Genomic DNA, 50,546 nt, shown 5'->3' on the forward strand with positions numbered 1-50,546 from the left:
CCCCCCGCCACCTCTTTTGTTTCTGGTCATTAAACCTGAGGCTTCACAAGGATTTATTAAAATTTTATGTTCACTTTCCCCATCTTATAGGGAGTGCCTCATAAATATTCAGGAAGTGAGGGCAATCTGGCTGAAACAGCTGTCACCTCCTTGATTGCCAGGGTTGGCTGGGTGATATAACTCACCTTCATTCCTCAATTTCCCCTCTTGGGTATTTTTGAAAATCTTGTGCTTGGTGAAAAGGAGAGACTTTCCCCAAGACAAGAGGTCCCTTTTTGGTTATTGCAGGCATTTGCGTGGTATGGTGACTAACCATCCCTGTTTGCCTGGGACACTTGGTGCTAAAACGCATGGAGTTCCCGGTAAAGCAGGATGAACACTCTGCTAGCACGTGCACACATGCTCTCAATTATTGATGATAAGATAATAACGATGATGTCCTGACATTTCGGATAATATTTCAAAGGTATGGAAACTCACCTTGAAAGGCAACACATGCCTTTAGTGCTTTTCATGACTATAGTATTGATATATGGACTATCTCCTCTTGAAGTCCTCGACATCAGAAGTTGATGCTTAGACCAATTTCTACTCAAAGAAATTTGGGGAAATTTTCAACATGTGTCATTATTAGTAATAAATGTATTATTCTTTGAAGAAATACATTCCCTGAAAGAAGATCCCTACACGAGCCCTTGTTTTCTCCAAAAATAAGCATACAATTGCCAGCCGAGAGCCAGGATTCTCTGCTCTTCCGGAAGCTACCCAGAGGTGATTAATTTTGATGGGTGAATGCTATCGCGGGAGACAATCACCCACAAATATGTGATACCATCAGAGACCTGTTTCTAGGTTCCCCATAGGTCTGAGGCAGCTGGTGAGGGAGGGCAATGACTGTGGAGACTATACTCTATCTTACCGGGTTCTCTTCATTGAAGAGGAGCACCGCTGGTGGGACTTCTCAATCTCAGAAGCAGCAAAAGCATCTGGCCTCAGGGTGATCCAGATGCAGGCGAAGAAGACCAGCTGGGAAGCCAGGATCATCTCTTCCAAAAGAAAGGAATGTAAATGGATGCAACCAGTGCTGGGATCAGTAGTGCTTCTTCATGCGTCTCTTTAAACGGAAATAGGGCGCCAACTAAAGGTATCAAGGCAAAGGGAGAGGCATTGCCTTCAATGCGGTGTCTTTTGTTTTAGTAGATTAAATAGGTTCACGTCACTTGCAGGCAAACATCTGTCTGGCTCATCAGCAGTTTAGGGAAAAACAAAGCAGATCTTTTCATTTTCAGTTTGCATCCTTTCGTCCCTCTTTCCAGGGAAGGTTCTTAGTGGGATGCTTGATCCCGTACTCAATAAACTCTCAGCTCCAGTCCTCGGCAGACAAAGAAGAGACGTTAGGCAATAAATCCCTTTAACCCAACACGATGTCATTTGAATATATTTAATGATCTGGCAAAATAATATGCTTAAAAAGAACAAAGATGATTAATTTAATTTTAATTATACATTTGAAGACCGTTTCCTTTGTCTCATGGCTCCTTTTTGCCAGAAATTAATCTTTCTCTCCCTAAATGCATATAGATTGCTGTAGTGCATACAAAAAATAAATTATTATTTTTGTTGAGCAAATAATCATATTTTAAGATGATGGTGTATTCCTTTGAAAGCAGAAGTGGTTCCGTTTAAGATTTAATATTGTAAGCGGCCTGATAAATAAAAAAAGAAATTAGCCTTGAGCAGTGGGTAAGGACCACACTGTCACTGTTAAATTATGACCACACACATTCCTAAACGTTCTCTGCACCCATAGAGTAGAAGTAGTCCCTGGGAACATTTCCTCTATGTCTGCAAAGTTCCAATGAATGAGCACATCAGTGAAATTAAATTTCTCCAACTGGAATATCACAAGGTGAACAATAGAGCAACAGCTGACCTGTTTACCAGGACTTAAGAAGACCATTTTCTTCTCAGAAATAGAGTTGAAGGAAATTCTTAAATTTCCTGGAATTGATTTGTCTCCTTGACACCTTGTATCCTCTGTTATTGCTTTAGCACATTAATTTGTTTTTACTTAGGTTACATTTTCTTTTAGCCAATGTATTAAAACCTTCTTGTATGCTTCTTAGCCATGTCTTTCCTCTTTAAAATATAAGCTCAATATAAAATATTACAAATATACAGAATGACGTAATAAATTCTTACTTCTCCCCTTATCCTCTAGTGTTTATCATCATATACAGTTAAACTATCACAAGTACATATTCATAATTAGCATACAAACTTTTTGCATGTTTCAAAAACTTTATAAAACTGGTGTCCAATTATACTTTTACTTCCGCAACCTACTTTTTCTCTTAACATTATGCTTGGAGATTTATTATGTTGATAGATGTAGCTCTAGTTAATTCATTTTTAATTGCTATATGGTATTTCAACGTGTGGATAACTAACATTTTATTTATTCTTTTATTGGTAGACATTATTTCTTATTTTTCTATCATAAACAGTCTATTGTAAACAATTCTGCAGTGAACGTTTGTAAGTATTTCCTTGTGCACACATGTACGAGTTTCTTTAGGGTACATACCTAGAAGGAAAACTGCAAGGCTGAACAATTTTCATACCTTAAAATTTACTGGAAAGTACTATGTTGCTCATAAAAGTGAGTATACCGATTTACAACCCCACTCTTAAAGAATGCGAGTCCTCATTTTTAAACATCTTTTTTAAGCTTGGTATAATCAGGTTTTTAAATATTACCTAATCCAATGACTGTTGTAGTTTTAATTTTAATTTCCCTACTGGCTAGAAAAGTGTCAACCTTAGAAATAAAACTGCCGGTTATTTGACCGACAGAAGCAGGTTTCTTCAAGAATAGTACAGGATTGTGATCCAGGACAAGCAAGTTATGGCAAGCCATCCGCAAGTCCACAGAGCAAAGAAAGGAACTCTTCTTTATGGAGGAAAGGGGAAAGTTGGGAGGGGCTGTTATAAACGGTCCATTGGAATAACCTGGGAGTTCAAAGTGTAGCGGCTTCTCGTTGTCTGACTTGTGACAGTCTCTCATTGGCTGGGCGGCAAGTAAGTGTTTCTTCCGCAGGCTGGGTTATTAAAGTAGTATCCTCCGGGAGGGTTTACGTCTTCCTGTTGGGTCTGCGCTTGACAAGCAGTGGTGGGGCGTGAGAGCTCCCCCTGCTGGCCTCGGGATTCCGTTCTAAAGGAGGTTTCCTTTCACGTTCACCGTAGTCTGAGTGAGCACTTTCCTCTTGTATTTCTGGGCCAGTAAGCTTTCCTCTTCTGCAAAGAGCCAGTCAATAGAAGACATGTACGAAGAGTTGTTGGTCTTAGACTACTGTCACTGTGGCTGCTGGAGGACTGCCTTGTGGTCACAGTTTGGTTTGCACCTCGGTGCTCTCCTGAGATCCGGGGCCTGACGCCTGAGCCCAGCACTCTGTGCTACCTAGGTCGATTCTCTTCACTTAGTACCATTATCTACACCAACATTTCCCAAAGCAGCGCACGGCTACGCTGGGGATATTTTGTGAAAAAGTGTTGTGTGCTGAGTTTGGAAGTTCCCTCTCATACGGCTATGGTCTCAGTGTTTGTGTCCCCCAAATTCATATGTTAAAATCCTAACCCCCAAAGGTGATAGTTTTAGTAGGTGGGTCCTTTGGGAGGTAATTAGGTCATGAGAATGCAGCCCTCACAAAAAATGGGATTAGTGTCCTTATAAAAGGGACCCCAGAGAGATCCCTCACCCACCACATGAGTGAGGATACAATGAAAAATCTGCAACCCAAAAGAGGGCCTTCATCTGACCAGGCTGGCAGCCTGATCTTGGACTTTCAGCTTCGAGAACGGTGAGAAACAAGCTTCTGTCGTTTATAAGGCACCCCGTCGATGTTGCGTTACAGCACCTCAGATGGACAAAGACACACATCCAGCTGCCTGCTTAATATTTCCACCTGGATGTCTGATAAGTATCTTACGTTCAACATGTCCAAAAGTAAGCTTGTTAATATTTCTCTCCAATTCACCTACGACTCTCTCTATCTCAACTGAGAACAGTACTGTCCTTTCTCGACTCCTCTTTCTCACACTCCATGTCCAATCCACCTTGAAAATGCATCCAGAATCCGAGTGCTTCTCACCAGCGCCCCAGTTCCTTCCCTGGTCTTCAGTCACCATCTTGCTTGAATTATTGCAGTCCTGCCATAACTAGTCTTCTTGCTTCTTCCCTTGCCCTGTTTCATTCGATTCACAGCAACCAGTGATTCTTTAAAAATAAAGATCAGGTCAAGTCACTCCTCTCTCCCAAACCCTGCAATGGCTTCTCCTTTTTCTCAATTTACAGAGTCTTTCCAATGGCTAGGAAAGCCCTACATAATCTGCAAATCCCTCCTCCTCTTTGCCTCTCTGACTTCTCCTACTGTTCCTTCCACTCCCACCAGCTGTTCCGGAAACACTGGCCTCTTTGTTGTTCCTTGAACATTACCAAGCATGTTTCCACCCCGGGAAACTAAGATGGAAACCAGTTCTTACCCTTAACTGACACACTCTCTATCCAGGTATCTATATGAGTAACTCCTTGAACCAGCTTAAATCTTTGCTCAAATGTCATTTACTCAATGGAACATATCCTGACCACTCTTAAAAAAAATGCAGTATGCTCCCTTTCCTCCAACAACCTGTGCTGTAATCTACCTTATATGGCCCTTAGCATGTTTTCTACAGTATACTTATTATGTTTATTGTTCATTTTCTGTCTAACCCTGCGAGAATGTAAGCCATGCAAGAGAGCAGTCTTTGTTTCTCTTGTTCCTTGGAGTATTCCAAACACATAACCATTTTTGGCAAATAGTCCACGTTTAATAAATATTTGTTGAATGATTATTAACACATCGAAAGCCTTAGTAAAAAAAACTTGTTTAGTTCTGCTGAATTCTGTGTTTCCTAAACACGATTGACCTCAGGTCTTCTTTTTAAAAAAATCTGCAGTACTTACTAATACTCCTCAAAAAAGTGCTCCTCTAGAGCGCCCATCGGGAAGTTCTGATTTGTACGTAAATCTGGGCTTTACACATCTCCCTATCACAATGCTATGTCCGATCATCTTGAGACTACTTTTGATGACTGCTGAACTTTTAAATTCACAGCATAATAGTGGTAGCCGATAAAAAAACAAACAAGACATTAAAAGGGGATTTTTTAAAAAAGATTTTATTTATTTACTTGACAGAGAGACAGCTAGCGAGAGAGGGAACACAAGCAGGGAGAGTGGGAGAGGAAGAAGCAGGCTCCCAGCGAAGCCCCATGTGGGGCTCGATCCCACAACTCCGGGATCACGCCCTGAGCCGAAGGTAGATGCTTAACGACTGCGCTACCCAGGCGCCCCTAAAAGGGGATTTTTTTTTTAGAAGATTTTATTTATTTATTTGACAGAGATAGAGACAGCCAGAGAGAGAGAAGGAATACAAGCAGGGGGAGTGGGAGAGGAAGAAGCAGGCTCCCAGTGAAGCCCAATGTGGGGCTCGATCCCAGAACTCCGGGATCACGCCCTGAGCCGAAGGCAGATGCTTAACGACTGCGCTACCCAGGCACCCCTAAAAGGGGATTTTGAAGCAGTATTTTGACCTGAAGGATTGAGGCACTAAAGCAGAAGTGGTCCACTTTTCAGGCAGCGGTGGAGCTATTTCGGAGCACAAGTTCTTTAGACACACTTGGCAGATTGCATGCCTTCCACTACCACTGAAATCATAGTCAGGGTGCCCCTCTCCACACACTGAAGGGGTGAATCAACGGTGCGAATCCTTCTGACCACTTTACTGGATAATCTTGCTAGACTGACTACCCATATCAATAGTAACGTTGAGGGAGGAATAAAAGTAGTTTATATTTTGTCAGCTAAGAATTTAAAGTGGGAAATTGTTTGCATAAAAATAAGGCAAAGGCCTAGGCTGCAAAGAGTTGGCCTGTGGAAGGTCTTAGGGTTTCAGTTCAATTACAATAAGGCATCTGTCTCTGTTGATGCTGAATCGGCTCCTTAACCTTATCCCGGTAGTACTCTCTGTGCAAGCCCAGTAAGCTTCTTAAGGGAAAAGCAGAAAACCACATCTGTCAAAATTAGAGAGTGGCAACTACAAGGAAACAAAATGAATCACAGGGTCACTGGAGAATTGTGTAATGGTTTAAGTCCCCCTTGAATAAATTGCCTCTTGTTCATTCTTCTTTCACCCTGATGATGTCAGCCAGCTTCTATCCCTTTGACAGGGAGCCAAAAAAGAAAATTCAGATAGGCTGGTTGTGTCCTCAATATATCCATCATGGGTCACAGATTACTTTGCCTACAAAGAGGGAAAAGGAAAGTGAAGTGAAAGTCTTATTTGGACTGGATCAAGAACATCTGACAAAACAACAATAAAGTCCACGCCTCCAGAAATTTCCTGATGTATCTGCGTCATGTCATGTATGCAAACTATCCTGAGGTGAAAATCAGAGAGTTGTAGAATGTTGATATGGAAAAAACTTTGGAGATTGTTTAGACTACCCCCTCCTCTTTTTAATATACGGAGAAACTAAGATTGGAGAGATTATACACAATTCATTTGCATTTGTTTTCTTATTTATTTTTCTTCGATTCCTTGGAAATAGAATATAACCTGGCCATGCCAAGAGCAGCCAGTAGGGGGCACTTGCTCCCCCCAATTCTTTGCTCTCATTCAGAAATGGTGTTTTCTCTTCCGTTTCCCAGAATTACCAGGCCCCAGTAAAGCTTCTTTCCTTTTCACCACTCTTTTATTCTCCTCCTACTTCATTTCCGAGATACAGAATGAGCTGAGATCGGAGTGGGAACTGAAGAATCATGCTCAGCTCTAGAGGAAAGTGGGTGGTGCTAAAGTTGAGCCATCTTCGCCAACGTGCAATAGTACCCATATGGCCACTAGATGGCAGCATAGACTACACATACCCAGCCAGACCACACTATTTTAAGTGTCCTTGTCCTCGGGGAAAGGAAAATCTCAATGATTTGCTTTTACCAGCACAGGCAAAATTAAAGGAAAGGATTAATAACATAATGCCAAATGACTCAGGCAAAAAAAAAAAAAAAAAAAAACCAACAAAAAGAAACCGTGTTATCAGAGGAAAATGCAGTTATTTACCTCGAATGTAGATTGACTGATGATGTGGTTTCTCTGAATACTGAGCGTATTTTGAAGGTTTCACCTCTTACCTACATGTAAGAACAGCATTTTGTTTTATCTCTGGGAACGCTAGGAGGTAGAAATGAACACTACGGAAAAAGAAACTTTCTATCAAAGTGCGTTCAGCACAATGCCTGGTCCATTGAAAATGTAACAATCACCACAATTAGTGTTAGCTGCAGGTCTGATTGCTCTGTACTAATACAGTGTTTGCATTTCCAACATCATGATTTCGATCGTGATATCACCGTTCTCCCAGGCGCCCAGTCTCAAACATTTGAAATCATCTTTGATCCTTCCCTTTTCAAGATTTGATTTTTTTTTAATTAATTTTTTGCTTCAAAACTTCTTTTGCAGTTCCTTTGTATTCCCTTTGGCACTAGACCTTTTTGCCTCTAATATAAATATATATTTAAATCAGCCTTCTTTCCCCAAGTCTTTCTAGTTTACTCTCTTCTATATGCAGTTTGCCAGTATATATTAATGATACTTCTTTCTCTAATATCTTTTCTCTGGCAAAAATGTTTTCCCTTTGCCTGTAGGAGAAGTTCTATTCTGTTACGTTGGTCTTACGTTATCCCCTTGCTAATATCACACTGTCTTGATCATTGTAGCTTCACAGTAGACAAATCTTAAAATCCTCCAACTTTATTCTTCTTTTTCAAAGTTGTTTTAGTTATTCTCGTTCTTTTGTCCTTGTGTACAAGTTTTAGAGTCAGCTTTTCTACCTCTACAAAAAAATTCTGCTAGGATTTTGATGGCGTTGCATTAAACCTGGATCAATGTGGTGAGAATGAACATCTTACTACGTTGAATCATCCAATCAATGTGCATGGTGTCCTCTACTTCGGTCTTTCATGATTTCTTTTAACAGTGTTTTATAGTTCTCAGCATATAGATCTAGTAATATTATGCTATATTTATACCTATGTATTTTACGTTTTTGGAATTATCATAAATGGGATTGATTTAAAAGTTTTGGCTTCCAATTGTACATTGCTAGCACATAGAAATGATTGATTTTTTCTTCAATTTTTAAAATTGTTGTAAAAAACACATAACATAAAATTTACCTTCTTAACTATGTTTTGGTGTACAGTTCTGAATTATTAAGTACATTGGAATTATTGTGCAACCATCACCACTATTCACGTCCAGATCATTTTTTAAAAAAATTAAGACAATTTTTTTTAAGGAAGTTTAAGGTTCACAGCAAAACTGAGAGGGAAGTGCAGAGAATTCCTACATAGCCACTTCCCCTACACATGTATAACCTCCCTATTATCAACATCTTCAACCAGAAGATGGACATTTGTTACAACTGAGACCCCTAAGTAGATATGGCATATCCTGAAGCCAAAAGTTTACATCATGTTTCACTCTTGATGTTGTTCATTCTCTGGGTTCGGACTCATGAATAATGACATGTATCCATCATTATAGTATCATATGCAGTATTTTCACTGACCTAAAAATCCTCTGTGCTCTACCTATTTATCGCTTTCCCCTCAAGCCCCGGCAACCTGATGTTTTTACTGTCTCGATAGTTCTGTATTTCTACAGTATTATGTATTAGGACCATACAGTATGTAGAATTTTCAGTTGGCTTCTTTCACTTCGTAATATGCATTTACATTTCTTCCATGTCAATTCATGCTCATGAATTGGAAGAACAAATATTGTTAAAATATCCATACTACTCAAAGCAATCAAAAGCATTTTTCACAGAACAAATAATCCTAAAATTTCTATGGAAACACAAAAGACCCCAAATAGCCAAAACATTCTTGAAAAAGGAAAAAAGGAGGTACTGCAATCCCAGATTTCAAGATATACTACAAAGCTGTAGTAATCAAAACAATATGGTACTGGCACAAAAATAGACACAGATCAATAGAACAGAATAGACAGCTCAGAAGTGAACCCACGATTATATGTCAATTAATCTTCAACAAAGGAGGAAAGAATATGAAATGGGAAAAAGACAGTCTCTTCAATGAAACTGGACCACTTTCTTACACCATACACACAAAAAAAACTTCAAAATGGATTAAAGACTTAAACATGAGACCTAAAACCATAAAAATCCCAGAAGAGAGCCCAGGCAATAATTTCTCTGACATCAGCTGTAGCAATTTTTCTAGATATCTCCTTTGGCAAGGGAAACAAAAGCAAAAATAAACTATTGGAACCGCATCAAAATAAAAAGCTTCTGCTGAACAAGGGAAAAAATCAACAACTAAAAGACAATCTACTGAATGGGAGAAGATATTTGCAAATGACATGTCCAATAAAGGGTTAGTATCCAAAATATATAAAGAACTTATACAACTTAACACCAAAAACCTCCCCAAATAATCCAGTTAAAAATAGGCAGAAGACATGAACAGTTATTTCTCCAAAGAAGACCTACAGATGGCCAACAGACACATGGAAAGATGCTCACCATCACTCCTCATCAGGGAAATGCAAACCAAAACCAAAATGAGATATGTCATACCTGTCAGAATGAATAAAATCAAAACACAAGAAACAACACATGCTGGTGAGAATGTGGAGAAAAAGGAACACTTGTGCACTGTTGGTAGGAATGCAAACTGGTCCAGCTACTGTGGAAAACATTTTTGAGGTTCTTCAAAAAATGAAAAACAGCATTACCGTAAGATCCAGTAAATCCACTACTGGAAATTTACCCAAAGAATATGAAACACTAATTTGAAAGGATATATGCACATTTATGTTTACTGCAGCATTATTTACAATAGCCAAATTATGAAAGCAACCCAAGTGTCCATTGATAGATGAATGGATAAAGAAGATGTATATATGTATGTATCTATCTATCTATAGCTAGCTATAGCTAGCTAGCTAGATATATCTGTAGATATATTTATAGAGTGAGTGGACTATTACTCAGCCATAAAAAGAATGAAATCTCGCCATTTGCAGCAACATAGATGGGTCTAGAGGGTATAATGCTAAGTGAAATAAGTAAATCAGAGAAAGACAAATACCACATCGTTTCACTCATATGTAGAATTTAGGAAACAAAACAAATGAACAAAGAAAAAAGAAACAACCCAAAAAACAGACTCTTAACTATAGAGAGCAAGATGGTTACTACTATATTGTACACCAGAAGGTAATAGAACACTGTATGTTAACTATTCTGGAATTCAAATAAAAAAAAATCTACCATGTCATTAACTGTTTTCTATTTGTTGCCGTTCTTCCCACTTTTGTCATCCATTCTTTTTCTGGCTTTTGTGGTTTTAGTTGAGCATTTTATATGATTCCATCCATTCTTCTTAGCCTATTGGTTATACTTCATTATCCCTCCTTTTTTAAAAAAACTTTTTAGTGGTTGCCCTAGGGTTTGCAATATACATTTACAACTAATCCAAGCCCACTTTCAGATAACATTATACCACGTCATGGGTGGTGTGAGTACCTTACAATAAGAAAATAATCCTTATTCCTGCCTCTCATCCCTATATAATTATTGTCATCCACTTCATATATGTATGAAATACATATAGGACATATACTAAGCATACATAATCAAATACATTGTTGATGATATTTTGAATACACTATTATCCGTTAGATCAATTATATATAGAAAAATAGAAGTTTTTATCTTACCTTCACCTACTCCTTCTTTGATCCTTTTCCTCGCTTTATGTAGATACGAGTTTCTGACCTGTATCATTTTCCTTCTCTCTAAAGAACTTCTTTAACATCTCTTATAGGGCAGATCTACTGGGAACAAATTCCTTCCATTTTTGTTTGTCTAAGAATGTCTTTATTTCTCTTTCACATTTGAAGGATATTTTGGAGGGTACAGATTGGTGGTTTTTTCTCTCAACACTTAAAATGTTTCACTCCGTACTCATTCCTCGCATGGTTTCTGAGGAGAAGTTGGATTGTTGTAATTTGGTTAAATTAACATTTGTTAAGTAGAGCCTTATGTGGAGTGTTGGATGGTGAGCTGCGGTCAGCAAAGACCACAGGGGAAAGCGAGATAGAAAAGTTTATTACTCACAGGTCCTGGAGGAAGTACACGACTTGCCTTGAAGGGCCACACAAGGGAATCAAGGCGGGGTACAGGCAGAGTGCAAGCAAGGGGACCTGGGACATATGCCTTTCTTGAGGTCTGTAGGTAAAGTGTTTCTAAGGTCCCCAACCTAAGGCTGGATTGGTCAATTCAAACCAAAAAGATTGGGGTTTTGATAAGCTCTGAGGGGGTTTTATCTGAGGAGTACACAAGAAGTAGCTGGGAAGCAGGAGAGACTGTTTATCACCAGGGGCTTGGGGAAGTCCAACAGGAATGTACATTCATGACTGTGTGGGCTATTATCTAGGGTGTGCTCTTGCAGAAGGGGCTAGAATCACTTCAAAACTCCTGCAACCACTTAGCCACACAAAATAAACGCCACAGCGTTGACATTATGGAATAGTTTAACTGAACTATACAGACCTAATTCTTCCTTTGTTCCTCTGTAGGTGAGGTGTTTTTTCCCTCTGGCTTCTCTTGGAACTTTATCTTTGATTTTGTATAGTTTGAAAATGATATGCGTAGGTATAGTTTTATGGCATTTATTCTGTTTGGTGTTTTCTAAGCCTCATGGATCTGTGGGTTGGTGTCTAACATTAATTGGGGGAAAATTCTCAGTCATTACCATTTCAATTCCTGAATTTCTTTATGACCATGTAGCAAACCTATTACTATTTTTAGTAACCACTGGTGATTGTGAGTTGAATATGTATGAAGCCACAGAGCATAGGCTCTGATATATGGGAAGTGCTGAAATACATAAATGTCTGATAAAGGAAATATATGACCTTAGTTGTTTTAAATACAATGGTGTAAGATTTATTTATTTATTTAATAATTAAAAAAAAGTTTTGTTATGTTATGTTAGTCACCATACAGTACCTCATTAGTTTTTGATGCAGTGTTCCATGATTCATTGTTTGCGTATAACACCCAGTGCTCCATGCAATATGTGCCCTCCTTAATACCCATTAATGGCCTATCCCAACCCCCTGCCTCCCTCCCCTCTGAAACCCTCAGTTTGTTTCCCAGAGTCCATAGTCTTTCGTGGTTAATGATGTAAGATTTATACATAGCATTACCATTTTACCCCATGTGAATATTCTTTTATTGTTTTTGGAGATCCAGCACAACTGTCTCTATGGTAGTGAATTAGACCCGGAGTTTGCTGTCTAAAAACAAAGCATTCATGAAAAAATTACAGATGACACTAATTTCTTTCAATATGTCATCAGATAATCAGTTTGGGGTGAGAGGCTATGCATATACAGACAGTTCACAAAAACCTAACTGGAATTCTTTCCTAAGAAATATTTCTCTTGCCTTCTAAGAGCCTCATATTTCAGCAGGTAGTTTATTTATGAGGGACAGTTCTCCTTTTGGTCTTCAGAATAATGTAGTATAATACATAAGTCCCTTGAATATCAGTTGAGCTATTAAAAGCATACACTAGTTACCTAATTCATACAGTTGGAGTGAATAGCTTCTATTTAACATTAACAACTGGCCAGCTAAGCAGAAGAGAAGCCAATGGTACAAAGATTTTCGTTCGAGATTTTCATTCTTAAACTTCAGTGTGTGTGAGCCCATAGGTATTAGATTCGGTAGAACATTGGTGGGTTTGAGGTTCTGCATTATTCAGAAGCACACCAGGTGGTTCTGATGCAGATGGGGTTTTGGTCACATTTTGAAAGACAAAGCACTAAAGTTGCTCAAACATTCATGACCATCACTTTAGATTTTGAATTATTTTTCTTAATAGGAAAGTCTACTTTATAAATCAAACAAGAAAAAGAAATAAAAAGCACCCAAATTGGGAAAGAAGAAGCAAAAGTGTTACTATTTGTAAATGAAAGGATATTCCATACAGAAAATCCTGAAGATTCCGCCAAAAATCTTTAGAACTAATAAATGAATTAAAGTTGCAGGATACAAAATTAATATACAGAAATCTGTTGTATTTCACACTAATAATGAACTATCAGAAAAAGAAATTAAGAAACAATTCCATTTACAATTGAGTCAAAAAGAATAAATACCTAGGAATAAATTTAACCAAGGAGTTGAAAAACCTATACTATGAAAACTGGAAGACATTGATAAAAGAAATTAAAGATGATACAAATAAATAGAAAGATAAACCATGCTCATAGATTGAAAGAATTAATATTATTAAAATGTCCATACTATGAAAGCAATCTGTAGACTCAATGCAATCCCTATCAAAATACAATGGCATTTTTCACTAGAACAAATAATCCTAATATTTGTATGAAATCAAAAAAGACGCCAAATAAAGCAATCTTGAGAAAGAACAAAGTTGGAGATATTACACTCCCAGATTTCAAAATATATTTTTATTTTATTTTATTTTATTTTATTTTATTTTATTTTATTTTATTTTTAGGACAGAAAGTGCATAAGCAAGAAACTGTGCACACACATGGGGGGGAGGGGTGGGCAGAGGGAGAGAAAGGGAATCCCAGGCAGGTTCCACACCCAGCCCAGCATGAAGCCTGACTTGAAGCTCTATCCCAGGACTGTGAGAGCATGACCTGAGCCGAAATCAAGAGTCAGAGCTGCCCGGGCACCCCTCAAAATATATTATAAAACTATAATAATCCAACCAGTATGGCACTGCCACAAAAATAGACATATAGACCAAAGGAACACAATGGAGAGCCCAGAAATAAACCCATACTTATACAGTCAATTAATCTACAAAAAGGAACCAAGAAAATACAATGGGGAAAAGAAATCTTTTCAATAAATGGAGCTGGGAAAATGGGACAGTTACATGGAAAAGAATGGACTTGGACTATTTTCTTACACTATATACAAAACAAACTCAAAATGGATTAAAAACCTAAATGTAACACTTGAAACCATAAATCTCCTAAAAGAAAACATGGGTTGTGTTGTAATGTGTTGGACATTGGTCTTAGCAGTAATTTCTTGGTTCTGCCTCTTCAGGCAAGAGCAACAAAAGCAAAAATAAGCATTTGTATCAATGTCAACCTAGGAAGCTTTCACACAGCAAAAGAAACCATCAATAAAACAAAAAGGGAATCTACTTAATGGGAGAAGATATTTTCAAATGACATATCTGGTAGGATATTAATATCTAATATGTATAAAGAACTCACACAACTCAAAAAACCCAAACAATTTGATTAAAAAATGGGCAGAGGACCTGAATAGACATTTTCCCAGAGAAGATATAGAGATGGGCAACAGATACATGAAAATACACTCAACAATGCTAAGCCTTAGGGAAATGCAAATCAAAATCACAGTGAGATATTACTTCATACCTGTCAGAATGGCCAAAATCAACAACACAAGAAATAACAAGTGTTGACAAAGATGTGCAGAGAAGGAAACACTCATGCACTATTAGTGGGAATGCAAACTGGTGCAGCCACTGTGGAAAACAGTATGGAGTTTCCACAAAAAGATAAAAATAGAAGTACCATACAATCCAGTAATTCCACTTCTGAATATTTACTCAAAGACAATGAAAACACTAATTCAAAAAGATACATACACCCTTATGTTCAGCATTATTTACAATAGCCAAGATATGAAAGCAATTTAAGTGTCCATCAATAGATGAATGGATAAAGATGTGTATTTGTGTATATGAACACAAATACACACACGTATTACAATGGAATATTATTTAGCCATAAAAAAGAATGAAATCTTGCTATTTGCTACGACATGAATGAACCTGGAGGATATTATGCTAAGTGAAATAATTCTAACAGAGAAAGACAAATGCTGTATGATTTTACTTATATGTGAAATCAAAAAAGCAAAACAAACAAACAAAACAAGAACAGACTCATAATTACAGAGAACAAACTGGTGTTTGCCAGAGAAAAAGGGTTAGGGGGTGGGCAAAATAGGTAGCGATTAAGAGCTACAAATTTCCAGTTATAAAATAAATGAGTAATGGAGATGTAAAGTACAGCATAGGAAATATAGTCAATAATATTGTAATAACTATATATGATTACAGATGTTAACTATACTTATATGGTGATCATTTTATAACTTATATAAATGTCAAACCACTATGTTGTACACCTGAAACTAATATAATATTGTATGTTAACTGTACTTAAATAAAAAGTAGTTTATGAAAAATTATGTATAGCAGTGCCATAATTTTATTGTTATATGTATGTATAAAATGTTTATATATTATGTAAATATAAATCTATTTATTAATTACATAGAATAGAGTATACCTAAATATAGCTACATGTATGGGTAAATGATAGGAGAAATATATACTAAAAAGTTAACTACACTTATCAATGATTAGTGAAATTATAGCAATTTGTTTTCTTTTTGCTTTTTTACATTTTCGATTTTTTCCTACCATTAACCTGTAATGCTTTTGTTTGCAGAAGAAAGGAATAAGCTACAAAAATAATAGCTACAGAAGAGTAGATTTTAACTGATTTGTTGATTACTCTATAATGCCCAGTAGATTGACTTCATTCTACAGGGAATATTTTGGTGGCACTGAGGGAGTTTCAACATTCTCTTTGCAAACAGGTTTGCCGATGGGAAGAAATAAATATCTTTCCTTCCAAACTGCATTTTTCAAGGAAAAATAGCATGAGACAAATAGTCGTCTTTGACTGTTTTGTTCTTGTATCTTCAGAGTTCTTCATGAAAATTTACGTTTTATGGCATCTCTGCATCTTCTTACAAGAATTGGGTGAGAATGCAGTGCTTTATTTTATTGCAATTATTCTTTCCATGAAAAATGATAGGCAATACCATTTTAGTACCAAGAGTTTTTCGTGAGCTCTCAAAATTAGTGAAAAATATTTTTCAGATGACTTATCTTTCAAATGGAACACCCTGAATTGAATAGGTAAATAAACATTGTGTTTATTTCCTCTGAAAACTTTTGGATATAAAGTATACATTTGTAGAATGAAGAATCGAACCCAAGCACAATCAAGTTGTGCACTTCACCACCATGTCATGCTACCTACTACGTAGCAGAGAGGAGTCCGAGTCACACAGGCTGTGGGTGGGAATGTGCTTGAGGCAATCCAGTGCTTTAGAGGAGAACCTCAAAACAAGGGTCATAAAGCTAATAATCATGTGGTAATTCAGAGACAGAATTGAGATTCAAAGCCTCTGAAATTTTGTTACATTTTTATTAACTTTTTTTTTCTTTTTGGCCAGGATAATGAATTATAGAAACGATGTATTTAGTTTTTTTTGTGTCTTTGAAAATTAAAATTCATTCTGGCATTTAATTTTCGTTGGAACACAACTAGAATGAGGAAGAATTCTGATTGTTAAGAATCATAGAGTTATGGGGCTTTTAAGAGAGTCTATGACTTCCCCTTCAATTTGGATCTTCTGTAAGATGATACTTCGCTGGAAATATGTTTAAGAAAAAAGTTCACCACTACTACTGAGAGGCACAGCTCATTGCTGTAAAGGATAATCTGGTACTTGCAGTGACTTGACAGCAGCGTGCTTACTCGATGATTACTGCCACTGTGACCAGCCTCTCTGCTGGTATTTCTTCATGTCTAATGTAAAAGTCTCAAACAAATTTTCTCTTTTCCTATTTCCAGTGAAGATGGAGAAGAACAGTTTTGCTCAAAACAGCTTCTCTTTTACAGGGGAAAAAACTCCAGGTGCCTTTTTATAGAACATACTCTAATTCTTCCATATATTTTTATTATTATATCAAACATTATTATCATTAGAACTGAATTTTTCACAAACTCTGTCTTCCCTCAATTTTCTGTATGTTCCCTGTCTTTGAATAACCAAGCAAGGCCTTTAGGGAAATGTTTCAGGCCAGCACAGACTTGGGGAATGAAGTCTTCACAGAATTGGTGACTAGGTTATAGAAAAAAAACACATATGTGTTGGAATGACACCCACTTGGGGGGGTCTTGTCGTAAAAGCCTGGGAGCTGTGAATCCAAGACTGGGAAATAGTTCCTTGAAGGGTTATATACTTAATCAGCTGTTTGTAAATGGGTAGACCCCGCTTTAGATACTAAGAGAGAGATTGGAATACACAAAACATATTTTATGTTCAGACTTGTGCATAATTTGTCATTGATGACATTGTGATGATGAGGACCGAGGTGTTTTCTTCGGGTCTCCACAGGACCTAGCCTTCTCACTTGCTTCCCAGGCTTATAAAACTCGTGGATCCACTTGTCGTTTGGGGCTCTTACCTGCCTTGACTGTCTTTACGTTAGTCATTGCCTGTTACTGTGGTTCATCTTTTCTCATTTGATTTGTCTTTTAAACAGAATTTATAATTTTTACTATTTAAATTGAATCCACCTTTTCAAAACACTGGTGATTTTTTTCAACTATGGTGCCATTTGTAGTGTTTCATTTGCCTTGATTTTGATAGTCTCACTTGCAATCTCAGAAAGGGCGGGAAAAACCCCTACAGTAGTTTTAGAATTTGTGCCTCTGAAATAGTAAAACATATTCTCAGTTACCGGGATGGTAGTTGTCTTACTTGGCCTGAAAATGACAGCCTAAGGGCTGTCCTTCCCAAACCTGCAAATAAGACAGTAGATTTTTTTTTCTTCACTCCTCTTAAAAGAAGGGTGTTTTATCATCCCGGGTGTAACACCTGGTCGAGGTTCCATGAGCTAAGGATGGCAGTGCTGTAACTCAGGAGGCACTCCATAAATATGCGTTGACTGAATGAATGTTTTTGTTCATGTATGAGAGTTTATTGGGGATATTTAAAAAGTACTAATTAAAAATTTGGAAGGGCTTTGAGTAATGTAAAATCAAAAGACTTGATTAGGAATTTGGGTGATTTTGATAAACATATAAGCAAATAATAATGATAATGGACAGTAAAAAAGTAATGGGATATTGATGGTCTTATTACTCAACCTATTAACGTCTTAAAAGGATTGAATGGTGTATATTGCTGATATCAGAGATAGAGTCCCTTTTTCACTCAAGAGAAAAGCACAAGATTTTCTGAGAAAGGGTGATAACGCTTTTGAAACTGGAGCACCGCTCCTTTTATAGATTTTCATATAAAAAGTATTTTTTAATCTTAATTCTGAAAAACATTTCATTGTTAGTATATTCAATTTTAGATATATATACTTAAAAGCCTTCTTTAAAAAATCTTTCTCAAAATTATTTATTATATACTTAATACTCTTAAGTGTGTTTCTAAAAAAGGGAAACCCTGTACCTTCACATTTGTTGAGAAGTTGACATCTGAAATAGGGAACAGACATTACCATCCCAAACTAGTTTTCCTGACCCTTGATTGTTTTTTTCCTTTACCTCTTCTCTCATGGCAGTGATCAGCCCGAGTGCATATGATGGAGGCAAACAAGACGCAGGTGACTGAGTTTGTTCTCACCGGCCTTACAGATCGTCCAGGCCTGCAGGTCCCCCTGTTCCTGGTGTTCTTGGTCATCTACCTCACCACCATGGTGGGCAACCTCGGACTGATTTTTCTCATCCGGAAAGACCCCCATCTTCACACCCCCATGTACTTACTCCTTGGCAGTTTGGCCTTTGCAGATGCTTGTTCCTCGTCCTCTGTGACTCCCAGGATGCTTGTCAACATCTTAGACAAAAGTCAAATGATATCCCTGGTTGAGTGCATCACCCAGTTTTATATTTTTGCGTCCAGTGCCACCACAGAGTGTTTTCTCCTGGTAGTGATGGCCTATGACCGCTATGTAGCCATATGCAACCCCTTGCTTTATCCAGTGGTGATGTCCAACAGGCTCTGTGCTTGGTTGATAAGTTTGTCTTATGTGATTGGTTTTCTGCATCCCACAATTCATGTAGGATTATTATTCAGATTAACCTTCTGCAGGTCCAATATGATACATCATTTCTACTGTGAAATTTTGCCACTATATACAATTTCTTGCACTGACCCATCTATTAATGCATTGGTACTTTTTATTTTTGCTGCTTTTATACAAGCTTTTACATTTATGACCATCAGAGTGTCTTATACCCGTGTCCTCTTTGCCATCCTGAAAAAGAAGTCTGAAAAGGGCAGGAGCAAAGCCTTCTCCACGTGCAGCGCCCACCTGCTCTCTGTTTCCTTGTTCTATGGCACTCTCTTCTTCATGTATGTGCGCCCTGGGTCTGGCCCAGATCAATATCAGGATAAAATGTACTCACTGTTTTACACGATTATCATCCCCCTGCTCAACCCCTTTATTTACAGCCTAAGAAACAAGGAAGTTTTAGGTGCACTGAGAAAAATGATAAAGAAATAAATATTTCTCAGGAAAGTTTTCGTTATTCCTTAGATTTTACTCTGGTCAAATAAAACACGTGTCCTTGCTTTTGCACATAGTAGGACCTTAATATGTACTTGTTAGGTGAATGAAGAAGAAATTTAGAGTAGATAGACTTGTTTTCATCCTAAGTTTTTGTGATCGTCCAAATAATTAATGAGCATGATAAGGATGGACTCCACTTACCTTGTGTTGTTTTATTTTTTAATTTTTATTTATTTATTTATTTATTTATTTAAAGATTTTATTTATTTATTTGACAGAGAGAGAGACAGCCAGCAAGAGAGGGAACACAAGCAGGGGGAGTGGGAAAGAAGAAGCAGGCTCCCAGCGGAGCAGAGAGCCCGATGCGGGGTTCGATCCCAGGACACTGAGGTCACGTCCCTGGCCGAAGGCAGACGCGTAATGACTGAGTCACCCAGGTGCCCCCCTTGTGTTGTTTTAAATCTATCCTCAAGGATGGAACTGGAATGAAATTTTCAAATTACTGTGTCTTTGTAACATGAAAGAGCTTTGTGTTTCCAGATATACACACATTTCTTTTTTAAGATTTTATTTATTTATTTGTTTTCTTTGAGAGAGTGAGAGCACAGGCAGGTGAAGGGGCAGAGGAAGAGGGAGAAGAAGCCTCTCCGGTGAGCAGGGAGCCCAACTTGGGGTCGAGTCCAGGACCCGGGATCATGACCCGCACTGAAGGCAGACACTCAACTGACTGAACCATCCAGGCGCCTCTCCAGATACACAAACTTTAAAACTTTTTTGCGCTTATATTTTTTTAAGAGAAGACTCAATCTGCATAAAACTTCTTTTTAAAAAGTTCTCATGCCCTTTTAAATAATTCCTGAGCAAGTAATTTTCAAAACCTTCTCTTGAGTATTTATAATTATTCAAACAATATGTACACCAAAGTAATATTGTTAGACTGAATATGACAGTATATAACCTTGTGAGGCATTTAAAATGAACATAGCAGAGATCGGTAGGAGAAGGAAGGGAAAAATGAAGGGAGAGTAAACAGAGGCGGAATGAACCACGAGAGACTATGGACTCCTGGAAACAAACTGAAGGTTTCAGAGGGGAGGGGGTGGGGGGATGGTCTAGCCGGGTGATGGGTATTAAGGAGGCACGTATTGCATGGAGCACTGGGTGTTATACACAAACAATGAATCATGGAACACTACATCAAAAACTAAGGATATACTGTATGGTGACTAACATAACATAATAAAAAAAAATGAACATTTCTGCAAGGTTTAAAAGTAATTTGGAAAATTATATTTGCATTGCAATCATTGAAAGGCATAAAAATTTAACAATTGTGTATTTAAGAGGAAGTAGTTTTCCTGCCATGTAATGAAAAGTTCTGAGTTTTTTAAAAACATCTATTTTTTAATTTATAAGCAATCTTACTAAGCATCTTGTGTCTGACACACATACACCAATTGCATTTTTTTCTCTTGGAATGGACAGCTACCTAAAAGAGCTGATGTGCTTGGTCAATTTGTAATTACGCAACTTAACTGGCTTTTTCGTTATAAAAACTATGTATGTTTTTTATCTGGTCCTTTTGCATTTTTTGAGATCCTGACTTTATTATTTACGGCCCTGTGAATATTTTAGTCAAAAATAAAGGAAAGAGAGGTAGTTTGACCCACATTATGTTATTGATGGAGCCGATTCTCATAACCCTTAGATGTCTCTTATAGGCCATACAAGGGAAAAGGAGCATATAAACCATGAGTAGTGACCGTGGCGCACTCCAGAAAAAAAAAAAAAAGTGTTTCTGTATACATGACACATTCCTCTAACACCTAGCCTATTATTTTTGAGGATAGAAACAATTTGCTGAGTCATCGAACAACAAGGCCTGAGGTGGGGCTGACTGTGTCTGGAGCTCAGTTTCCTCAGACTCTGCTCCTCTCACTGCCTCTGAGCCCTGCTTCTGCTGTGTGGGCTCCCTGGAAGCAGACTGCTTCCTGTGGGAGCAGAATCTCTGTGGGAGTTCTTGCCTCCCTCTCTCCACAGTCAAAGCCACTGGCAAAACTCTCTCTTTTTTGTTTTTCTTTATGTGCCATGCAGCTGTTTTAGGTATTGGCTGTACACAGTTGCTGTCTGTCGATATATGGATGTTCTCTGTCTGCTTTATACCTTTATTATTTTAGGCAGCACGGAGCCAGAGTCCATGCTTTTAACCCACTGCCTATGCTGCTGCTGTGACTGTAATGTCTTAGGTGAGACCCAACACAGGGCTGAAGAGGCACTTGGAAGGAGGTGGTGCTGGCCGAATCCGGACAGCTCCTTCTGCTCCACGGTGTGCCCTGTCTACATGTGCTTCCTGGCTTCTTCCTCTCCTGTAAACTCAGGTTGCCGTGCTGGTTTTTTTTTTTTTTTTTTTTTTTTTTTTTTTTTTTAGGATACTGTGAGTTCTTTGTAGAAACTTTTATTTTTCATGGTTTTATATTTTATGCGAAAGATGGTTTGGAATCCAACTAATAGCTGCATAATCCATGAGAATGACGGCACTTCAGGAGCTTCTTAAGTATAGCATATGGTAAAACTGAATAATTCTTTGACACATCACACTCCGTTGATAACAAGTAGCAGAAGTAGTGAGTAAATGTCACCAATCAAGGCTTGCATATCTTCTTCTTCCTCACCCAGATGGTATGGATCAATGGTTCTCACTCTTTTTTTTTTTTTTTTTTTTAATTTATTCGACAGAGATAGAGACAGCCAGCGAGAGAGGGAACACAAGCAGGGGGAGTGGGAGAGGAAGAAGCAGGCTCATAGCGGAGGAGCCTGATGTGGGGCTCGATCCCATAACACTGGGATCACGCCCTGAGCCGAAGGCAGACACTTAACCGCTGTGCCACCCAGGCGCCCCAATGGTTCTCACTCTTGTTTCTCATTTCAAACCGAACAAACCAGAATCTCTAAGATGGGGTCCCAGGCTTTTGGTAGTTTTCTGAACCTCTCTGAGTGATTCTAATATGTGGCCAGTGTTGACAGTCACTAGGGACAATCATCAGAAACGTGGCAAGTTTCCGATGAAGAGTAGGTGATAATTGAGTAGAGAAGCTTCCCTGTATGACCATTACAATGACTGTTTTGTCAAATGACTACTTTATCATAGTTTATGCAATTTTTGATCAAGTTTTTATCTTTATTTCCCCCATTTGTGATGGCACAAAGGGAATAATGATATATAAATTTTATGTCTATTGTATAGTGGGCTTTTTAAATTTAAGGCAGTGATTCTTAATCCTCGGTGGAATCACCTAAGGTCCTTAGAAATTAAAATTCTCTGACCCAATCTCAGACCAGTGAAATCAGCTGCTCCAGAGATGTGACCCAGCTATTTGTTGACCTTTATCCCTCCAGGTGATAAAAGTATAGCCCAGGTTGAAAACTACTGGTTTAAGGGGAAAGTAAAAACTTCATATGGTTCTTGATTCTTTAGTTGGTTTTGGAAGTCTGACACAATTATCTACGTGCTAGTGAATAGGGAGTGCAGTTTGCTGTCTGAAAACAAATTCGTTCATAAAATAATTGTAGATAGCACTAATTTCTTTCACATTCCTACCAGATAATCAGTTTGGGGAGACAGGCTATGCATATCCAGACAGTTCACAAAAAGTTAATTGCAATTCTTTCCTAACAAATGTTTCTCCTGCATTATTAGAGTCCCATATTTCAGCAGGTATTTTATTTATATTGGACAGTTCTCCGTTCTTGTCCATATTGTCTTGTAGTATAATCAATCCACTGAATGTCAGCTGAGCTATTACAAGGTGTCTACTAGGTACATTATTTGGTTGGAGAGTGTAGCCTCTATGTAACGTCTATAACTGGTTTAGTTAAGCAGAAGAGCCAACGAAGTGGAGATTTTTCACCTGAGGTTTTCATTCTTACTTCCGTGTGCGTGAGCCTGCAGGCATCGGATTCAGTAGATCGTTGGCTGGTGTGAGACTCTGCACTATTCACAAGTAGCCCAGGCAACCCTGAGGCAGGTGTGCCTGGGCTGTGTTTTGAAACACAAAGCAGTAAAATTGCTCAAACATATATGATGATCGCTTTAGACTTTGAATTTTGATTTCTTAATAGGAAAGCCTACCTGCTCTCGTCTGAATATTTGTGTCCTCCCCAAATTCATATTTTAAAATACCAATCCCCAGGGATGATGATATGAAAAGGCAGGGCCTATGGCAGTTGCTGAGGTCATGCGGGGGAGCCTCATGATGGGGTCAGTGCCTTATAAAAGGGGCTCCGGAGAGAACCCAGCCTCTTCCTCTGTGTGAGGACACAGTGAAAAGGCACTGAATATGAATCGGAACTAGGACCGTCATCAGAATGCGACAATGCTGACACCTTGACCTTGGACTTGAGCCTCCGGAATTGTGAGAAATAAATTTCTGTTGTTTATAAGCCGGCCAGTTTGTGATCTGTTTTATGGCAGCCTGAAAGGACTAAGACAGTGCCTCATATTTAAATATTACTTCTAGACTCTTCGAGTGTGTTCATCTGAATCATCTTAATTGATCCTTTCAGTCACTTTGGGAAAATGGAAGGGAGGTGGCATTTCTTTCATTTACAAGTAAGGCAGCCTGGAGTAATGGAAAAGCAGAGTGTGTCAAATCAGAAGATCTGTTCTTTTTTTTTTTTTTTAAAGATTTTTTATTTATTTATTAGACAGAGATAGAGACAGCCAGCGAGAGAGGGAACACAAGCAGGGGGAGTGGGAGAGGAAGAAGCAGGCTCACAGCGGAGGAGCCTGACGTGGGGCTCGATCCCACAACGCCGGGATCACGCCCTGAGCCAAAGGCAGACGCTTAACCGCTGTGCCACCCAGGCACCCCCAGAAGATCTGTTCTTTTATTCCTGAGTCTTAGATGAAGTTAAAGTGACCACAAGAGACTTTGTTAAATCTGCTGGGTCATACAGAGAAAAAAACAATGAGTGTTTGATGGTATTTAAATGCACAGTGCCTCAATTTCCTCATTTAGATAATGGAGATAATAATATGCACTTGGGTCCCTATTTAGCTGATTGGGTGAGACAGTATATGTGAAGGTACATTACATAGCATAAATCACTATACAAATACAGGTTTTGTTTTTATGAGGAAGTTAAGGTCCAACTTTTCTAAAGTTATATAACCAATAAGAGGCTAAGCCAAGACAAGAAACACTGTTACAAACTGCATTGTCACAGGTGGCCACTGTGACTGCAACAGAATTCTTTCCATTATGTATGGTAATGTGAGAAATAGCAGGTGCTCCAATACTGTTGAGAAATTAAGAAAGTTTATATGAATATGTTTTTGTTGAAAGTAAAGTAAAAAAGAAGTTATAATAATGACTATTATATTTTTTAAAAATATGTTCATTAAAAAATTAGTCTTAGGAGACCTTAAAAAGCAAGTGTCTGTAAAATCCCTCTTTGGGAGGAAGGTTTCAAAAAGCAACATTGCCACAAATGGATGATTTCTGGCAAAAAATAGTTTGATCACTCACGAGAGAGAGAAGTCAATTTCGTACAAAGTGTGAGAAACAGGAAACAGTGACTAGACAGAACCTGGAGCAACTTGCATTTTTATTGACTCATTTTTGTCCTTTCAAAGAAAACTCCTGACCTGGGTCTACTGTGCCAGACACTTAAATGTATTTTTGGATTGAATTACTAAGCTATTCAAGGTAAGCCTTTTAAAATCACCAACAATTTGACTCCAAGAGAGAAGGTGGGCTTCTGAAACTGTGAACTTCTGGCAAGGTCAAATAAAACTAATGTTTAAACATTTCTATAAATTTTTTCATGATAAATGTCAAAACATTTTGTCCTATTACCCCCTTTTTTTTGTAGTTGTGTTATTGAAGTATTCCAGTTAAAAAAAATGTAGAACAAATGACAGAATTTCAAAATTACCATTTAAAAATCCCTAATAATATGATTGGTTCTGGCAAGAATCATTAAAGGATGCTAAAAACCTTAGCTAAAAACTGGATGGGGACCTGGATAGCTGCAAGGCGGGAAACTATCATATCATGAGTTACTTGCCAGATGTAAGGTAAAACAGATAAACTTTATAGTGGAGAGATGTGACTATTGATACCTTAACCCAGGAATCACACTGAACCCCACCAATAGTGAGACCAACAGGCTCCCTGCACTTCCTGATGTTATGCAGTATAAAATTCATAGCATCATTTATAAAGAATTCTTGCCAAAATGTTTAATCAAGCCTTTAGATATAAATTCCACTGGGAATGGAAAAGTTCAAAGAGTAGGAGAACAAGTCAAACAAGGCAGCTAGACAAATCCAGAATGTGGGAAATTTCACAAGACAATTGAACAACTGGCCCACCCCTCCATGTCATTTCGTTAGGGGGAAAAACAAGAAAACCATTATGATTGATGGCATCAACAAAAAAGTAAAGATAGGGGAAAGAAATGACACTGTTTTGGATTAAAAGAATCTTGATAGAACAAACAAATGCAATGCTGTAAAAAATTGGTAACAATTGGAGAAATTTGAATATAGACTTGTTATTTGATGGTATCGGAAGAATAGTATTCATTTTATCTGATAGCCAAGTGTTATGTCCTTTGTTCATGATGCAGTGTGAAATGTTTAACTATGAAATGTATCTGTAATTTTCATTAAAACAAGTGTTTCTCTTTAAAATGTGGTATGCCTATAGTTTCTTTCTTTTAGAGGTTGTGTCTCAACATAAATCACACTACTTCCTGGTCTGTGTGCCAACCTGCAGATGACTTGAGCTAACTGTAAAAGTATTTTATGTACAAAGTTAAACTGCCATTGTTATAAATTGGCACTATGATGACACATCTCAATTTGCTCACCCCAAAACCATTCTCTAACAAAAGAGCTTAACTGCTTTACTTCTGCATAATTAAAATAACTATCACAAATAGTTAAAATTATCATTCAACAAGCCTTTCCTATCTGTCAAGTACAGTGCTACGGGCTTGACATTCACCCTTTCATCTGATTCTTGCAACAACCTTGTAAGTGCACATTATTAACATCACTTTGCAAATGAGGACTTCAAAGCTTAGAGAGTTGAAGTTATTGATCAAAGTCATAGAGGTAAAGCCCGATGAATCAAAGTCTGTCTCTTTCCAAAGTCTATGCTTTTCATCAATGTTCTACTCTTCTTCCCTACGTATAGAAGTAAATAGTAAAATTTTAGTGAATCTGTATCCATAGTGAACCTTGGTAACGTCAAGCATAGTTTCGGTTATTACAGCTAACTTTATGGCATATTGCAAACCTGGCATGGGACATCTCCCCTCTTTATTCTTTTAGAAGAATTCTTTGGGCATTAAAAAAATCTATTTGCTCTTTCAGATGAATTTATTTTCTAGTTCAACTATCTCCCTATGATTTTGTTTAATATTGCATCAAATTTATAAATTAATTTAGAAAACTTAATACCTTTACTAGATTAAGTCTTTCTGCTTAGATAAAACGATGAATTTTCACACATTAAACACATTTTTATACCCCTCAGTAGTTTTTCATTTCTACCAAATATGTATAGGTCAGGCATAGTTCTTGCCAAGTTTCATCATATCCATATAGATACACACGTATACATGTATATGCATACATGCATATGTATACGTGTGTATGTACATATATTTTTTTCCAAGAAATATTTTTTGTAGATCTGTGACAATTTGAAAAAACTCTCAGATGAACTTCATAGTCTGGAAATATCAAAAAAGTTAAGAAAAAGTTAGGTATGCCATGAATGCATAAAATATACATGATACTAGTCTATTTTATCACTTACTACCATAAAATATATAAAAATCTATTATAAAAAGTTGAAGTGTATCCAAACCAACACTTAGAGGCTGTCCACGGCACCATGGCAGTTGCGAGAAAGCAGCATTACGTCATAACTGCGTAAAATTAGCTGTAGTACGTGCTGCACCACTGTAGTCATTTGTCACCTTCTCTTGCTATCGCGGTGAGCTCAAGTGTTGAGTACCTGCTTAAAACGACATACCGTGCTAATCTCTATGTGAGCAATTGGTTTCTCTAATAAATTGCATATCGCAGTACAAACTGATCTCATGGTTCTCATGTACCTTGAATAAACTATGGGACTTGTATGAAGTAACTAGTGATGCTGTTAGTGCCCCCAAGAGGCAGAGAAGAGTCATGACATTACAAGAAAAGGTTGAATTGGTTAATACGTGTGGTAGATTGAGGTCTGTGGCTGTGGTTGCCCACCATTTAAAGCTGTGTAAGGACCAAGGTCAGGGGGAAAAATTATTTATTTATTTTTATTTTATTTTTTTGAGAGAGAGGGAAAGAGTGCAACTGGGGAGGGGCAGAGGGAGAGACAGAATCCTAAGCAGGCTCCATACCCAGCACAGAGATGGACATGGGGTTTGATCTCATGGCCCTGAGATCATGACCTGAGCTGAAATCGGTTGTTCAAACGACTGAGCCACCCAGGCGTCTCCCAAAAAGAGAATTCTTGAAGCCATCACTGCAGCAATGCCAGCAGGCACAAAAACCTTGCATTTTTTGCAAAATACCTTTTTGTCTCATATTAAAAATGCAGCTGTTATGTGGGTGCAGAATTTCTATAAGAAAGGCTTACCTATAAGCTCTAATTTGACTCAAGAAAAAGCAAAGTCATAGACAACTTAAAGCAAAAGGAAGGTGAGGGATCTAAAGTTGAAGAATTTAATGCCAGCAAAAGATGGTTTGATAATTTTAGAAAGAGGGTTTGGCTTAAAAGATGTCAAGATAACAGGAGAAGCAGCTCTGCCAACTAAAAGGCAGCAGATGAGTTCCCAGATGCCATTAAAAAATCATCGAGGAGAAAAGATATCTGCCTGAACAGGTTTTTAATGCAGACGAAAGTGTCCCATTCTGGAAAGAAAATGCCACAAAGGATATCCGTTAGTAAGGAAGAGAGTGAGCACTATGATTTAAGGCAAAAAGGGATGGGCCAATCTACTGTTTTGTGCAAGTGCAGTTGGGTTTATGATTAGGATGGCCCTTATCTATAAAGCTGCTAACTCCTGACCCTTGAAGGGAAAGAGAAACACGAGCTTCCAGTCTTTTGGTTATATGAGAAAGCCTAGACAATGAAAAGAGTTTTTCTGAAATGGTTCCATCCTGGCTTTGTTCCTGAAAGCAGAAAGTACCTTGCCAGTAAGGGATTGCATTTAAAGTTCTTTTGATATGGACAATGTCCCCAGCCACCCAGAACCCCATGAGCTCAACACCAAAGACACTGAAGTATCTATTTGCCCCCAAACACAATGCTTCTAGTTCAGCCTCTAGACCAGGGATTCGTAAAAACCTCTAAGGCTCATTACACACAGTAATCTATGGAAAGGATTGTCAACAGTTTGGAAGAGAACCCCAATAGAGAAAATATCATGAAAGTCTGGAACAATTATACCACTGAAGATGCCATTATTGTGCTAGAAAAAGCCATGAAAGCCATCAAGCCCAAAACTGTGTTCAGATGTTGTGCACAACAGGATTTATGACGGAGCCAGTCAAGGAATTCATTAAAGAGATTGTGTATACGGAAAAAAAAAACAAACAAACAAGAAAAAGGTGGATGAAGGGTCTCAAGATATGGATCTTGGAGAAATTCAAGAGCTAATAGACACCATACCAGAGGAATTAATAGAAGACAACTTGATGGGGATGAGTGCTTCTGAACCTGTGCCAGATGATAAGGAAGAAAACATGGAAGAAGCAGTGCTAGAAAACAAATTAGCACTAGACCATCTGGCAGAAGGGTTCGGATTATTCAAGACTGCTTTTGACTTTAATGGTCTGCACCCTTCCATGATATGGGCATTGAAAATAAAGCAACTGGTAGAAGAAGGATTGGTACTGGGTAGAAACATTTTTAGAGGAATGAAAAAGCAAAAAAGTGAGAACGTAATCACAAAGTAGTATCGTAAATTTACACTGAGTGGGCCTGACTCTCCTGCCACCTCCTCCACTTCCTCCGTTGCTTCTGCCTCTGTGACCCTGGGACAGCAGGACTAACCCCCCCTTCGTCTTTCTCCTCCGCCTACTCAACATGAAGACAAGGACGAACACCTGTGTGACGATCTGCCTCTGCTGCATGGAGAGTAAATAATCATCATGCCAGACAGTCAAAAAACCCGTTTCATAAGTGTCTTTGTGTGAAAACCTTAATAACAGGACAGCAAGAATTGTGTGAGACATTTTTCCGTCATCGTCATCATCATCATCGCCTATGAATTCATCCTGTAGCACATTGTGTGCAAGTCCGGTATGGAAGTGGACAGCCTAGCCTTATGCAGGCATCAGGTGAGTGATATTTAATATAAAATTAATAACTTGTTAGTTTTACAACTTTGCTTTCAAAGAATTACATTATTGTATAGTATGTCTCTTTCTCATAATTGGAGAAACTGCTTCTCAGCCTGTCCTCACAGGTAAGTGTTTTTTTTTAAAAAAATGAAACAATGTTTCCAATACTATATTATGAATATGGCTATAATATGGTATGCCATAAAAAATTAGTAACCATTCATTAGTGCAGAGGCTAGGCTACCATGAGGCAGTCATATTAGTTATATAAGCTACCATAAAGCAATCATATTGCTACTTCTTTGTATCAGTACATGAATTGTATTCTTGCAAATAAATATGAATTTCTTTTTCACATTTTTTCATTTTTGATGTTTAGTGTTAGTCAACATATAACATCTATAGTGTTTTGTTTCATAAGACAGTGTTGATATAGGTACTGACAGACGATTCATTTTGTAAACACAGGATGTCGACTTGCAATATCAACATATACGATACAGTACTATAAATGTATTTTCTCATAATTTTATTAATATTTTCTTTTTTCTTAGCTTATTTTATTGTAAGAATATGGTATATAATACATGTAATATAAAAACATGTATTAATTAACTGAGTGTGTTATTGGTAAGGCTTACAGTCAACAGCAAGCTATTACAGTAGTTACATTTTTGAGGAGTCGAAAGTTATACACAGGTTTTCAACTGTGTGGGTGGTCAGTGCCCCTAACCCTCACGTTGTTCAAGAGTCAACTCTAATGATATAGAAGACTGTAAATGTTATATCATTGAGTTAACAATAGTTTATGAAAAATTATGTATACCAGAGCCATTATTTTATTAAAAATGTTTATATAAAGTTATGTATCTATAAATTATTTATGTATATATACATAAATATTAACTACATGCATTGGTAAATGATAGGAGAAATATACACCAAAAAGTTAACTCTCTTTATCAGTAATTAGTGAGATTACAACAACTTGGTTTCTTTGTGCTTTTCTACATTTTCATTTCTTCCTCCAGTTAATCTGCTTTGTTTGCAGAAGAAACAAGCTATAAAAATAACAGTTAGAAATGAGTGGCTAAAAATGATTTGTTGACTAGTCTCTAATGCCCAGTAGGTTGATTTCATTCTACAGGGAATCTTTTGGTGGCATTGCGGGAATTTCAATATTCTCTTTGCAAACAGAATTGAAGATGAGAAGAAATAAATATCTTTCTTTCCATACAGCATTTTTCAAAGAAAACTAACACGAGACAAATAGTTGTCTTTGACATTTTTGTTCTTGTATCTTAAGAGTTCTTCATGAAAATTTGTATCTTATGACATCTCTGCATCTTCTTATAAGGATTGGGTGAGAATACAGTGCTTTATTTTATTGTCATTATTCTTTCCACCAAAAATGATAGAACATATCACTTTAGTACCAAGAGTTTCTCATGAGCTGTCAAAATATCTGAAAAAATTTTTGAGATGATTTATCTATCAAATGGAACAGAAAGGAATCTTAACTGAACAGCTAAATAAAAATCATGTTTGACTCCTTTAACTCCTTGTGGATAGAAGGCTATATATTTGTAGAATGAAGATTTGAACTCATGCTACTATACCGTCTGTGTGCTTCACCACCATGCTAGGCTACCTACTGAATAGCAAAGACTAGTTATAGTCTCGCAGACCGTGGGCAGAAATGCACCTCAGAAAATCCAGCGCTCTACAGAAGAGAACCTTAAAATGAGGCCATAAGGTGGTTTAGACCCATCACTTAGTAATTTAGAGGCGGAATTGAGACTCAAGCTTTTGAAAATTTGTTACATGCCTGTTAACATTTTCTTTGCCAGGACAATGGATTATAGAGTCAGTCTATTTAATAATTTGTGTCTTTAAAAGTAAAATTCACTCTGGCTTTCACTTTGTTATGGAAACCTCACAGAAGCAGGGAAATTTTCCACTAGTTAAGAATTAAAGAGTTATGGGACTTTTGAAGAGAGTCTGTGTTTTCTCCTTCCATGTGGCTCTTGTTTAGGTAGTACTTTTCTGGAAATTCGCAGAAAAGAATTCACCACATCTGCTGAGAGCCACACCTTACTGTCAGATTCTCGGAAGAGTGTGAAATAAGGATAATCTGGTACTTGCAGTGACTTGACAGCAGCGTGCTTACTCGATGATTACTGCCACTGTGACCAGCCTCTCTGCTGATGTTTCTTCATGTCTAAAATCAATCCCAAATTTTCGCTTTTTCCAGTGGAGGGAAAGAACTGGGCTCCTCAAAATAGCCTCTCTTTTAAAGGGGAAAAACTCCAGGTGCCTTTTTATAGAAAATATCTCAATTCTATATATTTTTAGTGTTCAAAGATTATTTTCATCAGGATTGAATTTTTCACAAATACTGTTATTCTTGGTAACTCAGAAATTACCAAGTGGGAGCTTTGAGATATTTCAGGCTAACACAGACTTAGGGAGGGAATCTTCAGCTACATCTATGCAGAATTGGTGTAGAAGTAAACGTCTGTGTTGGAATGACACCCACTTGGGTGGTCTTGTAGTAAAAGCCTGAGAGCTGTGAATCCGAGACTGGTAAATAGTCCCTTGAATGGTTATATACTTAATCAGCTGTTTGTAAATGGGTAGACCCCGCTTTAGATACTAAGAGAGAGATTGGAATACATAAGACATATTTTATGTTCAGACTTGTGCATAATTTGTCATTGATGACATTGTGATGATGAGGGCTGAGGTTTTTTCTCTCGGGTCTCCACAGGACCTAGCCTTCTCACTTGCGTCCCAGGCTTATAAAACTCGTGGATCCATTTGTCGTTTGGGGCTCTTATCTGCCTTGACTGTCTTTATGTTAGTCATTGCCTGTTACTGTGATTCATCTTTTCTCATTTGATTTGCCTTTTAAACAGAATTTATAATTTTTTTTTTACTATTTAAATTGAATCCACCTTTTCAAAACACTGGTTATTTTTTTCAACTGTGGTGCCATTTGTAACGTTTCTTTCACCCTGACTTTGATAGTCCCACTTGCGATCTCAAAAAGGGCAGGAAAAGAAAAATCCTTTTAATCATTTTAGAATTATGAGCCTCTAAAAAAAAGAATTATGAGCCTCTAAAATGTTAAAAACATTCTTGGTTAACTGCATGATAATTGTCTCCATTGGCATGTTTGATGGAAGTTCTCAGATCCATTCCAAATGTGCAAATAAGCTGGCTAGTGTTTTTGTTTCTTCTCTAGTCTTGAAAGAGTGGTTATTTTAGCGTCTCAAGTGTAACACCAGAATTAGAAGATCTGTTTGTGACGGAGCTAAGAATGATAGTGCTTTAATGCAGGAGTCACTAGATAAATACTTGTTATCTGAATGAATTCATATATGACAATTTATTGGGAAAATTAAAGATTCTATTAGAAATTTGGAATGGCTTTGAAGAATGTATAACCAAAAGGATCTGTTAGGAATTTGAGGAGATTCTGATGACTATAGAATCAAATAACGTAATGGTAATGGACAGAAAATAGGTGAAATGGGATTTTAACTTATTATTAATTATTATTATTATTATTATATTATTCTACACAGTAATGTATTAGAGGGAGAGAATGATATGTATAATCAATACCAAAGTTATAGTCCAGTTTTTGTTCAGTAGAAAAGATATGAAAGAGTTTCCGAGAAAAGGTGAAAATACCCTTGAACCTGAACCAGTGTCTCTATCACCCTTCAAGTAATTATACAACACACACACACACACACACACACACACACACACACACGTCTTTTTAACCAAGTTTTACTTCTTGAAATTACTTTTAATATATTTAACATTATTAGTGTGTTTTAAAAGAGAGAAACTCTAAACTTTAGTATTTGTTGAGTAAGGGCCATCTGAAATAGAGGAATATGACATTGCCACATAATACCAGTTTTCCTGACCCTTGATTGTTTTTTTCCTTTACCTCTTCTCTCATGGCAGTGATCAGCCCGAGTGCATATGATGGAGGCAAACAAGACGCAGGTGACTGAGTTTGTTCTCACCGGCCTTACAGATCGTCCAGGCCTGCAGGTCCCCCTGTTCCTGGTGTTCTTGGTCATCTACCTCACCACCATGGTGGGCAACCTCGGACTGATTTTTCTCATCCGGAAAGACCCCCATCTTCACACCCCCATGTACTTACTCCTTGGCAGTTTGGCCTTTGCAGATGCTTGTTCCTCGTCCTCTGTGATTCCCAGGATGCTTGTCAACATCTTAGACAAAAGTCAAATGATATCCCTCTTTGAATGCATGGCCCAATATTATTTTTTTGGTTCCAGTGCCACCACAGAGTGTTTTCTCCTGGTAGTGATGGCCTATGACCGCTACGTAGCCATATGCAGCCCCTTGCTTTATCCAGTGGTGATGTCCAACAGGCTCTGTGCTTGGTTGATAAGTTTGTCTTATGTGATTGGTTTTCTGCATCCCACAATTCATGTAGGATTATTATTCAGATTAACCTTCTGCAGGTCCAATATGATACACCATTTCTACTGTGAAATTTTGCTACTATATATAATTTCTTGCACTGACCCATCTATTAATGCATTGGTGGTTTTTATTTTTGCTGCTTTTATACAAGCTTTTACATTTATGACCATCATAGTATCTTATACCCGTGTCCTCTTTGCCATCCTGAAAAAGAAGTCTGAAAAGGGCAGGAGCAAAGCCTTCTCCACGTGCAGCGCCCACCTGCTCTCTGTTTCCTTGTTCTATGGCACTCTCTTCTTCATGTATGTGCGCCCTGGGTCTGGCCCAGATCAATATCAGGATAAAATGTACTCACTGTTTTACACGATTATCATCCCCCTGCTCAACCCCTTTATTTACAGCCTAAGAAACAAGGAAGTTTTAGGTGCACTGAGAAAAATGATAAAGAAATAAATATTTCTCAGGAAAGTTTTCGTTATTCCTTAGATTTTACTCTTCAAATAAAACATGTGTCCCTGGTTTTGCACATAGTAGGACCTTAATATGTACTTGTTAGGTGAATGAAGAAGAAATTTAGAGTAGATAGACTTGTTTTCATCCTAAGTTCTTGTGGTCATCAAAATATTTAGTGAGCATGGTAAGGATGGGCTCCACTTACCTTCTGTTGTTTTGAATCTATCCTCAAGGATAAAAGTGAAACAGAAATCTCCAAATTACTGTATCTTTGTAACTTGAATGAGCTTTTGTGTTTCCAGATACACACATTTTAAATCTTTTTGAACTTATATATATTTTTTTTTTTTTTTGAGGGAGGGAGAGAACACAAGTGGAGGGACAGGCAGAGGCAGAAGGAGAGAAAGACTCTCGAGCAGACTCCCCACTGAGCATGGAGCTCAGTGCAGGGCTCGATCCCATGACCCTGAGATCATGGCCTGAGCCAAGATCAAGAGTTGGACACTCAACCCACTGAGCCACCCAGGTACCCCTGAACTTATAATCTTTTATAGGAAGAATTAGCCTGTATATATCCCCTGTTTAAAAACTACTAATGCCCTCCTAGATAATTCTTTTTTTATTATTATTATATTGTGTTAGTCACCATACAGTACATTCCCGGTTTTTGATGTAAAGTTCGATGATTCATTACTTGCGTATAACACCCAGTGCACCATGCAATACGTGCCCTCCTTAATACCCATCACCAGCCTATCCCATTCCCCCACTCCCCTCCCCTCTGAAGCCCTCGGTTTGTTTCCCAGAGTCCATAATCTCTCATGGTTCATTCCCCCTTCTGTTTACCCCCCTTTCTTCTTCCCCTCCTTCTCCTACCGATCTTCCTATTTCTTATGTTCCATAAATGAGTGAAACCATATGATAATTGTCTTTCTCTGCTTGACTTATTTCGCTTAGCATTATCTCCTCCAGTCCCGTCCATGTTGCAGCAAATAATTTTCAGGATTTTGTAGATATAATATCTTTGATAGATGTTTATAATGATGCAAACACTATATATGTGAAAGTAATACTGTTAGCCTAAATATGACAACATATATTCCTCGTGAGGCATTTAATACAAATAAATCTAGGAGATTTATAGGTAACTTATAGGTAATAAGTAATTTTGACAATTAACATATATTTGCATTGTATTCATTGATACAACACTTTAGCAATTAAATACTTAATTACTTTTCCTGCAATATAATGAATGGTTCTGAGCTCTTTAAAAATTTGTGCTTTTTAATTTATTGAATAAGCTCAGCAGGCACCTAGTTTCCAGCACAAATATACCAGTTGAATACCTTTCCCCCCTGGAATTGACAACTACCTGAATCTCAGGTATGCTTGATCATCTCATAACTATGTAACTTAAATCAATTTTTTTTCCTTACAAAAGTTATCTATGTTTTCTGTCTGGCTTTCTGACTATTCCATATGGACTTGTGACTGTTGTAGTGAAAAATATGAAAAGATATCCCCACACACATGACACATCCCTCTAACCCCTGGCCTATCATTTGTTGAGTCATTGAACAATAAAGCTCATGGCGGGCCTGACTGGCTTCAGCACTGTGTGTTTGGGGCTCAGTTTCCTCAGACCCTGTTCCTCTCATTGCATCTGAGTCCTGCTTCTGCTGTGTGGGCTCATTCAAACCATGTTGTTCTCCTTGGGTGCCAAGTCTCAGTTAGCTTTCTGTTACCACCTCTCTACACTCCAGGCCAGTGGCGAACTTTCTCTTTTCCCCCATATGTGCCATGCAGACTGTTTTAGGTACTGGCTGTGTATAATTGCTATCTGTCAATATATAGATGTTCTTCGTCTTCTCTGGTTTTTCTAACAGCACTGCTACTAAGGTGGGGTGCAATCCAGTAGCTGATCGTTACATTCTCTATGCCGTTGTCCTCACAGGCTGATATACGGCAGGATGCCATCTTCACAGTTGCCCTGCAAAAACAGCCACAGGAAGTTCCACAGTCCGTGGGGATAAATTTTTTGCCAATATTAAACCATGTAATTTAAATATCCCATTTTAGGAACACCTGGGCGGCTCAGTCAGTTAAGCATCTGCTTTTGGCTCAGGTCGTGACCCCAGGCTCCTGGGATCAAGTCCCACATCGGATTTCTTGCTCAGCGGGGAGTCTGCTTTTCTCTCTCCCTCTGCCAGCAGCTCCCCCTGCCCTCTCTCTCTCTCACATAAGCGTGCTTTCTCTCTGAAAAATACATAAATAAAGTCTTTAAAATAAATAAGTAAATGTCCCATTTATGGTTGTTTTCATGGTATTAAAGTTGGGAAAAGCTAGTACTTGACTTTTTAGAGATTCTTTAAGAGGAGACTTTCTAAATTTATTTATTTCCTTCCTTTCACCGGAGATACACCAGATTTGGTGAACTCACATCTTCTTGGGTGTTTTTTGTTTGTTTGTTTGTTTTTTCTGTCTGTGACTAGAGGGTCTTAAACTTGCTACTCTGTTACAAGGAGGACATGTCCTAAAAGGGGACAAGGGCACCTCTTGTGGCCCTAGGAGGTTATGAGGGAGACAGAGAGGAAGAATCAGACGTGTAGGTTTTAATTTCCCCCTCTGGAGGACTGGGATTTGGAAGACAGCAAGGCAAATTGATAGGATGGGGTAGTGTGTTTTCTATTGCTGTTAACAAACACCCATGAACAGTGGCTTTAAGAAATACACATTTATTATATTGTTCTGTAGTGCAGAAGTCTGTCATGAATCTCATTGGACTAGAGTCAAAGTGTTAGCAGGGTGAGAAGCTTTGGGTGAGACTTTGTTTCCTCCCCTTTTCCAACTTCAAAAAGTTGCCTTCATCCTTTGGCTTGTGGGCCCTTTCTTGCACCTTCGAAGCCGGCCAGGTTGCTTCTCTGCCTTTTGTAGTCACAGTTTCCTTAGACCCTGATTCTTCCGCCTCCCTCTTCCACTTTAAGGACCTTTGTGTTGCATTAGACCTTTCTAGATGATCCAGGATAATCTATTTTAAGGTCAGCTGATAAGCAACTGTAGTTCTATCTACAATCTTCAGTCTCCTTTTCCATGCAACCTAATATATTTTCAGGTTCATAGCATCGATGGCCATTATTTTGTCTATCATAGGTAGCCTTAGAAGAAAACAACTTCTGCCTAGATTCCCATTTCAGGCACTGGAAAAAAATTATTTCTGACTGTGTTCCTTCCATATCTGGCTACATCAAAATGAACTTGGTCCTGCAGAGTGTGCAGGCAGGACAGCCTTGATGTTCAGCTCTGGAGGCTGCTTCCCATTACTGCATTGTGTGGCCAACACCTGGAAATTCCCACAGTGTCTGAGAGTGGCTGAGAGACTCACTCTGGAAAAGTGACTGTAGGGGATGGGCTGCGGCATGTAGATAGAGGGTATAATGGAGTCCCTAAGGGGTTACCACACCAAAGAGATCTGGGAGAGGCAGAAAGCCTTTCAGGACAGCCAAGCCCTGTTCCATTTAAGAGACCAGAACACAAGTTCCAACAGGCCTTGACTTTGGCTGCAAAAGCTGAAAAAATGAACAGTCCATTAGAGTGTGAGGATATTAGTAAGACAGAAGGTCTTAGGGACCTTCTTTCCACTTCCAACATCTCACATGTTATCTCCCCACCCCCATATTTCACATACCATCTCAGACACAAAGACAAAAAGGATTTAAATTAATTTCTTTTCTGCCATGTAGGATGTAGTGGATATTGCTATACCTATTCCATGGATTGCTCAACAAATCATTGACTAGAATTAAAGACCTAGGTCATCTCCAGGCTGAGGACATGACCTCATGACAAGAAAGAATGGGACATAGCAAGACAAGGGACAACCAATCAAATCCCCTTCTTGGACACTGAATTTTTGAGAGTCACTTGTTCATGAGAATAGCCCAATTCCAACAGTGTTAGCTCCATTCAAAGAGGCAGCCTGGGACATATTTGTGAAGACCAGATGTGGGAGGGCAGGACCAGAGTCTCTAGACAAGTCTGAAAGAGAACCTGAAGCTTGTCAGGCAGAACCAAAGCCAGTGTGGGAAATCCTGTGAAATTAGCAAGTGAAGTCATATCAATCTTCCAACAATCAGCTCATCTGGCACCTGTTTTCACTCAATCCATACAGGTAACCAGAGATGGGGTTACAACTAGGGGGTAGGGATGTGCATGTAGGAGAGGAGAACTCACAGAGAAATTGGGGTTGGGGTGACATTCTACACTTTCTGACACCTTATCAGAAACAACCGCCAAATCTCCAGATATTTCAGACCCACCCTATATTTATGCCTACACAAGGGTAGCCTTGCTGGCTGCGTAGCTGAGATCCCTGGAATAGAAACAGGCTAAATACTGGGGATGGAGGCAGCTTCTGAACACCCAAAATCCAGTTTTACTTAGCCAAATACTGATAGTCTGTAACACAGTCAGAAAATCAGATTAAGGACAGAGGTCTTCTTGCAGTGGATAGATTCCTCAAAAAGAGTAAGTCTTTCTTTTATTTCTAAATATTTTATTTATTTATTTTACAGAGAGAGAGGGAGAAAGCACAAGCAGGGGGAGCACAGAGGGAGAGGGAGAAGCAGGCTCCACGTTGAGCAGAGAGCCTGGTGTGGGGCTTGATCCCAAGACCCTGGGATCATGACCTGAGCTAAAGGCAGATGCTTAACTGACTGAGCCACCCAGGCATGCCCAAGAGTAAGTCTTCTGAGTGGACTGACGTTTGCTAAGAAGAGAATGTAATGGTTAAGAGGACAGAAGGAATATTTATTTTGGGGACATTTTATAGAATGCAGGCTGGTTCATTTATATTGATAATATTATGTTGATAAAGACTCTGGATACCTTTGCAAAGTTCGTGTTTTCCACATGATGACAGATAAATCTTACAAAATTTGCATATTGCCATGTGTAATTATAACATTTGGTAAAATACTAAAAGGGTTCTTTGTTCCCAAAGAACAGCTATAGCTGGATTTGATGGAGAGACCAGAGTACCAACTAGAGATTCTAGCTTTTTCTTGGATTGCAGGCTAGATGGGAATTAGGTTTGACTCCCTTGGGAAGATGCTGAAAGTGTTGTCTACATGGGAAGGAGGCTAAAACAGGTAAATGACAATCAGAAACGGTAGTAGAATCAGAAGAAACTGTCAGGTGACCACAAATCTATTTTCTTTTCATCCTAGACACACAGCCGCCCTTTTCAGTTGACTGTAGTGATATGATTGAGTTTAGAATTGAGAGTGATATATATACCACTTATATTTCTGGCATGAGCACTCCACATTTGGAATTCCCCATGAACTTTCCCCTTCTAGCTTGATCCAGATGAAAACACAAACCCGGAAGGAAATTATGTGTGGGAAATGCTTGAGTGACAGGTTGGAAAGAGTTTGGGACTCTGAATCACCAAATGGAATGAACACTTGTTCAGTTAAGAACATGTGCTTCATACTTACCATAAAGGAGAACTAAACTATTATGTCGATCCACTAAAATATTGGTAATTATTTTTAAGTTCAGTTAGTGTTACTGTAAATAATATATACATGAAATGCAAAAAAACCCCTCTTCTACTGTATATTTCTCGGTGCAGGGGCATGCATATTTAGGCTTACCAATTTTAGTTGTTGCTGTTTGTGGAAGGAGAAGTTATTTATCCATGTCAAATGCGGAGAGTGTGTATGGGATGATGGTGAAATGGTGTACATTTTATAAAAATCAGTGTGGAAAATGGAGTGGATGATTCCGTTAGCAGATGCAGATAGTGTTTATTAGGAAGTTATTTAATAAGCCCAGGCAAGAGATGAATGCATTATGGATTTTAAGATTAACTGTACAAACAGAAAGAAATAATTAGATTTAAGACATCTTTAGTACATAAAATCTGGAAGCAGTAGTCAAAAAAATGGAATTGAGGGAGAAGTTAGTTTCATGAATATGTTCCTGATTTATGTGTGCACAAATACTTGTTTGCAGGCCCTATTTCCTGAGACAGGGAACACTGGAAGAATACCAGGTTTGGAATAGAGGAAGATCTTAATTTCTGATTTGGACATGTTAATTCTAATGTACCTTTGGGATTTCCAAGTGGACAAGTAGGTATTTGGGTAGTGGGAACATGAAAAGAGACGAGGAAGGAAAACAAGCTTCTTCTAAACTCCATTCAGTGACATTTTATAAACATGCCCCTATGGTGAGCCCTGAGGACGCAATGTACAGCTTTAACTGTTAAAACTGGCTGTGTATAGATGATTTGATGATGAGCTCACAAGGCCCAGTAGAACAGCTTTGACTTCACCCTCCTGGGAATCCTTTTGAAGCACTAAGGGAATTTCAGAATTTTTTAAAGAACAGATTTGCAGATAGAAGGAAGAAATGCTATCTCCCTCCAGTTTGGAGTTTCCAAGGAAAACGAATGCACAAATAATACTGTATCTTCATTTCTGTATCTTTTATGTTACTCCGAGAAAACATTTCCAATTTCCCATGATTTACAGGAAGTAGGTGAGAGTGCAGAGATTTTCATAATTTTCATTAATATAGTGTTGTAATTTGTCTGTATAACAAACATCTAAGTAAGAAATTAACATCCTGGACAGGCGTTTTTTCTTTTTTAAACCAGCAACCAAAACCTAGACAGACAGAAGTAAATGTCTGTCTGAACATGTATTTTTCAGTTAGAATTTTTACTCTGTAGATAACATATTTTGGGGGGAGTTTTTAAATAATAAACTTTGGTTAATAGAAGAATGAAAAATAGAAAAATTCAATAATAGTGGTAAGAAAAATTCAGAGTTCATTTCATTATGTGAAGTTTGCTTAATTGATAAATAAGATATGCAGCTCAAATCTAGCTTATTTGTAATTTTTTCAGACTCGGAAATTCTGGTTTAAGGTTTGTGGCTGAGTACAATACAAATCTTTAATTTCATGAAATCACGAGAATAGGGGCTAAAGTCACTGGTGGTAACTTCATTTTTTTTTTTTTAAGATTTTATTTATTTATTTGACAGAGAGAGACAGCCAGTGAGAGAGGGAACACAAGCAGGGGGAGTGGGAGAGGAAGAAACAGGCTCCTAGCAGAGGAGCCTGATGTGGGGCTCGATCCCAGAACACCAGGATCACGCCCTGAGCCGAAGGCAGACGCTTAATGACTGCGCCACCCAGGCGCCCCACTGGTGGTAACTTCTAAATGCTCCTTGTCTCATTTATCACATAACTCTTGAGACAAAATTCACAGAGATTATAATTCTTGGCCAAGTTACTGTAGGAACTAAAACTAGGAAAAACAAACACTTGGTTATTCGATGTTATAAAGAAAGTTGGACCAGTTTATGCAGGGCAAAAATCTAAGTTCTTAATTTTCAATTAATATTTTGCCTGTGTTGTATATATATTGGGGTTCCTGGTGGGTATACTTTCAAAAGTAAAAATTCCAAAGCTCATGAATTTTTCCTTTATTTTTAGTTGAGATAGAATAATATCTCACAGTCTTCTCTTATGCCGATCACTGATTCATTGAAAAAGAGCATTTGTTCCTATTTCTACATTAGACAAACTCAGTTCTTCTAATATATTCTCATGGTAAAAATTTTATGTTCCATCAGTATTGAGAGATATGACTACAAAATTATGAAAATGTTTTTTCATACCAGGAAATACCATAACAATCTGTATACCTGAATTTTTTTATTTTTCTTTTTATGGTAATATAAAAGAAACCATATTCACTGGAAAACTCCTTTTTAGACTTTTTTCAGAGATGTCATGCAAACACCACATGTTAAATTCACAACAGTGACTAAAGAATAAGTACAGAGAAATGTTTAATAAAAAAATTACTAAAATTACAAAAAACCCTCTAAAAAACTCTTGTTCTATTTGAATCCCTATCTTATACAATTACGATAACTTTGGGGTATTAAAAAAATTCTATCTACTCTCAGTGGTTAAAAGTTGGCTCCCATTGACAATTTCCAAAAGAAAATGCTGATTTCCCTGAAGGCTATTTCTGTCTTTAACTGATATTTATGTGCAAAAATTAAGAGATGATTGCACCCCAATTTTACAACAGACTTTTCAGTGACAAAACATCTTGAAAAAGGAAACGATAGGATTTCATCATTCTTGTTTCTTTTCTCCATTATTAACATGTTGGAGACTATTCTTTCACACATCTGTTTACGTATGTATAAAGACCTACATAGATATATACACAAATAAATCAATTACATAATTTTATGAGAAAGAGATCATAATATATATGCTACTGTAATTGTAGAACTTTTATCTTGACTTCTCCCTTTTCCTCTTCTCCATTTCCCTCATTTCTACTTCTACGTCTATTCTAGAAAACCAACGCTATAAAATTAATTTCTATTATCCACATTTTTCCCCAGGTAAAAGATTTAAAAATGCATTGCTTACTTTACAGTAATGAAATCTTACTTACACTTCTCTGTATCATATTCTTCTCAGGTAACAATACATTGTGAAAATTCCCAATTCAAGTGGAATAATACTTTTTTTTTCATGGCTGAATTATGGTACAAAATATGAATGCACATAACCATGATTTATTTAACCATCTCACTGTAGATGTGTCTGGTCTTTGCCACCTTGAAAAATAATGCATTGGATATTCTTTGTATATTTATCTTTGTATAGTTGTGCTTTTATTTCTAGGGTATATGTAAGGCAAAATGGTGAATCAAAGGGTATATATATTTATTAAAAATTTAAATGGTATCATATAAAATGGCTTTTTCAAAAAAGCTGGTGCAGTTCATATATCCACAAGTAACACAAAAGAAGCACTTTTCTCACCTCAGTCAGCGGTATGTATTCATTTTAATTTCTGCTAATCTGATATGTGAGAAAGGAAGCACCTGTATGTGTGTGTGTGCACGCCTGCACTTGCACATGTGTGTATATGTGCGACACAGAGAAAGCAAGGCATCTTTTCATTTTATTTGTTAGTCATTTTGATTCATTTATCTGTAAACTTGCTTGTTCATATCCTTTATTCATTCTTCTTTTAGATTGTTTGCCTTTTTCTTATCTACTTTATTCTTATCTTACATATTATATTATTCATAAACCTCTATCGTTCATATACATAGTAAAATGTATTTCCCAACCTATTATTAAAATGCCCTCTGACTCTGTTCGATACTCTTTTGCTAGTCATTAAAATTACATAGTAGCGATGCTTAGTACTGGCTTTCTTCTCTTGGATAAGAATTTCTCTAATCACTGTGTTATATTGTTGCCTCCTAAATTTCTTAGGAAACATCTATGCTGTGAGGTAGGAGCCTAACCTTATTTATATCCAGACAACCAACAGTGGCAGCACAATCCATTAAATCCATCATCTTTTTCCTGCTGAATTGAAACATCATATATGTCTTATGCTACATTTCTGTATATCATGGAATCTATTTCTGAGCTGGCTGCCTATTATTGCATTGACCCTCTTGTCTATTCTTATTCCACTATCTTAATGTTTTCATTATTATATCTTTATGTTACAGTTCAATAGAAATTAAGGTACTCTTGACTGTTCTTACTATACATTTTTCTTGGGTAGGATGGGAAAATTTTTTCTTTCATACAAATTTTAAGATGAGCATATATAGTTCTTAAAACCTCTGTTGGATTGAGAAGGATTTGTATTAAATTTACTTGTTACTTTAGGTGAATTATCATTTTAAAACTTCTTATTATGGAAAATTTTGAATGTATATTAAAGTAGACATAAAGGTAAAAATTTAAAAATTGCCAATTCCATGAGAAGCACCTTTTAGAAATACATCAGTTACACAAAAAATATACTCTTTTTATGATTCTTTTGTGACTGTTTCAACACTTTTTCTTTTGTTTTGTTGTCTGGCCAGGTCAGATATGGCAGAAGAAAATAAGACACTTGTGGCTGAGTTTGTTCTCACCGGCCTTACAGATCGTCCAGGGCTGCAGGTCCCCCTGTTCCTGGTGTTCTTGGTCATCTACCTCACCACCATGGTGGGCAACCTTGGTGTGGTTGCTCTCATCTGGAAGGACCCCCACCTTCACACCCCCATGTACTTATCCCTCGGCAGTTTGGCCTTTGCAGATGCTTGTACCTCATCCTCTGTAACTCCCAGGATGCTTACACATTTTTTATCCAAGAATCATGTGATATCACTTTTTGACTGTATGGCTCAATTTTACATTTTTGGGTCCAGTGCCACCACAGAGTGTTTCCTCCTGGTAGTGATGGCTTATGACCGCTACGTAGCCATATGCAACCCTTTGCTTTATCCAGTCATGATGTCTAATAACCTCTGTACTCAGTTCATTGGTGTTTCATATTTTATTGGTTTTCTACATTCAGCAATCCATGTGGGTCTGTTATTTAGATTAACCTTCTGCAGGTCCAATGAAATCCATTATTTCTACTGTGAAATTCTACAACTTTTCAAAATTTCTTGCACTGATCCTACAGTTAATACACTTCTGGTTTTCATCTTTTCAGCCTTTATACAAGTCTTTACTTTTATGACCATCGTGGTTTCTTATATCTGTATCCTCTTTGCCATCATGAAAAAGAAGTCTGAAAAGGGCAGGAGCAAAACCTTCTCCACATGCAGCTCCCACCTGCTCTCTGTTTCCTTGTTCTATGGTACTCTCTTCTTCATGTATGTGCGTCCTGGGTCTGGTCACACTGAAGATCATGACAAAATGTATTCTTTATTTTACACAATAATAATTCCCCTGCTAAATCCTTTTATTTACAGCCTGAGGAACAAAGAAGTTATAGGTGCCTTGAGAAGAATAATGAAGAAATAAATAGTTGCTAGACAATTTTCAAAATGTATCTTTTTAATCATCTGCTGAAAAAAGCCTCACGTCCTATAAAACCAAGACTGCCATTCCACCAGAAGGCTAATGGTCAGAGGAGTTCATAAGTTCTGTGTGAAGCATCCCAGCTTCCTATTATGCTTTCTTGGAAAGTGAAAGTGGAAACATTACCTATAGAACTAGCTTATTTAGAAACATTGTGCTTTATTTTTATCTGTGTTTAGCTTTTGCAAATTAGTTATTTTCTAGGGCTTTCCAAAATTCCAGGTAGAAACAAGACAATTATAGTGAGAAATAGCTGTAATAGAGCCTGGCATATAGGGTTAGTCATTTTGTTGTCATAAATGAGCCCAGCCCACTTCTCTGGACCTGCAAGTTAATAAGGCTTTGTTGTTTTCTGCCATACACAGTAACTCCAGTTGACTAATAAAATAAAATTCTGTTTCTTGGCAGAATAGTTCCTGAGAAGAAATGTACTGTTTGGTGATAAAGTTAGGAAAAAATGAAAATTTCTAAAGAAATTTGTGGATGTTAGGAAGAAAATGAAAGTTGGCATGAGTTAAAGAATGAAACATCAAAATTAACCACAGCTCATAGTTGTAATTCCATGCACAGTTTTTTTTTTAAATAAGGGATACTTCATGCAGCATGATATTAAAAATTTATAAACTTAGGAATATTTGAGTGTAATAAAAAGCAATTTCGATCAGCCTTGTGGTTGCATTTCTATTCCTATCAGTTTTAGTAGGAGCTGACTAGGGAAAAGGCGAGCAGGCTGGATCAAAGACAAGAATCTGACTTTGCATGTCGGGGTATAAAACTGTCAGTGAGTTCTCTCCCACTAATTTACTTCCAATTCAGGGACGTGATCACTTAAAAGATATATCTATATATCTATATCTATATCTATATCTATATCTATATCTATCTATACACACACATACATATATGCATATATACATATGCACACATACGTACATGTATATATACCTATATACACATACATACACATTCTAATTTACTTTAGAATTATATAGGCAAAGGTGATTGAATTCTTCTTTTGGCAAAACAATTATATTTCTTGAACACTGTTTTTTTTTTTTTCTTTTTTGAACACATTCACTTAGGAAAAACAATTATACAAAATGAGAACTAAGTTTAAGTTGTAGAAGAATGAAACTATGCCTGTTGTTCTAGTATTTTTAAAACACTTTAGATCTTGCAATAGTTCCAACAAATATACTAAAAGTATTATCTAAAAATGTAGACATATGATAAATATCTCTTACCACTTAAATTTATTTATCTCTCATATAAACATTATTGGAAAAAGTCAACTTGTTTGTATGGTCTTAAAATTAATTCCAACTGGTCCCCAGTAACAAAATCTCTCTTGAAAAATATTCCACATGATTAAGTTTATTCTCTTTAAAAACCATCTATATTTTTAGGGTGATTTTCAGCAATTTCACAGTATTTGTGACTCATTTTACAAGCACTGTACACTACATCTGTTTCTTTAACATTTTAATTTTCTTTTCGATTAAACTCTTTTTCTATAATTACTATTGGTCTTTTAAAAGTACTTTTTTAAATTTATGTAAGTATACTTATTTCTTAATGTATGTAGAACATGTTTTATTTGAAGTATCTTCAAAAACAATTACATGCTATGATATTTACACTCTTTTACTAGCTTCATAACTTCACAAGTAATATATGATTTTATCAGGATTATTTTCAGTAATATCCTGGGTATTATATTACTTTGGAAATAAAGGGTTAAGAGTTGAACTGTAATATTTTATTCCAGCTCGAGGGCCTTCTAAGAAATTGACATTTATACAGTCTTCCAAAGCCAACTCAATAGATGCATTAACTTGGGATAAATTAGATTCTTGCTGAGGTTGGTATGAACTGATTGCTGATCCAAAACGTTCCTAAGTATGTTGTGTATCAAGTGTGTCAAGTACACCAAGATTGTTTATTGTAAAGCCTGTCTTTATGGAATGCAGCTGCACTAAAATTGGATGTGAGGCAAACATCCCTCTAGGTGCTAGGTTATAAGCAAGTTACTTAAGCTGAGAAACCCCAACCCTGCACCTTCCCTGTGCTGAGTGATCTGTACATAGAACAGTTTGCATTCAGTGAATGAGGCCTCGGAAACTATCAGAGTGTCTGAAGCTTCCGTCATGTTGCTGCTATGCATGCTGCTGCTTTACGTGTTCTGTATTCTTGCTTAAAGCTAAGTGAACTTGACGATAAACTTTGGTAAATAAACACTGGGTAAGCCTGTTTCATCTTGTGAATTTGGTGTCATTCTACATTTGAAATTTACCTAAACGGCCTTTGTGAAGAAGGATGGGGTAGGGAAGGTCTTTTGAGACTTTGGTGCTGTGATAGCTCAAACTAATCCCTCATTCATGATAGTGGAAGTTTTTTTGAGGCAAATTACAGTATATATCTTATCAATGGAATTTAGGTTATATGGTTTCAGACATCTAGGATTTAGCAAAATGGGTGGTTAATAAACAAAGGCAGAGAGGGAAAATGGCTACAAACATTGCTCGTGTGTTGTCGGTAGCATTAACAAAATGGAAATTCTATCAGAACACAAAGGAGTAGATGACTTAGAAGAGATGAGATAAATATATAAAATAGAAAATGAGTCATGAGGTTTTATGCTTGGCAGATAGTATATTCCCGTAGAAGCCAACATACTCACTGTCCTTGAGAATGGAGCACAAGACCAGGTAACCATGGAAATGGGGGGACATTGTTAATAATTGGGACATCTTCCCAACAAATAAACGCTAGCAACCTTATGAGTTTTAGTTAGTCCAGACACTCAGACCACATGATCAAGGGCATAGTATTTCAATGGTAGAGAATCCATCGAGTCTGAATGGAGAGAATTAAATGGCCTGACAAGTATGGAGTTTAGTATACATTTTTCTTTCCAAATAATGATACTACCACGGTTAAGGTAGAAATCTAACAAGCTTACATTGAAAAGGGTACCTGCCCAATTTTTTCGCTTAATGGTACATAAAAGATTCTTGCAGAAATTGTAGTAGAAATGTTCTAACTGCAGGTACTTTGGTTGTATATGGATAACAATAATATCACTCCTAATGAAGAATGCCTCCATGCAACCTTTGAGAAATTCAATGACAAGGACAGTTCATTATGCTTGGTACCCTTATACAGTCTTGTAGGAGAAAAAAATATGCAGACAGCTATGGAAAACTTGTTAGCAATCTCCTCTTCCTGGATCTCAGTGATAGAAAAAAGTTCTGTGCTTTTCAAAAGAAAAGGAATCACTAATTATGGCATAGTCACATGGAATTATTTTGGTGCCTCATGAAAGTTGGATGAAAAAGAAATAAATTGGTGAAGGTGCTATATAAAATCTGATGGTGATCACGGGCTGGGAGGTGGAAAACACCTGATAGTTTGGGCAACTGCACTTGCCTTGCTAAAAAGAACCAGACAGACTTGTTGTAAGGAATATGTTGTTTGGGATATGTCAAAGCGTACTTGGTAAAGTGAGTGAGCAAGGTGTGGGAATATTCCATTTGTTAAGGCAATAGAATAAGAAGATTGAGCTCTACTTGCAAAATATCAGCATGGAAATCTAAAGATTTGATGAATAGAGTTTTCTAGGATTACCAGAATCTATAACATGAACATGATGATATCGGCAAGAGAGAGACGACAACATTGGAGAGCCCAAGATAAGACTCAGAGGACAATGTGATGCTGTGGTAGTAGGTACCAGAGTTATAGTACATTACAAATTGGAATATGTGAGTGTAAGAATAGCCTGTAGAAATTTCACCTCTATCTGAATGTTTTATCAGATTCGATATGTTTTAAGACTGGAGGTTTTTGTCATTGCCTGCAAATATCTAATCAGGTCAAGTCTGCCACCACCCATTTCTAAATCGACACACAAATAGGACATATAGAATTGCAGAAACTCTCCTCTGTAGTGAATATTAAACAATACCAAAACATTGGAGGGCAATAATCCATTCCTGTTTTAAGAGATGCTAGAAACAGGGATACTAATCCCTTATTGACTAATTATATAAAGGCCCTGTCTGGTATCTAGGAAAAAAGAGTTAATGAAGATCTACTATGACTACTGAGGACTAAATAAAATAGTTCCACTGACAAGCTTCTCTGCACTAGGTATGGTAAAAGCCATTTAAGAAGAAATCCAGAGAACTAAGGGTGACTGGTACACTACTATAGAGTTGGCCAAGGATTTATGTTTTTATTCAAGTTTCAGAAGAATTTTGAAAATCAAACAATTTTCTTTCATTTGACAAAGCCTTCGATACATGTTTGAAATAGGTTAATCACTCCAGTGTAGCCACGCAACTTGGTTATATAAGATATAGATTCAGTCCTTATAAAGAGGATGCTAGCTCATTACAATGAAAATATATTCTATCATAATTTATCTCTGAGAAGAGGAAGACACCTAGGAGCTACGAATTGTGGCGACACATGACTAATCCAAAATGTAAAATGTAACCAGTTTTAGCTATTCAGCTAAAATATAGGGCCTTGACCAATCTGTAAAATTTGGGAGGATAATTTGAACTGGGACCATAATAGACATTTTAAAGATAGTACAGAATTAATTACTGTCTTTTCAGGACCTCTAGATAAGAAGAGGGCTATTTCCAAGTTGGTGAGTGTATATACTGCACTTGAGCATTTTATTAAGCCCTGTATTGAGTTACTCAAAGGAATCTGAATTTTAATGGAGTTGGGAGAAAAAAAAACTTTGAGACTTAAACTGAACCCAAA

At 37.4% G+C, this 50,546-nt stretch overlaps 4 protein-coding genes across 4 annotated transcripts in view; 3 read left to right on the forward strand and 1 right to left on the reverse strand.

The window, feature by feature from the left end:
• Positions 1-1,045, reverse strand: part of GABRR3 (gamma-aminobutyric acid type A receptor subunit rho3) — a 45,501-nt gene extending 44,456 nt beyond the window's left edge. The window contains exon 1 of the mRNA XM_008689678.1: positions 920-1,045. Coding sequence (XP_008687900.1) covers positions 920-1,044 — 125 coding nt within the window. The 5' untranslated portion in view covers position 1,045. The remainder of the gene's footprint in view (positions 1-919) is intronic.
• A 17,562-nt stretch (positions 1,046-18,607) lies between these two features.
• On the forward strand, positions 18,608-19,543 carry LOC103662018 (olfactory receptor 5AC1). The gene has a single exon (XM_008689679.2). The coding sequence runs from the start codon at positions 18,620-18,622 to the stop codon at positions 19,541-19,543; it is 924 nt and encodes a 307-aa protein (XP_008687901.2). The 5' UTR covers positions 18,608-18,619.
• Positions 19,544-33,530: 13,987 nt separating this feature from the next.
• LOC103662019 (olfactory receptor 5AC1-like) lies at positions 33,531-34,838 on the forward strand. The gene has a single exon (XM_008689680.2). The coding sequence runs from the start codon at positions 33,915-33,917 to the stop codon at positions 34,836-34,838; it is 924 nt and encodes a 307-aa protein (XP_008687902.1). The 5' UTR covers positions 33,531-33,914.
• A 9,948-nt stretch (positions 34,839-44,786) lies between these two features.
• On the forward strand, positions 44,787-45,710 carry LOC103662020 (olfactory receptor 5AC1). The gene has a single exon (XM_008689681.1). It carries the CDS (start codon positions 44,787-44,789, stop codon positions 45,708-45,710), a length of 924 nt encoding a protein of 307 aa, XP_008687903.1.
• The last annotated feature ends 4,836 nt before the right edge of the window (positions 45,711-50,546 follow it).

The sequence above is a fragment of the Ursus maritimus genome, unplaced genomic scaffold, assembly GCF_017311325.1.
Source record: "Ursus maritimus isolate PB19 unplaced genomic scaffold, ASM1731132v1 scaffold_4, whole genome shotgun sequence".
NCBI classification, from domain to species: Eukaryota; Metazoa; Chordata; class Mammalia; order Carnivora; family Ursidae; genus Ursus; species Ursus maritimus.

Coding starts and splice junctions, on each gene's coding strand:
- LOC103662018 (XM_008689679.2), top strand. CDS start 18,620: ATGATGGAGGCAAACAAGACGCAGGTGACTGAGTTTGTTCTCACCGGC.
- LOC103662020 (XM_008689681.1), top strand. CDS start 44,787: ATGGCAGAAGAAAATAAGACACTTGTGGCTGAGTTTGTTCTCACCGGC.
- LOC103662019 (XM_008689680.2), top strand. CDS start 33,915: ATGATGGAGGCAAACAAGACGCAGGTGACTGAGTTTGTTCTCACCGGC.